This window comes from Pteropus medius, unplaced genomic scaffold (assembly GCF_902729225.1).
Source record: "Pteropus medius unplaced genomic scaffold, Ma_sr-lr_union100, whole genome shotgun sequence".
Lineage (NCBI taxonomy): Eukaryota > Metazoa > Chordata > Mammalia > Chiroptera > Pteropodidae > Pteropus > Pteropus medius.
The window spans coordinates 6,688,900-6,760,988 of record NW_024342474.1 but is presented as its reverse complement, the minus strand read 5'-3'; the positions used below and the strand labels follow the sequence as shown (position 1 = coordinate 6,760,988).

The following is a 72,089-nucleotide window of genomic DNA, read 5'->3' as shown; positions in this document are numbered from 1 at the left end:
GGCCCGACCCTGCTTAGCTTCCGAGATTAGATGGGATCAGGCTTGTTCAGGACAGCATGGCCGTAGACTAATTTTAATTATTGAAGGACATTTTCATTGAATATAGAATTCCCGGTTGATTTTTTTTCCTTTCAGCCCTGTAAAATTCACTTTCTCTAGCTCGAATTGTTTTTAGAGAGAAATCTTAAGCTTATCCCCTGTAAATAACATGGGGGATTTTACTCTCTGCCTGTTTTAGAGATATGTCCTTTGTAATTCATTTTCGGCAATTTGATTAAGATGAGCTTTGGTTAGTTTTCTTTGTATTTATCTTGCTTGTGGTTTGTTGAGCTTCTTGGATCTATGAGTTTATAGTTTTTAACTAATTTGGAAGTATTTCAGACGTTTGTTTTTCAAGTATTTTTTTCTTTCTCCTCTCTCTCCCTCTTTCTGGAACTCCAATTACATATATGTAGGTCTGCTTAATATTGTTTCACAGGTCATTGAAGATATTTTTTTTTCAGTCTTTTTTTCTTCTTTGTGCTTCAGTTTAGAAAATTTCTAATGTTACATCTTTAAGTTTACTGATCTTTTTTCTATAATACCTAATCTGCTCTTGAGCCTATTTAATGAAATTTCATTTAAGACATAGTACTTTTCAATGTAGAAGTTCAACTGCATCTTTTTTTATAGCTGCTGCTTCTCTCTCACTATATTCTTCTTTTCCTTCACACCCTTGAGCATATTTAAAATTGGTGCTTGAAATTCCAGCATTTCTGTCATTTCTTGATCTTTTTCTATCGACTTGTTTGATTTCTGATTTATGTATTACCTTTTCCTGCTTCTTCACATGCCTAGTAATTTTTTATTGGATGCTGCACATTATGAATTTTAGGTTTTGAATGTCTGGATTTAAAATTTTTTTAAAGAGTGTTGAATCTCATTTTGAAGGGAGTTAATATACTTGCATATTAGTTTGATCCTTTTGAATCTTCTTTTTAAGCTTTGTTATGGTAGATCTAGGGTAGTCTTTACTCTAGAGCTATTTTAACCCTGCCACTAAAGGATTATCCTTCTGGAGTCTCTACCCAATGCCTCAGGTGTTCAACTAGCTCTCTTCCCCTTGACTTGTTGAAACTCAAATGTCTCCTGGCTCTGTGTGAGCTCTGGGAATTTTTTAGCTTATACCTCTCCAGAATTTATTTAACCAGCTTTGTGAAGTTGCCCCTTATGAATTTTCAGCTTAGTATTCAGAAACAGAGTCAAGGCGACATTTACAAAGACTTACTGAGCTTAAATTTTTTTTTTTTTTTTTACATAATCTCTCCTCTTAGTCCTTTGCTCCACAAATTCCAGGTGTCTCAGTCTCTCCAATCTCTGTCATCTCAGAGACTACCTTGATCTATTAGATTCTCTCCTTATCATAGTCAGGCACTTATGAAAGTGCTTTCATAAAAAAGTCCAGAGTGATCACTGGCCCTAAATAATGTTTCCTTTCTTGTAGTGTTTACAAACTTACACTTCCTATGGTCTGACATCTTAAAATAAATACTTCTTACGTTTTGTCAAATTTTCTAGTTGTTTACAATGGAAGGACAAGTCTAGAGTCTAGTACCAGTTACTCCATCACAGCTAGCAGAGGAAGTTTTAGTTTCAATCATTATCTACTCATCATGGCCAATCTTCTTTCATCTATACTCCCGCCTCCACTCCTAATCCTCCTAGATACAGCACAGAAACTATCAATTTTAAATTGACAGTGGACGGGATAATTGCAAACCCACTTATGAGTGACTGAAATAGGAGTACCACTTGAAAGTTGATTGTGTACCACAGACGCTAGAATGTACAGGTTGGGTATCAGTATCTTCTTCATCTTGCCTTCAAATCATGGTTCAGCTTATAGTCAATAAAGACACATTTTGTCGTTATTTTTAAATCATTTGAATTCACTTGTGAAGGAATTTATTAAAGTGATATTTATTTAGTTCTTCCTTTAAAAGGCCAAAATACTGTATTTGAATTATAGATTCTTAGCCTAGGTATCAGTTAATAATTATCTAAATGCTATATTCTTATTAATTACTTATGTAGCTTAATTGGTGGAATAGCTTTTAGGTAAGAAACTTTAAAGGGCTGATAATTCATCATTTGACACCTATTATTTAAATATTATCCAAATTAAGGTATTTATTAGTTAATGTTTCCCCTTAACCATTTTAATTGCATACTGTAAGTGAACTAAACATTTCCACATGTTAAAATTTCACAAAGTAGGTTCAGAAGGCTGCAAAATAAATACTATAAATGGCAGAAAGCCTTTTAACACTCTAGCCAAAACACTGACCTATTGTAAACACCTTATAAAAAACATGGGATGTATTTTCTGTCGATAGAAATGACATTATAGTAACTTTTCTTCTAGGAATGTGATATTTTTAAAAATATGTATATGTATATACATATTTGCTTTCTTAGTAAACTCAGGTAGTAGTATAATATGAGTACTAGTAGTTTATTTTACTTTAGAGGCATAATGCCAGCAATGAATGGAAAAACTTAAGCATTCACAGAATTCCTTCATTTTAGCACAAAACTAGTAAGGCAGTATGGCGTTGTAAAAAATTAGTAGAATTAAGTGGCTATGCTTTAATCCTAACTGCCAATAACTTGATGGCTTTAGTTGAGATATAATTTATTTATTGACGTGAATTCTTTTCATGGCAACAAAAAGAAGTCTTTTATCTCTACCTATCTGACACTATTCACAGGCGAAGGATGCAAATGAGTCGTTCAGTTACTAGAGATGTGAACTGCACTGCAAAGCGGTGAATGTCGTCGCGGGCTTCTACCTCCGAGTTCAGTGGTTCTCAACGCTGAGACCCAACGGTAGCATTTCGGTTGTCTTATTTTCTGGGTTTTATTTGTGTTCCCCACTCACCCATTTTTAAACATTTTGAAATTTACATACAATATAATTCACTTTTTTTTTTTTGGTGTGCATGTCTATAAGGTTTGACAATCGCATGCAGTCACCTAATCACTAAGACAGTCATTACTCAGAACAGTTAACATGGCTTCCCTAAAAACGCCCTCTTGCTGCCCCTTTGTAATTTAGCCTTCTTAGGAATCTCTAGGCTCTGGCAACCATTGATGTGTGTTCCCTGTTCTCTAGTGATTTTCCAGAATGGCACATGAATGGAATCTCTAGTGTATAGCCTTTACAGACTGACCAAAGCTGCCTTTTTTTATATATATATAATAGATATTCTGTTATTCCCTCTTTACTATCCTTAAATAGAATCCAAAGATAAAATTATCTACTCTGACACATATAATTTCAAAATAATAAATATAATGTTCTAACATGTATAAAGGAAGCAAAAAATCAACTATAAAATGATATGTGTTCAAAATGAAAATGGTTGAGCACAACTATTCTAGACCTAATAATCAATGCTTGCATCTACTTTAATGAAAAGTTTAGTTTTAAGGGAAGTGAGCAGATCACAAGCTATTATGTGTAAAAGTACAGGGAAATGTAAAAAGCAGAGGTGTGATGTGATTTTTCCAAAATGTGAATAATTCTTGGTAAAGATCCAAACAAAACTAAGTACAGTCTTACTTTTCACAGAATCTTACTATTCCCAGTAGTTGCATTTCTGGAAAATTCAGTGTATATTAAAACTGTGTGTTTACATGTAAAATGGAGCTAGGTTTCCAGGTTCAGATAATTATAAACAGGTTTTCATCTACATGAATCCCTAGTGAGGTAATCAAAAGATGTGTAGACTATGGGACAATTCATGTAATAGTCCTGTCTCATGTGTAGGAGGACATCTACCATTCCCGACTTACACCTTGTAAGAGTTCAAAGCACCCTCCAAAAAATACCCCCACAAATTTCAAAAATACCTCCTGACGGGTGGCCATTGGGGCTCAGTGGCTAAGATGAAATAACTCTCATGCCATCCAGTACTCTCATCTAGGATCAATGTTCACCAATCTTCTGATTAGCATTTGTATTCTGCACATACTCTCATACTAGGAAAGAATGTCTTAGAGTGCTGACTTCTGCATTCTAGTCTCCAGAAATATATTCCCTATAATGGAGATTAAGAAATTATGCTTTTGGTTTGTCCCAGTTCTGTTTTGAGTTTGCTTAGCCTGAAACAGTCCCTGAGATCCTGATCAACTTAGAAGTAACGAAACTGAGATTTGTCTGCACAAAATTAACTTCCTATTTTATGTTAACTCTGCCAAGATATTGTCCTCTCAATAGGTCTTACTTTCACAATTAGCTGAGCTCCCCTGAAATTTTGAATGTGCCCTTTTAAAAATTCATGAGTGCACAGTTTTAAGGTTACTATGAGCACAAATACTATTCAGTATTTTACCTAAATAAAGCCAGTCACGTAATCTGGCATGGTCTGATGTAGATTATTCCTATAAGTGGAAAGAAAATGTATCATGGTACATGGAACAATGCTTCAGGAAACTTGAGTATTCTTAAGAATGGGTGCAAGATAGAAGAATTCAACTCTTACTATGGTTATCAGTTATCAATAAAGCAACTTCCACAATTGATCTTATAAAATTCTTGGTACATGTTTTAAATTATAAGGATTTTTCATTTTTTGTTTGTGGGAAAAATTTTTAGAGTCACAATATTCTCTGAAATCTTAGTTGATATTGCTAGAGTAGCACAGATGATGAAGCTGGATCTATGTTCTCATTGTCCATTAATGGTAAAGTTTTTATTGCAATGCCCAAAGGATAAAGCAAAATTTCCTCTGGGAATAAGTTATATGGTTCCATGTAAATTAGTGATAAATGTCCAAGGCATTCATGCCATTAGAATAGTCTGAGTTAAGAGTAAATTTTTGCAGACTTCCTGTAGTAACTTGGAAGAGGCTAGTGACTTACAAGAGGGAACCAAACATAGCCATTTGTATCCAAATATTGCATTAAATCTTTCAATATATATTTAACAGATACAACATTTCAGGCACTTTAAAGCCAGAAGTATTCTTTAAGCTGAATCTGATTTGAGCAACTAATCAAACAAAGTGTTTTCAAAAACTTGTATTCAATAGATGGGAGAAGTGGGGCTATCTCAATTCCACAATCTACATTCTTTCCATTACTCTACAATGCTTCCTAAGGGTATTAAAAGCCTAAAAAGAAGGCGACATTTTGTGGAGACGATAAATATTTTGTAAACATGGCTCCAAACAGCATGTAAGTCCTTGGTTTTCTTGCAAAAATGAGAGAAGTTTTTGTAAAACTTGATTTTATCAAGCTCGTAGATAGCTAAACTTTAATAACATTCTTCGAGACTCTCGGTTATCATTAATGGGGGTATAAAACATTTTGATTCAAATTCTTTGCTTGAAAAAAGTCCATTAAATATTTTCAAACAAAGGCAAATAGCTTTATGACTTTTCCTTACTGACACATATTTATTGTAAAAGATTTAGATAATACAATCAAATGATATAAAGAAGAAAGTGAAAATCTGAAGTATCTTAAATATCTAAAGTTAATCACTGTTCACATAGTGTCTAGATATGTTAACATACAGAGACATATTTTAAACCATACTGTAATTATTCTGTTAATTATACCGTAATCACCCATGCTATTTGTACCTTTTCTATTTAAAATAATGAGGGCTTATTTTTATGTCAATAAATTCCATTATCCACCATTTTAACTTGCAGCATGACATTCCGTTGTATGCTCACTTGTTCAGTTTTGATGGTCATTGTTTCTAATTCTTTAATATTATAAAGTCTGTCAAGAACATTACTGTTCATACGTTTTATGCATATCTAATTATTTCATAAATACTCATAAGTAGAATTTCCTGTTAAGAGTATGCCTATCTAAAATGTTGATACAAGATACTATATTGCTTCCTAGAAAGATTGCACCAATCCTTACATTCACCAACAGCAAATGCCATCAATGATTTTCATCTTTGCTCTAGTAAAGGGCAAAAGAGAAAATCTCATTGTTTTTATTTGCATTTCTGTGATTGCCAGTGAAGTTGGATATCTTTTATGACTGTAGTTTTTCATTTATTTGTATGTGTATGTCAATTACCTGAAGCTTTACCCATTTTTCTATTAGAATATTCATTTTTTTAAATTTTGGCAAGAATCGCCTTATATTAAGGATTTTAACCCAACTTTTCCCCTCAAGACATCATTTATCTTTTAGCGTTGTTTCTTGTATCTTGTATAGATATAGATATAGTTATAGATTTATAGATACATATATGGATATAGATATATGGCTATATATGTAGCTATATGCATACAAAGATGTGAAGATAAAAAATATATATCTTTGGTACATATATTATATGCCTATAAATATATCTATATATACATATCTTTAGTGTTTTTGCTTAGAAAGATTGCCAAATGTTCGCTTAACTTTTTTTCTGAATGTTTCCAAACCATCACACTTTTAAGATTTTCTTTTACCAAGTGATATACACACTGGACGTCTTCATTCCACCCCTCAGCTCTTTGCCATCCCACAGCCTCACCAGACAGAGAAAGACTCAGGGAAGGAAGGAGTGAGGGTTACTTTATCGTGGTAGCAGTCACATTCCTACTGACGCTCAAACAATTTTGTCAAAAGGATAGCTGAGAAGGGTGTGTCTGCTCCTGCTCCAGGCTAAAAGGCCCCATCCAAGCTAAATGTCAACATTGTCTTGCTGCTTTTTGAAGCACATTCTGAATTAAGCTTCTTCATATAGTACTTCTGTTACTCATGGACTTTTCCATTGCTTCAGGAGTCTGTGCCCTAGAATGTCTATGTCTGTGATAACTTTCTGGATATAGAAATGGTTGAAGAACTAGAACTCAGATTAGCAAATAAGTCAGAGAGAAGAGAGAAGAATCAAGGGAGAAAGGTTCATAATTCTCCGGAGGCTTCAGAGATCAGTGATCACAATAAGAAAATCCTCCCATTCCTCTGTCCCGAGGATGGTCTCAGATCTACAGGTGAGCGATTAGCTCCACACCCAGGCCTTGAATCTTAGCTATTCAGACCACTGCTATTCGAACTCATAAAATACCAGCTACTGGTGGGGATTTGCCGTTTACAAAGTGTTTCACATAAATTATGTAGTTATTGTTGCAATGACACATTTGTATTCTAAATTCCTCTTTTGTGTGTGTGTGTGTGTGTGTGTGTGTATTTGTAGAATTTCTTTATTCTGGATAAAAGTCCTATACATCCAAGTATCTTCTCCTACTCTATGGCTGGTCTTTTCACTCTCAATCCTATCTTTCAATAAATAAGTCAGAGGGAAGAGAGAAGAATCAAGGGATGAAGGACTACATTTTAATATAGTCCAATTTACCAATTTTTTTTCTTTTACGGTTAGTGCTTTTTGTGTCCTGAAGAAACATCAATTCTTTTTATTTCTTTATAAAAATTTTAAACAAAGTTAATGGACTATAATTGATATATAAGAAACTGCACATATTTAAAATGCATGATTTAAGCTTTTGGGGGTGGTGGACCGTTATCTTGATTGCGATGATAGTTTTGTGGTTGAATACATATGTTAGAACATCAGTTTTAATAGTTCAATAATATCTCACTCTGTGAAGGTAGTCTAATTTGTTTTCCATTCCTCAAATTTTGGGCCATAAAACTGTTTTTCTTTTTCCTCCTATCATAAAAAATAGCTCTGTTAAGTGTCATAACAGCAACAGCATGGGTGAACAGAAAATAATGGATATGGTTTGCGGAAGACAAGACACGCTAGGTTGCTTGGCAATGCCATCATGTGAGGAAAGGAGCAAGAGTGTTGCCTGGGATGATGAAGAATACCCAAGCTGTGCTGTGCTTCAGTAATGAGCTGTCATGTGTTGTGATGTACAGTTCTTAAGTGTTAAAGTATGCAAGCAGCATAGCAAGAGGTGCTGGCTTAAGGTTTTGACAGCTGCCTACTTTAGGAGAAACTGACTGAAGTAGAAAAAAACGACCTTTCTCTCTTCTCAAAATTAATTTTAATAAGAGTTTATTTGAGTCAACCTGATGACATATGCCAGGAGCAAGATCTCAAATTCCCGTCTGCTCATTTAAAAAAAAATCAGGAAATATTTGTGCATTAACTGCAAATTATTCCCTAGTCCCAGTTCCACTCTCCATAGATAACTCCTGGAACCTTCTGGAATGTAACCTTTTAGATATTTTCTATGCAGTTTTATATACACATAAACTACACACAGAGAATTATTTTAGAAACAGGATTGCATTTAAAAAATGCTTGGCAACTTGCTCTTTTCACTTCCTATCTAGGTGTCTCCCTTTTCGTGCCAGTGTCCTTGAAGAGATACCCTCCTTCTCCAAATAAAGCTCAGGGTGCAGCTGATATGACCTGGTCTCTGTCTCAACAATTGTAATCACCGAGATAGTTCTAGCTGAGACCACCAGGAAGAGCAGACAGCAGAAAGGGTACTGATGAGATCCCTCTCTTAACCTATAGCAGGCTTTGCCTTGTTTCCACAAAACCACTCTTCCATAATGAGAGCTGGCTTCAGTCTCCTCAGACACCTTCCCCCTGCCTGTCCCATTGCTCTTCCTCCAGGCCAGGAGTAGCAAACTCAAAAGCCTATAGAAACCCCAGAAGGCCAAGTAGATGAGTGAAGCAGGCTCTGTAGAAAAGTGCTGCAGCTCTAAGAAGTGCAGAGTACTACTAACCCTGTTTGAATGGCAGTCCTGACTCATACCACTACTCACATGCTTCCTCTTGTAAAGAAGGAATATTGCCAGGTTTCTAAATTTTCCTTGAAAAAGCCACGAGAAGCCAGAAAAGGCTTTGGGAAGCTAGAAATCCAAATGTTTGAGAGAAATTTGATTTTCAAATGTCAGCAGCTAAGTGTTTTTGAATGAATCTAGGTCTTTACCTTTTATTTTTAAAACAAACTTAATTTTTAAAACAGCTTTAGATTTCCAGAAAAATAACAAAGACAGTACAGAGAGTTCCGATATGCCCTATACTCAGTTTTCACTATTATTATTAAAATTTTACATTAGTATGGTATATTTATCATAATTAACGAGCCAATATTAATACATTATTATTAATAGTTTATTTAGATTTCTTTAGTTTTTATCTGATGTCCTTTTTTCTGTTCCAGGATCCCATCTAGGACACCACATTGCATTTAGTTGTCATGTGTCCTTAGGCTTCTCCTGGCCATGAGGAAGTTTCTCAGACTTCCCTTGTTTTTTATGACCTTGACAGTTTTGGGTGTTGTTCTTACTCATTTTAATAATTCCAAATGCTCTTCAAGGGCTGAGATCATGTTTTGTTTTTCATGTAGTTTTGTGGGGGGTTTTTTTTCTGCACTTGTCTTTTCTGTACTTTCTAGGACAGTGTCTTGCACAATATACGTGTTTAATAAATCTTTGCGGAAAGAATGAATGAGTTAATAAACAAATAAATGAATCTGCCTGCAAGTGTAATTGATGAGTATAAATTACATAAGGAAAAGAAGGAAAATGAACTAGAAAATAAATGGTAGAATTTCCAAACTAAAAGAAGTTGACTTGTAATACCTCCTAGCACATTATTTCTAAATTTTTACAATATGCAAATAAATATTGTTACATGTTTCTTTGAGTAGAGAAATTTTTTAAATATGAATGTATTCAAAATGAAAAAAATATACTTTCACTGCTCCTTAATAACCGAAAGGAGAGTCAAGCCTGATTTAACCTTCCCCCCAAAAGATACATCCTATTACTCTTGAAAATATCTGACTGGTGTATAGTATAACATATGTTCCTTCCTTCCTTTTAGAAACCAAAAGGGTTCAAATCCAACATATTTTAAGGAGCATTTTTCTCTCTGTATAATAAAATACAACTTTTCTAACTGTCCACTGTTGGGAAGAAGTGAACAGAGGTCAACCATTCTGGAAGGAAAAATAATTTCTTACAGAAAGATATATTACCATTATCATCAACATCAAATTCAGCTTCTGCAGAAGAACCTCATTCAGAGGAAGTTGAATTACTAGGAAATTTAGTCCCTCTTTTTCTCTACCAAAAAGTACATTTCATGAAGGATTTTTCTCAATTACCATTATTTTGTTAGAACAACCTGTAGAGGGCGTCCTTGCACCAAGAGCCATAGGAGTTTGAGCAATACTAAGGGAAAAAAACTTTCTATTAAAACCACACTTTCTGGAGTCAAACAAAAATGTCTATTGTGTTGTGAAATTATCGTCTTTAACTGGGAGACAACTGGAATTCCAGCGCTAAAATGCTTTAAGGGTTGCCCAGTGTATACAAATACATTATATAAATGAATATTCCGAGATAAAAACATGAAATCTTTGAAAAGAGGTAACTATTTTTATTTTAAAGCAAGAACGGTTGTGAAGCTTTGAATGCGAACAGACTTATATGATTTACTTATCAGTATAAGGTTTAGCAGCTAAGAGAATGGGCTTTGAAATTAGAGTGACTGGGATTTGAACCCTGACTCTGTCAACTCACTGGACCTTTTCGAGCCCTATTTCCCCATCGGTAAAATGGAAATAATTATAGTACTTATTTAAAAGAGTTACGAGGATTAGGTAAGCATTTCAGATAAAAATACTTTTAAAATTAAGATACTGCAAGTTCAAATAGTCATAGTTAGACTTTCCCAATTCTCTTCAAAGATCAATAGTTGTACAGCTGAAAATATTTCATAATTAGAACCGCATATTTTGCTCTTTTTAGTAACTTCTTATGACCTAACATTTATTTAACTTAATGCATGCACATGTTCTGTTTCTCCTCTGTTGTTTCTGTTTGGTTTTTCCCTCTTGGGATGCTTACTACCCTACAAAGCACTGAGTGAAACTCCACGCCCAGCCCCAGACACATAACCCTTGGAGCATTTGTCGCAGCATCTGGGTGCTAAAGAACAAAGAGAAGTAAACAACCCTTTTCTGAGTCTGAAATCTAAGTTGTTGTTGTTGTTATTGTTTTTAAACCTTTTGCTTCCATTTTCTTTTGGCATCCAAAGGATTAGGTAGGGGCAAGTTAAGTCCTTCCTGCTGGGGTCGATTAGGTGTGTTAGGCTGTAGCTCACTGCCAGCCAACTACTCTTGCCATAGGCAAGGCCACAGCCTTGGTCCTGTCCTCAAGCGCCTGTGATTTCTGTACCAGCGCTTGCCACCAAGTTCCCTGAAACACCAGCAAATATAAAGATATTCGCAACTTTTAGGAGCCCTACCCCCACGCGTTCAGGTATGCCTGTTATCCAGAGCCCAGGGAACTCTTTCTGGTGCTGCTGGTTAGCAGGGAGACAAGCTTCCCCAACTGTGAAAAAGCCCTCCCTGGTGTCTGACAAGTGCGGAATGAAAGCCCTGCGCCCCAAGAACAGTCAAGTGCCTACAAGCAGCGGGGATGGTGGAGTCTCGGGTTTTAAATGTATGAGAACGCGCAAAATGTCAGCATAGCGCGAGTCAGCATAGAGTTTGCAGAGAGAGGAATGATAGTGGCGGAACGCAAGAAGTGGGAGAATATCTGCCTTCTTTTAGCACTGGGGAAGAAATGGGAGTCGTCGTCATCGTCGTCATCGTCATCGGCGCTCAGTCAAGCCCTGCGATGTCAGTTCATCCCATTTTCCTTCCCCCATGCCTCCCCTAGCTGGAGGACCAGGCGAGTGTCGTCCCGGGGGTTCCTCTGAGCACCCTTCTCCGCAACCGCCTCTACCACGCGCCCCCTTTGCGCGCTCTCCCACTTTGTGCACCGCAACCTGAACGCAGCCTTGTGGCGGAGTGGTGGGGAGTTCCCGCGCCGCCCCGCCCCTGCACGCCCCGCAGCGCCCACCAGTGGCTGCCGGCTGGGTCTCGTCTCTCCTCGCTCGCACCCCACTCTTCCCGCTCTTCCTCTCGCTGTATTTAACCCTCTGACTGTTGGCCTCGCCGTGAGTGCTGGCTTCTGCTGCGTTGCCAGTCTTGCGTCTCTGCCGTCCCCTCTCTCTCCCGTGCCCCCTCCTCTTGCCCTGCTGGCGCCCGCTCTTTCCCTCCCTCCTCCTTCGGCTCTCCCAGGCTCACTGGCACCCAAGCGGAAGACTACACGCCCTGCCCTCTACTAGAGAACAGCTCCGGCTGAGGGACAACTTAACGTCTGCAGTTTGGGTAGGTGCAGCAGGAGTTTCGGCAGCGAAAGCCACCACCCGGGAAGTCCGGAGTAGCATGGCCCCGAGAAGCACTTTCCTTGCTGCCACGCTCCGGCTCTGGAGCATCCTCCCGTGCCTGCTGGTACTGCGGGCGGAGGTCGGGCAGCCGCGCGAGGAAAGCCTGTACCTATGGATCGATGCTCACCAGGCACGAGTGCTCATAGGTAAGGCTCCAGCGCCCGGCACCTCCTCCTGACCGTCTTAACTCGCTCTCCAGCTCTTCCATTAAAGGAGAGATGCATGCATTTTGTATGTTTTTAAAACTTAATTTCTAAGGAAGATTGCTCCCTCTTCTAATTAGCCGTTTTCTATCTGAAAGCATATAAACGTCTCTCTCAAGAAACCTGATCCTATCTAGTGTTCTGGTGGTTCTCTTGCTAGTTTCTATAAGCTTACATTTTGAGGTGGACCCAGCATTTGTTAGCACCAGTTAACTCTATGTCCACTCCTTTTCCCCTAAAACCATGTGCCTGTTGGCATCAGCTTATTACAATCAGAGAAAATTAATTGGTACCAAGGCAGGTGCTTTGTGAAAAGAAATAATCCATACTAATTCTGAAATGTTCTTTTTTGCACTCAGTTGCTGATTTGGATTCTTTTAAGCTCACCTGGTTTGATAGATTTTTTTTTTTTTAATTTCTTTTAAACCCAGGATTTGAAGAAGATATCTTGATTGTTTCAGAGGGGAAAATGGCCCCTTTCACGCATGATTTCAGAAAAGCACAACAGAGAATGCCAGCTATTCCTGTCAATATCCATTCCATGAATTTTACCTGGCAAGCTGCAGGGCAGGTAAGTTCTAATAACCAGAAAGGGTGGAGAAAATGACCCTTTAATATTTCCACTGCCTACTGCCAAGTAGAAATAATACTGTATAGTACGTAGTCTGGTACATTTTTACAATTTTTAAGAGTGATTTCTCATCTGATCTCCAAACCAAATAAAGAATTAACTCTCATGTATTTAAATATGTCACATAAATTAGAGATTCCCAAAAGAAAAGGGTAAGCAATGTGCCTAAGCTCACTATTTTGATAAGACTCAGTGTCTTCAGGCTGCTGGAAATATAAAGACCTCAAATACCAACATCATGTCTTTCTGTGGTCATTGCTATTAAAGTTTCACATAAGATTAAAAAATCTTTTTTTCCATAGCATATACTAATCACTTGTGACCTTTATACTTTACAACCAATTTTAAAGTCTATAAGTATTTTTGACATTGTATATTTGAAAAAATTGGTATGTTGAATGTTATTCATCGGAATGATATGAATGCTGTATATCTCTGGTAGAAGTCCACAGAGTCAAAAAGTGTTATATAAGAACATTTGTAAAATGTTGCAGGCTAATGATTTTTTTAAGTTACCATTTAAATACTTTTATATGGGAAAAAAACCTGCAATGTATTTTTTATAAAGAAGCATTCCTTTTATTTCCTAGCACATTAGCATCTTTTATATGTTACTTTTTGTACAGTTTCAGTGTTATAAAAATGACCTCTAATCAAATGACCTCTAGTGACAAATGGTAAGTAAATTATTTTGCTCATTAGTTGGTAAAGTATGTCTACTATGAAAATCATTGTAATATTAATTAAAATAACATTTTCAGGTATTTTTTATTGTAAAATTACTTAAATGGATATTTTCATGAAGAATGTAGTTCAGAAAAAACACTTTGTAACAAGTAACTATTTTGAATTGAGAAATCTCTTTGGTTCCCTTTAATTAACTGTTATAGCATGGGCATGACCATTTTAGCTGTCTTTTCCCTTCAGATCTGTTCTCTCATCTTTCTTTTCTAAGGTAGATGAAATCTAGACCCTTTGACACTTCCACTATTGAACAAAAAAAAAGATGGTTTGGATCCACTGAAGTTCATAAAAAGACGGTCATCTATTCTAATACTCCCATTTTGCAGATAAGTTCACTGAGGCTCTTACCGCTTTATAGGGAGGTGACTCCTTTTCTTTCTACAATTCTCTCTTTTTAGATACTTTTTGGACAATTAATTTTAGCATATTGTGAAACCAGTAATAAATCAATGAATGGCCTTTTATTACTGCCTCTTCATTTCATTTGAACCTGTTTACTTGTGTTTGACCACTGTCAGATGGGATCAATATTAATTCCATGTTTTAAAAAAAGAACATATTCTTTACCTATATTTTTATGGGTTCATAAGAACCATTAGAAGGTAGCTTGACTTGCACCTTTGCCTCGCTGAAAGGGTTTGATAACTGTAGGAGAAGCAGAAATTGTCATATTAATTTATTATCTATTTATTTATTTTCCATGTGAGTTTGTCTTCTGAAGAATGGAATTTGAAGCAAAGGCTTAAATTCCACATTTTCTACCCTGTTGCTTTATAGCATAGTGTGTGTTTGCAAACATTGACATATTGTTGAGTACAAAATAGGATTGCATAACAATCTCAGGAATATTTCTTGTAGGTGATTAGAGAAGATGGTGGAACTGGCATGGAAATGAAGCTTTTAGCATCTTTTTTCTCTCCTATTTGGGTGTTGATCACCCATGTGGATTATCTCATTATGCAGGACGATATTAGCACCTCAATTAAATTATCTTGCTCTCTGTGCTCAGTCTGCTCTGGATAGATTACCACAGGTATCTGTGAAATTGGGTGTCTGTTTATCTTAAGGGGAGGGTAGTGAAGAGGTAGGATCTTCACAATGCCAAACAGCAAGATTTTTAAAGTATTATTTAAATTTGACTCATTTTACTCAATAAAGTTATGTGATTCTAGCACCATAATTTTTAAAATGCATGGAAAGTTTGAAGACAGCAAAAATAATGACTTTAATGCCAATTAAGTATTTTGAAGGGCATCTCTGGCTAATGCCAAACCACATCAGAACATCTACATGGAAATGAAAAGTTCATTCCATGATCAGTTTTTCATCAAAATAATGTCAAACATTTAGAGATTTCAACAGAAGCAAAATACATAGCTGATTAATGAAAATTTAAACTTAATATTTAAGAGTTTTGGCAACACGTGGAGAAAGCTAAAATAACTTTAGGATTGAAGACCTCGTAGAGGCTGTAGGTGTTATCTAATTCCAGTAAATTATAAGTCCAGTAACCTGAGGTGTTCTTGTAGCCATTTAAAATAATTTTCATTTTTTTATTTCAAACAAATGCAAATAAAAATTACAATGAGATTCATTTTTCCACATCATGTTGGTCAAGTTTTTTAAAAGTGTTTTTCGTATGTGACGAATTGTGCGTATTCGTATGTAGCCGATGCCCGTGTTAGCCTTGTTCTTTGCAGGACAAGTCAAGTCTGATGGCAAAGGGCTAGAAATAAATCCTTTGGGAAATTTTACTTTCAGAGATTTGTCCTAAGGAAATAATCATGAATACGAATAAAAATTTAGGTGCAAGACTATTCCTTATTGTGCTATTTATAAAAGAAAAAAAAATGAATAGAATGTAGAAGTCCATTGACAGCGGTAGAAGAATACAATGAAGCATTAATAATATTCTAGACATCTACTCAATACCATGGAAAGATGTTCATGACAAATTAAGTCAGTAGTCTATAACAGTATATTCTGTTGGATTCCATTACAAAATATGTAGGCAGACACAGGAAAAAAATTGATAAATGTCTGATCTTCCAAGGTGTTAACATTAGTTACAGCTGCATATACTATATTTTGCTTTTTTCACAATGAATGTGGATTGATTTATAATTTAAAAAATCATTTTACATTAAATGTGTGTAAAAAGCTATGCTTTCAAGTTTAAAATTGTATGATATTCTGTATTATAGATTACTTATGTTTATTATCTAGTATTATTTTTACACTACACATCACTCAACGAAATGATAAAACATGGTTTTCATGGCTGATCATAACTATGGAGCCCAAAGAATTCACTAATGCTTGTTGGATTGTCAGCAGTATCTTCGGAGATTCCTAAAAATCTGTTTTAGAAGGCTTTCCTGCCTGAAATCAAATTGACCTCTTTATTTCTTGAAATCCTCATTTTCCATAGAAAACCCTGTCTCGACTCTATCTCCCATTTAAAATACTCATTTTCTGAAATGCCCTTTCTCAAGGCTTTTAGATGAGAGAAGAATTTCTGCTAAAGAGGCTTAGGCTTAAAGGACTTTTAGTAATTAAGGGAAAATACTCTTGTTACTGTATATAACTTTTAACAGTTGATATTTTTCAATGAGGCATTCCTTATACTAAATTTTTCCTAAATTGAGACAGGTAGGGGTCATGAGCAACCATTTTAGTTTTCTAAACTACACACTAATTAAATTTTTTATTTGGAAAATAAACCTTTCTAAACCTACTGGCTTTCGAATAAAAGTTTAATGAGAAATTTTGTTAGACAAATCTGAATTCTAATATTAGGACACCACTGCTGATTTCCATATGAACCAATTTGGTATTAGGCCAAAATTTTTTTATTTATATAGACCATCCAGTAAATGTGTTTTTAATAAAATCTTATAAAATTTATAAAGATCATAGAGACCTGACCTTAATAACTATAATATATTCTATCACCTGAATTACGATGCTAAGGTACTATGAATCTAGGGCTTAGTTAATGGAGCATCTCTTTTTATGTTGGCTCTCTTTTTAGCAGTGATAATGGATTTACATTGAGCCATTTATACTAGTTTTCCCATCTCCTTGTGACCAAATGCCTGGCTTTCTGAGATGGTTGGCAAGGGTTGGGGTGAAATTGATGTCTATGGAATAGAAATTCTCTGGGTGAAGATAACTGGCCAATATTAACTTCAAATCCACCACTTGGATTACTATGCAAGCTCTAACCACCAGCATCAACAGGTCCAGATTTAGAATAAGCTTTTTATCATGTATATTGGTCGCAGTTCTTATAACCACTAGAAGTCAGTGATATAGTTGAATTTTTCTCAATTTCAAGATATTTAAAAACAAAAATTAAAAGTGTTTCTGTGGATACAGGAAAGGAAGAAGAGAATTTTGTTTGCTGCTCTGAGGAGGTGGGTGGTCATGTGTATATTATAGAAGAATTGATTTTATTGGGTTAAACTGCAGAAATATGCTTCTTTGTTTTATGTGTAACCATTAAAATAGGAAATATTAGATATGCTGAAGGCAAGTGTACCAAGTGAAATATTTTCCAACTTGTGTGATTAATCATAAATGTGTTCATAATCCTTTCTAGCTCTTTGTCATTTAAATATAAAACTTCTTAAATAATTGGAAACTGCCAAAAATAATAGCAATAAGAAGAATACAAAAGCAAATATAAGCAAAGCTTGAGAATTTTGCCTGGACAGTAGTGTCTTTGTGAACAATTCCTGTCAGTTGTACCCGAATTCAGCTTTCAAATGAGGAAAATACCATTGGGGGAAAAATAAGTAAGTCAGAATCAGGTTGTTTTCCTGACAACTAACTGACATTTTTGCTAACTTAAAAAAAAATAGAATCTCTCTACTGACATGTTTCTGTAATATCAATTGGATAATCTAATTCTGTCATTAAAATGTCCCTAAAGCTCCAGATAGCTTGTTTTTGCAGTGTAATGTTTTATATGATGTAACACTAGTCCCATTAGATTGGTTGCAGTTTGCAGTCTCAAATTTCCCATTGGACTGACTGAGTTAAAGAAACCTGTATTAAATTTTTTCCCCCCTTCTTTTCTCCCCTTGACAACAATCGAAGAAAAACAATAATGAATTTTAATTCAAGTACCTCCTCTCCCTCTTCAAAGGAGCTGCCAAATACCCTTAAACACCTCCTTCCAACTCTGAGGTTATGGTAACACTTATTATTATTATTATTTAAATCCCTTAATGTATACTGTCCACATTTTTTCCTAATGGAGTTATGATTGTTTTGGTAGTTACAGCCCAAGTGGCTGCATACCTTCGCACTCCTGGGGTTTGCCCGTCATACCTTTGAGGTGGTTTTATGTCACTGAAATGGAGGAAATGCCTTGTTTTTTGACCTTCGTTCCATGGTTTCAAAGTGGGAATGTGAATATGTTTACATACTGTGGGCATGACTTTTTAAAGAAGGTACTCATATCAAAAGCACAGCTTTAAACCTTTAATGTTTAGATTCTGCTATGCTGTGTTGTTTTGCAATGCGGTGTTGTGGACATGCCACTAGGGATCAAAGAGTAATTCTGCAGAGAAACCATTTCATTTAGCAAAGCAGGCATGTGCCAGCCATCTGTTGTATCTGCTGATAGAAAACAGCAGTAAGTTTCTCAAGCTTTTGCCAAACTTTTGTGCTTAAAGGAGATGAGTTACAAGGTACCTTGTAAGCCACATCTGGTTCTATAGCAATTTACATGGCATAAATGTAAACTCCACTACGTCTTCCTTACACAGTGGTGTAAAGGCGCGTAAACAGACTCTTCACTGTTATCTTCCTTGTTTATTCCTGACTGTAAAATGCTTGCACAAATGAAAATCTTTTGCTGTGGTGAAGTAGAAAGGTATGATATTCAATAAAGCATTTTGTTTTGGATTAAATTTATTTAACTTATATGTCCTCGATGAATAGGGCGGGTGCTATGAGGAAAAAACTTTGGGGATTAAGAGTCTAGTGAAAGTGTCCTTCATCCTGTAGCTGAAGCTCTGGGGAAGCAGGCACTGTCAGATTAGGCCTTCTTTTGCTGCAGTAATTTAACCAACTTGCCCCACTTGCCAACATGGAAGTAACTAGGTTACATTCCCATGAACCCTTAGTAGATGGGGAGTTGTTCTCCCATGTAGCATTTCTCTCTGCCTCAAGCACTCAGTCAACAAATGCAGACATGTGAGCTAGTCACATCGAGCATACAAAGAGGATTAAACATGGTCTCTGCCCCCAGGGAGCTCATAGTCTAGAAACAAATATTGATCACGCTCACCCAAATGAGGTTAGAAAGTATAGAGTTGGCTGAGAGCAGAAAGCAGGCTACTCTTTTTCCCTGCCTTGAGGAGGGAGGGAGCTAGGAGCTCATCACTGAGCTCACTTAAGCAGGTGTTGTCTGAGTTAATTCCTGAAGGATGCACAAGCATTCATCAGATGGGCAAGGGAGGGAAATGACTTCCAGGTGGAGAGCTCAGCTGTTCTAGTGCATGGAGGTCTTAAAGGGGAAGATATATTCTAGGTAACCATGTAGGGGATTCGTATCTCATCTGAGAGGTAATGGAAATTCAATGGAGAAAACATTAAGGTCAAATAATGGAGAAGGGTTCTGAGGGAGGAGAAAAAGGAGGTTTCTCTCTTCTTTGCTGTGAGAAGAATGAACTCAATATCTTGCAAGTTTGTCCCAAGGCTTTTCCACAACCATTATTTAGCTCTTCTTTCTTACTAAACTTTTGGAAGAGTTTGTGATGATTAGCATCAGCTCCAGTTTAATTTTTTTTTAGGTGATTAGGACATGGAACTATAAAAAAAATGACCTTCTTTTTTTTTAGTGCATTGTACAATAAAAAATATATTTAATTTTCTAATGGAACTTAATGTAAAGCAAAACTTAAATAAGGAAAGTAATATGGAACTTAATGTAAAGAAAATAATATGGAACTTAATGTAAAGCAAAACTTAAGTAAGGAAAATAATATGTCGATTTGAAAAAGAATTGACTTAGCATCTATTCTTAACTCCTATACTACCCTTTAAACGATCACGAGAAATACAATAAAGGTATAGAAATTATGGTTGGCTGATGATCCTTCGTTTAAGTAATGAAAGGTTGAATGCTGGAAATGGATTTATTTAAAATAAGCCTGCTTCTTTAGTATTCTATTTTCTTTTGAAACTTATTATTAGTTAAAACTCGAAACTCACAGGACAACTTCTGTTCTTCCCTGTTTTTCTCAGATAGACATATGGATGTCTATCCTTCTGAGCTGTACATTTTGTCTTCTTTTTGAATTTTATAGACCAATTTAATTAAAGACTCTTGGAAATTTTCAGGCATCTTTTGAAACCCATTCACCTGAACAAAATATCACTGGGCTGCTGTGTGATGTGGGTCTAGGACAAAAAGACAGATTAGGGAGTAAGTTCTTAGCCTGCAACATTGGAAAGGAGATGAACCCAGTCCTTGCTTAGCTGCTCCTGCCAGAACTCAGATCATGCCCTGGGGGCAAAACATGATTAAGAAACAATTCCCTACCCTTGAGAAAATTAGAAGCTAACCGAAGAGTCAGATGTATATAAACAGGTCATCTTAATAATTTCTGTTAAGTGGTATTGTAGAAGAACTGAGGCATTCTCAGGTTATAATGAGCACACAGAAGGGAAGTAACTCCAAGCTAAGTCTGACTAGAGATAGCCAAGCAAAAACCTGAAAGAGGGGATGGTTTTTAGGGAACAGAAGTAGCTTGAGGCAAGGCATACAGCCCAGAAATACATTATTTGGGAGAACTAGTACTTTGGTGTGGCTGGAGTGTATGTATTAGGTAAGAAGTAGAGAAGTAGGTAGGGGCTAGGTCCTAAAGGACTTTCTCCAGCATTAAGGCATTTGAGACTTACTCTATAAACAATGTTGAGTCAATCCATGGAAAAGTATAAAGCAGAGAACAATGGGATCAGACTTACATATTTAGATCATCTTGTTTGCAGGACGGAGGATAGCTCTGAGGGGAGTTGACTGTAAGGAGAAAGGTCAGGGGAAACATTTAGGAGATAACAATCTGAAAGACTTGGTGCTAGAGAGAAGGAGAACCTCATTTCTTCCACTCTCTGCTTCACTAACTTGGCGGTAGCCTTGTTAGCCTTTCTGCCCCCTACCCCCAAGCTCCTCCTTCCTGCCTCAGGGCCTTTGCTCATGAAGTTCCCTCTGCCTAGATGCACTCCTGTCAGATTTCTATGTGGCTTACTTTCTCGTTTCTTCCATGTCTCATCAAATGTCACCTCTTCTAAGAGACTTTCCCTGATTCCCCTCTCTAAAACAATAACCACCCTTTCTTCATCACTCTGAGTCTCCTTCTCTGATGTATATTTTTTATGGGACTTAATATAATGATAATATTTGATTTTAATGAGAGCAAGGTCTTTGTCCTGTTAACCATGTAGCTCCAGGAACAGCTCTCGACACACAATAAACAATCAATAACTATTTGTTGAAGGAATGAATACATTAAGTAGGTCCCATTATTATTCGCATTTGATAGGTAAAGCAACTGAGGCACAGAAGAGCAAAGGAAATGGGTGGTAAGAGGTAGGACTAGGATCCAAACCTAGGCAGTTGGGATTCAAAGCCTTTGCTCTTATAAGTGCTAAATAGAGGTATGAACACAGAGGGAGCTCTGGGAACACAGAGGAGGAAGCAGCTAATTTTGGCTGAGGAAGTAGGGAGAAAACTTCATCAGAGAAGATGGAACAATTGAACAGGGACTTGAAGGACATGCATGAAGCTATTTAATCAGCTGAGGCAGGAGTAAGGCACAGGAAGAAGGGCTATGAAAGTCGGAGGCAAAGAAGTTGTGAAAATGCATTCTGGGATAGGCTAATGGTGCCTAAGACTAGGCCTTGATGTGTGGAAGGAAGGAAGTTTAGGAAGATTATGATGACTTCTGTGTATGCCTAGTTGTCTTATAGAAAATGGAGAGCCGTTGAAAGTTTAAAAATAGATGATAATGTTATATCTATACGAAGGGTGATTTTGGTGGCAGATGGAGGATAGATGATGGGGAACCTGGCTGAAGAGTAGAAGCCAATTAGGAAGTAATTTAAGATACCTCAAGAGATGACAAGGGAGTGAACTAAGGCAGGCAGTGGGAGAGAGAGGAAGGAGCAAACTCCAGCAGTATGTCTCTGTAATTGACACAACTTATTGAATGTGGGCATTATGGAAATGAGGGAGTAGAGGATAACTCTGAGATGGTTGGGCAGATAGTTGTGTCTTAACTGAGACATTATTTACAGTAGCAAGAGCAAAACTGTTTGAGGTACAAAGAAAGTGGGGTCCATTTGGAAACTGCTGAACATTAATTTTTGCTGAACATTCAGGTGACACGGTCTGGTGTGCATGTGAAAACTTGAGTCTAGAACTAAGACATGAGGTATAGAATAGAAATACTGATTTTGGAGACTTTGGATCTTTCTTCTCTTCCTCGTAATACTTATTGAGGGCCTACCTAATGCCAAAGCTTATGCTGAATGCTAAAAAAAATGCAAATCGTATATGAAGCTTGCCCTCAAGGAGTTTACAGTCTAGTGTGGAAACAGATATGAACCAAAATAATAATAAAATATTAAATGTGTTATAATTGTAATAGGAACAAGGTGCTATGAAAGTACTGCAGAGGGAGCATTAACTCTGTGGGAGAGGAGTAAATTACCTGCATGGAGTTCCTGGTGTTCTTCAGGGTATAGCCTGAAAACGTAAACCTAAGACATGCACATTTGGAACAATTTCTCTGCTTAACTTTATGCCTTTATGTGCTTGAGATAATTTGGCCTAATGTATTCTGCCTTCCTCTTGGATTTTTTTGGAAATGAATACAACAAAGGATACTATACCACTAGGTGACAGAGTGAGTCAGCTCTCCCAAGTTAAATGTCTAGAACTACTCTTGAGGAAACAGTCTATGGGAGCTGAAGATGGGCTTGAATAAACTTTCATTGTATAGCTCATTATGATGCCTGGTTTCTAAGGGCTATTTCAGTGCTAGTTGTGGATGTACCACTGGGAGGATTCACATTTGAAGTCAAGTTCAAGTAGGACATTTCCTACTTAAGGCAATAATTAGATGAATCTTCAATAGACCTATAAAATTACTCAGATATTTGGCTTTTCAGTATTTAGTGAAGTGATTTGATTTCTATCATTTATAAGTTCAGTCAAAATTCTTATTTCCAGCTGAAACTTGATTAGGATTTGAGATGTATTTATATTTCTGTCACTTATAATAGTAGCCAGTAGATGGCAATGTGAAAGTTAAGTTTTTGTGGACTTTTCCACTTCAACATTTTTTAAGGCTGTGGAGATGCTAAGAGGCCAATTTGGGGGGTACTGTGATCTTTATGTAACTTACTTCAATAGACCATTAATATATTTTGTAATTTAGAAAATAAACTGTCTCGAATTCAATGAAACTGAAAGAAAACCTTAATAACTAAAAATGTGAATGATTTCATCATATACCAGTCACCTGTTTCTTCCTATTAAACAGTTGCTCAATTTCATGCAGGAGTCAAGGTTTGAGTTATTTCTCCATGTTCATCCAATTTTTTCTTTGCCTTCCTCTAGCTGTATCTTTAGATGTCACATAATAGTAGTTGGAAGAGATCCCAGAATTCATCCACCCCATCAAGCCCAACTTTTCTTTGAAGCATCAATGAATTATGGTCTCTCATGCTCAGTGGCAGAGAACTTATAAGGCAAATCTTATTTAATAATTTTGATTGTATTAATCATAGAAAGTTGTTCTTCATAATGGGTCAGAATCTGCCTTCCCAGTATAATTTGACTATCCCAAGACTACCAGTCTCTGGACTCACATTTGGAGAGTCATACCTTCCATTTATACCTTAAAGTTGGCTGATGTGTCCCCTCGATTGCTGATGTAGGCCTCTGTTTCATTTACCCCTACTTCTTTTCTAGCAAAACTCAGCTATTTCTATGAGTTCTTAGAAATTGAATTTATCACTTGGTAACTAAAGCAGCATGACTTAAGACCCTGACCCCAAGTGAAGACATCAACATTACATTCCTGTAGCCCATGTCCCTACAGAAGTTAGGTCTGGTCCTTAGAGCCTTAGAATCTTTTAGTACAAATACACATCTCTACCTTCCAGCCCCTTACTCCCCAGGCAACTGCATAAACAGACTCTATTAGCTGGTCCCCTGAATCCCATGCACACCAGTAGGTGCCACAGACCACCAGAGACACAGCTGAACCACAAATTCCAATTGAGGCTCCACTGAAATGCCTAGTCACATCTATAATTCCCAGCCTTAGTCCTCTCTCTGACTCCTGCAGCTCATGGGAGTATGTTTTAACCTCTCTCTGATTGGCAACCAGACATTTGCGGACAGCTCATATCCCTTCTGCAGTCTTTTCTCTGTGCCAACATCTCCAGTTTCTTAAGCTACTTCACATAAGTAGTTTTGCATTTCTTTAACCTTGACTCCTAAATACTTATTAAAAGTATAAATTTGTCAAATAAAATTTACTAGTACTTTATAGTCTGATTTTAAAAAAAGAGTTCATTGCTAAATTGGAGATTAACTTTCTTCGAGAATAGTGCAGTCGGTTTTTGGTCTATAAATCTTGAGTGGTAAAGAAGAAGGAGGAGAAGAAAAAGGAAGAGAAAAAGATAAAAAGAGGAAAATAGCTAACAATTACTAAGCATATTCTACGTGCCAGTCATTGTGCTAATCACTTTTCATCACTATCTAGTTTAATTCTCACAACAACCCTATGAGATAAGCACTACTCATATTTCCATTTTACAAAAATGGCAATTGGATCACAGAAGGTTAAGCAACTTGCCTAAGGTCACATGACTAGTGGGTAATAGAGTCAAGATTTAAACTCAGGTGGTCTAACTCCAGAATCCGTGATGCAATTGCAACTTGAACTCTTTGAAACTGAAATTTTCCTGAATCTGCATCTATTAGACATTTTATTTCACGCACGCTGTGTGCTGTGGAGCATGAGTTAGCTAAGGACCCTGACCAATGCGAACTTATACTGTTAGAGGAGGTTAAAATAGCATGGCTTTGGTAAATATTAGGTCTACTCACTTGAAATGGTGATTTCCAAGTCAAAATGGTTGAATGTCATGTGATTTAAACTGACATTTATCGGACATTTACTGTGTGCCAACAGTTCTTCTCAGTAATTTACACAGATTATCTTATTTAATGCTTGGACCAATCTATGTGCTGAAAGTACTATTTTTATCTCCATTAAGCATATATGAAAACTGAAATGCAGAGAAGTTAAGTAACTTGCCCGAGATGATACCTTAGTCACTGTAGAGGTTGGAGTTTGAACCCTGGCGGTCCGATGCCAAAGTAGAGGGTGTGTGTGTGTGTGTGTGTGTGTGTGTGTGTGTGTGTGTGTATGTATTATTTCACCTCTATGTTTTAAAAGAGTAGGCCAATCTGTCCATCCAAATCAATTTTTAAAGAAGAGTTTCATTTAGGGAGTCCTACCTTACAAGGTAAATATCAAATCATTTAAGTCAAGATATAGTTCAGAAGCCAGATAGGACTAATATAAAATCCACTTTACTCCAGACTAGCTGAATGTTTTCAGTCTTCAAAGTTAATCATTAAACTTATCTGATTTCTTGGATATCTGCAGACTTGAGTTTGGATAGTCATTACATGTCCTTTGTTGTCTAGGATTTGAGAAAACATTTACTTATAACTGAGGGAGAGAGTATAACTTGGTACAGCTCTCTTGAATTGAGGTAAGAAGTTGTCCTATAATTGTGCTAATAGTGGTAACACCTTTCTTTATTGCACTTAATATTTTAAAACATGCTTTACTTTATATTATCTCATTAGGTTCATTTGATCTTCCGAATAACTGTGAAAAATCATCCATTAATGAAACTGTAGATATCTAAATATGAGGAATAACATAATTTGTAATGAGTAGCCTTTAGCCAAAAGTAAAATAATTCAAACCTGATCTTTAATAGCTGTGCATTTTCCTACGATATACAAAAGATTTGTGTTTATGATTTCATAGAAATGCTTTTGTCTTTCAATAAAAATAAATAAGAACTTACACCACTGGCTCTCCTCAGCTTGCCGACTATTTAAATTATAAGGAAACACAATGGAAAATATAAGTGGATTACCATTCCATTCCATAGTAAGCATAGAAATAATTACTCTTCATCTGTTTTCATACGTGGTATTTCAAATATTTTTTGTCATCAATTCCATGAGAAACTTTACATACCCAAGACTCTTTTAGAATGGTATTGTAAAAATAGTTGTCCCAATATAAAACACTTCAAATTAAGAGAGGTGATTGAATCTATCCTTTTGAGAGGGACACGGGGCCAGGACTAGGATGAGACAATTGAGGCACCCAGGGTACCTGTGTGAATCGAGAAGTGGGCCTTCTATAAATTTTCACTCTTGGTGCCTTGCTTGCCTCCCCATAGTCCAGGCCCTGAACATACTGGAGAACATGATGTGATATGATTAATTTTATGTGTTAACTTGACTGGGCCACAAGGTGCCCAGACTTTTGGTCAAACATTATTCTGGATGTATCTGTGAAGGCATTTTGGATGACATTAACATTTGAATTGGTAGACGAGGCCATGTGGCCCTCCACATTGTGTGTGGGCCTCATTCAATCAGTTGAAGGCCTGAATTGAACAAAAAGGCAGACTCTCCAGCCCCACTGCCTTCAACTGAAACACTAGCTCTTCTTGAGTCTTGAGCCTGCCCGCTTTCAGGCTAGAACTTACACCACTGGCTCTCCTCAGCTTGCCAACTATAGATCCTGGGACTTGTCAGACTCCATGATTATGTGAAGCAATCCCTTGAAATTAATAAATCTGTCTGTCTGTCTGCATGTCTATCCATCCATCCATCCATCCATCCATCCATCCATCCATCCATCTTATTGGTTCATTTTCTCGAGAGAACTCTAATATACCATGTTTTCTGTCTTAGCTGCCTAACAGTGGGAGCAGTTACTATCAAAGAAGCCAATGGTAGCACTGGCCAAACTTTGATCAGCTTAAACTCTTAGGGGCGTTGGTTTCTTCAAGTGCTAAAAGAAAATAATTAATTTATTGTTTATAGTGGCAGCAAAATGCAGTTGCATAATGTGTACAAAGTACTTGACACATAATAGACACTGAAAAAGTAGGGTCTTTTCTTCCTTTTGTATTAATGAGCTGTTAGTGCTAAGTGGGAGCCATGAGGCCGAAGAAAGGGAGGCTGCCAGACCCCAGGCTGGGGAGTGTGCTGGCAGGATGCCCAAATTCCACTGTAAGTGATGGCGTCCCACTCTCTGAACTCAGTGTCACACTGAGCTGGCCTGAGGAGGCCTGGCTTCCAGCCCGGCTCCCATACCATCTATCTGAGACCTCAGACAAGTATTTCATTTTCTTTCTCATCTGTAAAATAAGGGAGTTCTTTTCAGTTCTGAAAGGTCTGTGATTTATTACAAGTCATCATTTCCGCATTGTTCTTGGTTTTGTGTTTGAATTCAAATCATAGGAAAAAAAAAACACTTGGATAATATGTTAATTGTAACAAAAAAATAAAACCAGCTTTGAGCAGAATTAACTTTTCAAAATCCTGTTTGCCTTAAAAATGTTAATAAAACTGACTAAAATCTATTTTAGGCAACTTTTATCTGGTTTTCTTATTAGCTTGGTTTCAGCCCATTCATTTTAATTAATAAACTGACCTTAGGAGTTACACTCTGAGGCAGGTAGACAAGACAGCTATATTACTAATATTTACCCTTTAAGACCATTTCCAAATAGTAGCTCCTTTCTAGATACTTATAATAGTTATTTCTGTCTTCGTTCTTTACAAAGAACTAAGGAATCAACTCTGAGATTTTGTCTCTCTGTTACAAATTGAGCTTTTCATGTTTTGAGCTGTCTTTGTAGTAATTATAACTTGCAAAACCCATTACTCACTGAGGAACATAAACTGGACTTCATTAGAGTTTGCAATACTTAATTTCCTGGGTATAACTATTTCTTTTTATGAATCCTTACAGAGTTTTATTTTAAGTTCATTACTTTTTTCCATCATAAACTAGTATACCCTCTAAATTTTTTTGAAAAATACAGGAAAAAAGAAGAATGGGAGAGGGGAAATCATATATAGGTTAACTCATATAAGAAAATTTTAATATTTTAGTGTTTTTCCACCTAGTGTTTTTCCACTGAAGTAACAATTTGTGTCTTTTTTTTGTTTGTTGTTTGCTTAAGGACAGTGGACAGTTTCCCATGTTATTACATATTCTATACACATGATTTTTTAATGGCTACACAATATAATGTGGTTTGTTTAAACATTTTCCTATTTAGATTGTCTTTAGATAATTTTCGACTGTTATAAATAACACTGTGAATAACAACTTGATGCATAAAACTTTTTCCATATTAGGGTTATTTTCTGAGGACTGAGTTCCATAAGTAGAACTTCTGAGTCGAAGCATCTGATCATTGTACAGGCTCTTGGCACATACGTTATTGCTGAATGGCTTGTCACGGCTACTCCATATTCCTAACAGAATTATGCAGAGATGTACTTCTTAGTATTTTGTGTTTGTGTGTGGGGGTGGGGAGGGTGCTTATTTCTAAACCACCAAATGAAGCCTTCCAAGTGGTACTGATGGTTGTTGATTCATGCCTGCATTTTTGTTAAGTTCTGAAAGATTCCTCTCAGTGGGAATTTCATACTGCAGGGGGCAGTGGGGGATCAGTAAGTGGCTTTTCTCCCTTTCTGTACAGAGATGTTGAGGTCCATGAAGGTAAAAAGCTCTGAGTAAGGATGATTATTAATTGTGAACATAGGACTCTTCAGGTAGATAATTATAAATTATACTTCTAGTCTACAAATACAAAACTAGTGAGCGATTTCTAAAGGATACAATAGGTAATTCTTTTTTAACATAGCAAGGAAACACATTTTTAACTAATTTTAAGTGAATATGAATGAATATTTACATAAGTTTCTCTACACATTCATACACAAATGTAGATATATTTATCCAGAAATATTTTGAGATCACAGTGATCAGAACATTTATTTTTGCACATATATTCTTTAAATTGTTATATATTAAGTAATTTATTTTTTCAGCACCCAGTGGTGTAATTTCCTCTATTTTCAGAGGGACAAGGCAGAAAGGGATTAGCAAGTACATCAACTTCAAAGCCAGAGAGATGCTGTCATCAGAAGCTAGAACGTAGCACTTTCTAAGAGGAAGAATGGTGTATTTGCTACATTTATCAAAACAAGGGAACTCTGAGCAAATAAATATACTCTTATGGGTGTTTTGTAAAGGGGAAGAAAAATTAATTTGCTAATCAGAGCTCCCAGAGCTGTACATCCAAGTGGAAGAAGGGGAAAGAGAAGATATGGGGGAGTCTTTAAGAGAAAGTACTCAGGCAGCCTAAGAGCTGGATTCACTTGAACCAGCAGTCTTGTTATCTGAGTCAACACTGCATTTTAGCCTTTGAAATGTCTGTTAACTTCTGCTGAATTTGCTCTCTGTGGAATAAAATGTTTCAAGGGTACAAAAAGAAAGCCTGGTGGGTAGACACAAATTATTGTTTATAAACTGCTGGCTTCTCTGCTGCAGAGCATCATCTACAACCACTTCAAAGACAGGAACCCTCATGTTCTCCTATGGTGAACATGCGAGGCAAACAGAGGAACAGGCAGGTCTGGTGGAGGGAAATTGTTCTCAACCATACAGCTGGCTTGCTCTAAGTAATCTCATCAATTGGTTATCGAAATGTATCTCTGCATTTCGAATATATATCAGAAATTGATAAAGGCAAAAGCATGCCTCCAAAGGCACCTATGTGGCACATTTCCAGGTTTGCATATGTTTCTGTGAAGATTGATTACTCGTTAGGTCTTAGATCACTAAGAGCACAGAACTAATATACTAAGACTTTAACACTGAGAACTAAGTCTTTACTGAGCCCAGTTCTCTACCTAGTTATCTGTGATGAATAAACTGTTCTTACATGGACAATGGACTAGTGGTTACCAGAGGGTAGGGAGTGGGGGGGGAAAAGTAGGCTGTGTGTGGCAGAGTGAGGGGGTCAAATATAGCGGGTAGGGGGAGGGTGAATTGGGTAAAGGGCATCAAATATATGGTAGCTGAAAGAAACTGGACTTTGGGTGATAAACACACAATAGAATATATAGATGTCAAATTATAATGTACACCTGAAAATTATATAATTGTATTAACCATTGTTACCCCCAATAAACTTAATAATAATAAAAAAGAATAAACTGTTCTTCACAAATGTTCAGGACTTTGTGTTAACTTTGGAAGAATTTGTCAAGGGTTGCCTCCACTTAGAATCATAAACTCTTAGAAAAGTAGGAATGTTAACAATGCCTTCAACCACCTAATTTTTAAGGTAAGAAAACCCAATACCTGAGATGATGACTGACTTTCTGAGGATCACAGAGAGAGTTAGCAAGAGAGCTGGAAAAGAGCACATATCTTCTGACAGCCAGAGCACAGCTTTCCACTTTGTTTCAGTCTGAAACTTCGACTGTGAGAAGGTACATCACCGCATCACAATTCAATGGTCCCATAAAATGTGGAAAGAAAGACTTGCTTACAGTTTTTCCCCTGGAATGGAGTATGAGGAAGTCTGTTGATGTTATTATGTTATCCAGTCTAATAAACACACACACATACACACACATACAACACATACATCCTCTCTGTTTCGCTTTCAATTTTGTTCAATTTCGAGGCGATAGCTGGATGAGCTGGTTACAGGCACTGCTCGTTTCTGGCTGGGATACATTTCACCTAGCACAGTGCTCAGGACATAGTAGATATTTAACAAAGGTAGTTACGCAATTCTCATGCTAAAAACAGTGTTGGGTTATTTCTCTTTACTTTCAACATTAGCATAATGGAAATGGCTGATAGGGAGGCAGTGTGGTTTTATAGAAAGATGCTGAGCCAGTCCTGATGGATGGGCCTTGGAAATATAATGTAACCTCCCCACATCATCTCCTATAATTTTTCCAGCTCTAAAGCATCTTGTTCTGCCATTTTACCTTAGACAGGCTTTGTGAAGACCGACATATTTGCAAAGCTCTCTGAGACCCCTTAATGTGGAAACTCTAGCAGCATCAAAAAGAATTATAGATACAAATTTTTAAACAAGAGTTGGAAGTGTTTAATAATCAGAATATATTCTATTCCTCATATTCCATTCCTGGAGATAGATGATAGATAGATAGATAGATAGATAGATAGATAGATAGATAGATAGATCGATCAATCAATCTTTGAAAATGGCGTTTTTGCATGACTTTGAAAAATTGGATTGACCCTGTGCTTATCTGTTTCTAAAAGCCTGGGTTCATAGATTGTTTTTTTCTTTTATCCACTGCCTATGGAGGAAGAAAGATATTATGTTGGCACAACATATGCTGACCCTTATGTCCTGTTGTCCTTCTCTTAATTCACTTTTGAACATTGGTTCTTTCTTGGAAATGGGTTCTATCTCCTAGAATCCACTGATTCTAAAATTACAACCCCTCTCTCTTTCTATCTTTCTTCCATTTAATGAATATGATTTCCCCCCAGGGTTCTAGAACTCCTATTGCTTTAATTTCCTCTAATAATTTCACCCAAAGTGATATGGCACAACCAAAGAAAATTGAGGCAAAACGTTAAAGACAAAAATACATGAGAGGAAATGCCAAGTCGATTCTAAAAAAGGATGATGGAAAGAGTTCTATGGAAATATTTACTCTCTGGGAGGGAGATAATTCAGAAAGAGCTCTTAAGGAAGGATTTGATTTTTTTTAGAACAAAGTGATTTTGGAGTGAATGAGAAGAGTGATACAGAGTAGCATGAACAAATGGTAAAGCTTAGAAATGAGAAGAATAGGAAAAATAAAGTAGATAATGTACTGGTCCAGAGCAGGAGGAATGGGGAGGGAATATTGACAGGGAGGCTACTTGTGAATTTTTAAAAATTAAAATATAGTTAACATATAGCATATTAGTTTCAACTGTACAACACAGTGACTTGACTCCTATATACCTTATGAAGTGATCACCACAATAAATCTAGTAACCATCTGTCACCATACAAAGTTATTATGGTATTATTGACTGTATTACCTATGCTGTGCATTACATCCCGTGACTTATTTATTTTATAACTAAAAGTTAATACCTTTCAATCCCTCTCACCGCTTTTGCCCTTTTCCCCACTGCCCTCCCCTCTGGCAACCATGAGTTTGTTCAAAAACAAAATGAACGAAAACAAAACAAAATAGAAACAAGGATCTCGTAAGGTCAACCTTAGATTAGTAGGGCGGGAAAGGATCTAACAGGATCTGTATCTAACAGGATTCATACAGAGTGGATCTCTAGCTTCCTTCTGTAAGAACTCAACCATCACTTTGGCTATCCAGTGTTTCATCATGTTGATGGCCCACACCTTCTCTCCATCCGGAATCTTCCCTGCTACATGAAATCTTATTTCTTTTTGTTATGCCTTTTAAGACTTGAAAAGAACAGCCAAAACTTCGTTTACATCAAAGTAATACTGGTTTTCCAGAATGATATGTAAAAAAAAGAGAAAAAGAAACCCATCGAGAACTATAGCTAACAATGAACTTGGAAAAGTGATTAATCTGAATACTTAATTTTCAAAAACACTTCTTCATAAGGCTTTTTAAATGGTTTTAATAAACTTTGATATGCTTTTCTGAATCCTTCTGATTCATTCATATCGTTTAAAATAGACATTAGTATTATATCTAATGTATGGCATTAAGGAAGAATTTTACACACAAGTTGCATAATCAAGCTAACTTTTTCCATATAGCATAAAATTACTAACTCATATTCAGCTCGTCGTAAACTATAATATTATAAAATGATTTTCCAGATCTGACTTGCCTAGTCTAAGTTGCCCCATTATGCTTCCTGTTATGTAACCTATTATGTGGTTGGCTTTTTGTCCTTGCAAATTTTATTCTAGTTTTAGTGTCTTCCTATTTTATTGGTTAAGAACATTTGTATACTTCTGTCTTTCAGAGTATTAAAACCTACTTAATTTAAGAAAGTCTACGGCTTTTGTGAGCGCCCTCACATTTTGTTTGTAAAAGTCACTAATAAGGATGTCTAATAGACTGGTTTCTAAAACCAATCTGAATGAAACACCAGCCAGTATGTACACCAGGCTGATGTAGGTTTATGCTTTGTTTAGCCATCCCATAAGGTATGGGCAAAGGCTGAACTTCTCCATTATTCGAAGGAATCAATAGTGATTTTGAAATAGAAGTCGGCTCTCTCTATTCTTTTTTTTTTTTTTTTTTTGAGGAAGAATATTAATTTAGTCAGGCACTATTTGCTTCTTAGAACTCAGTGTTGATATCTATGTTATTCTTCTAGTATTAAAAGATCCATGAAAATAGATGCTGATGCAAACTGGTCTATAATTTCCAGAGCTACCTTTTTTTTTTTGGCAAAAAAAAAGGTGAGGGGGAATGAATACAGGAGACTCACTTCTCAATGCCTTTTAGTTTCCACACATTCACACAAATCATGATTCAGATTATATCAGCCCTGCTGATTTGCATACATCCAGTTCTCCCATTGGTCTATTTCTTTTCCTCTTTATGTAGCCTGTTATCCTCTGCCACAACTGGGGACCAAATCCAGTTCTCTGACATATTCTTAAAGAACAGTCACACTGTAGATGTTAGAAGCCTGATCCTTCTTCTCTTTGGTATTGCTAGTCTTTGATCATCTTTTCTTTTGTGTGTGTGCAAGACATTTGGAATTACTTTTATAACATTAAATTGGACAATTGAAAATAGATTTGTAGATTGTTGTGGTCTCTGACTTTAGGAATTAAAATCAAATGGAAGGGATATGGGGCCAAATATCACTTTTTTGATGTAGGTGAGTACAATGAATGCATTGTGAGCTTATAATTAAAATTTTAATTTGAAAGCTAGTAACACATTTACATGTGGAGAAGTTCTATATAGTGACAGTAGAGTCACAATGATTACTTTAGCAGTGATAGTTTAAGGAATCTAAAGGTATGAAATTTGTGTGTAAAAATCTTCCTTAATGCCATGTGTTAGATAAATTTGCTGGAAATCAGCTTTGGCAACATTCAAACATGTTCCAAAAGGAAAAAAATAAAATCATGGTAACAGGTAACAAGACTGAATAAGGTGACACCACGCTGCAGGTAGTACTAGTTGTGAGGGCGGGGCCAGGATGCAAAAATAACTCCTTTGATGTGCCCCCTTATTACTTACTGCTTTTGGCTTTATCTACTCATCTCACTTTAAAGATCTGATGTTTAGTTAAAAAAGATGAGACTAATTTTGGAGAGGTAGCTTTCATTCTGTCATTAAGCGTTCCTTCAATTCAGACTTCTTTGTCCTCTTAGATCAGAAAACTCTGTTGGTTTTTGTTTTTGTTTTTGTTTTTAACCATGTGGGCCTGGACTGGGTACTTTTCTTCCTAAATATTCTCTTGCATGCTTATTACTCTTCTTCCCAAGGTGAAGCCAGTAAGCTACACTAAACATCCACATTTTAAATTTAGTAAAAATATAATTTAGCTGAGGGGGGGGTCTATATAAATTTTAGATAATGCAGATAATGACATAATCGCTTCCCTGCCAGGTCCCAGTCATCTGAGAACCTCCCATGAGAGTATGCCTTTGCTAAATAAATATATTTTCCACTTATGTTTTTAGCAATGATTTGTTGGAAAAGTCCTTTTTTCCCTGATATATTTTTTAAAACACACAAGCCACAAAATTAAGTAAAAAGTTACTGGCTTTGATTAGATTGCTTTACACAAACGAGTATCTATTGGACTTGGGGGAGATATTTATCCTTTTAAGCTTTCCCAAAATCTTGCCCATTAGGTACTCACACCCTAGCTTAGGAGCCTGAAGAGTTCAAGGCTGACAGTAGCTGTGAAAAGTTTCATAGCCTTTTAAGAAAGTTCAACGGCTATGTTTGGGGAAGAGATATATATGTATTATGCAAGACTGCTAGCTAGCTAATACAGAGATTGTTAACATATGGAATTCATAAAGGTCCAATTACAGGACCGTCACTGTTTGCCATGGTTTTAACTTATGTAAGTTATTGATTATACTTTCATGAGATCATAATCAAAAGGTTATTCTTTGGTAATGGTGTGTTAGAAGAGCTTTATCCTGAACTTCAAAGCTGTCCTCTGAGCCCCAAGAACAAAGGCTTAGACGTCTGAACCAGGGGCAGAATCAGTCTGTATGAGTTAACGATGTTCCAGACCATCCGGGAGCTGAATCAGCCCATCCACGTGCGTGAACTTTCTCTCATCACATCAGATCAACAGTCATCACTAAAAGATGACAGTTGATTCAGCTTTAATGTGCCTTTTTTTTTTTAATGAATCAGCCTGACTATGGTGTCTGCTCACATCTGCCCCATAACCGTTTATTTTAACTATAAAGTACTGTCATTCCCTGTGCTCTCATAAGAGAGTGATTATCATTAAGTAGGTTTGCATTTAGGAAGAAGAATTTCAAGTACTAAAGAATTTATAGGAAATAATTCTTAGGAAGGAGAAACCTAATATGTAATACATAATAATTAAAAAGTAATAAAGGAACGTTCAGATTTGTCCTAATATTCTGGCATGTTTCAAGTGGGTAAAACAGAAAGACTGTGAGGTTGGCTAACGTTACAGTGGAAACTATGCCAACCCCTCTTTGGCTCTTAAAATTCTAATATAAGGATCTAAGAGATTGAAACTATTATACTGAATCAACAAAATGCCACTGTGTATAATCACATAGAGCAATCTTTCTCACAGCAGCCCCTGAAGACCTACCATGGGGGCTCCTTTCTCCTTGGGCCTTTGGATGAATCCTCAGGTAGATCCTGAGATTTCTCTATTTCTCTGGTCAGCTGGAGATAATAAAACGTCCTCCGATTACTTTAGTGCTAAGATTATTCTCATTTCAGTAATTAAAATATCCACATCTGTGTAATAGTTAAAATTCTGATTTTTATTCATAGTTAAAACTCCTCTCATCTCTTAGGTGTGGCCTAAGGCACCATGGTTGCCTTTTTTCACTAGACCGCTTCCTGCTCTTCCAGGGCTGAAAGACTGGTATGCAGGTGGCGCAAAAGGAGACTAGAGATCAGAGGCAGGGCATTGATGTCACCTACAGTATTTAATTTTGGCCCCAGAGGATGTTTCAAGCTGACCTTGTTATTACAGGGGCTTTTCTGGGTCCCTCCACAGGGAGCATCTGACCCTTTGCTTCTGCTAGGGCAGTGCTCCTTCTCTGGCTAGATACTCAGAACCACAGCACCCCAAAGACTCTGGTCCTGCCGCACTGGCCTCCCTCCTATTTCCTGATTGTTCTAGGTACCAACCCACCCGAGGCATTTGGCACTAACTATTCCTTCCACTGGAGTGCTTTTGCCCCAGATATTTGTCTAATTATTTACATGATTTCTAAAACTCATATTCACCTACTTGTATTGATATAGAAACTTTTCTGACAAAGACAACAACAGTATTTTTTTTAAGTGCTGGTTTCAGTAACTCGTATTTATTGCTTATATCGTATAGTGTTAAGCAAGGTGAGAACTACAAAAGTCTTAGTCTCTGTCTTTGAGAAACTCTGATGTATCTATAAAAGATAACTTTAAAACACCCTCAAAACTATTTTTTTAAAAAAATCATTCCCTAATATAATCAAATATCCAGTTAGTATATATATTTCCAACTATCTCTCATAAATGTTATACATTTTTAAAAGTCTATTTATTTGAAATAGAATGCAGGTAAGGTCCACATATTATGATTGGTTGATACGTCTTTCAGGTCTCTTTTAATCCATAGATTACTCATCTATCTCTCTCATTTTTTTATTCCTTCAAATTTTTGTTGAGGAAACTGGGTTTTTGGCCTCTTGAATTTCCTATAGCCTCGCTTTTGCTGATTACATCTTTGTAGGGTAGTTTTGCTTGTTCTTCTATTCTCTAAATTTCCTATAAATTAATAGTTCGATAAGACATTTCTATTTTGTTTCAAAGCTAAAGAAATAAGGTAATTGCAATTTTGCCTATATACACTAACCTAAACTGTAAACTCGTATCTTCTATAAGCAGAAAAGGAAAAGATTTTTTAGACTATTTTCACAACCCCTGCTCTTCTTTTGAACTCTTCTCTCTATACTCATAGAGCTTGACTGGTGTACTCAGGACTGTGAGAACCCCCTTGATCACATTCTTCCAGCTCCAAACACCCAGAAATCCCCAGACTGCTCATTTCTACCTGTGGGTTCTCCCACTGTCTAGAAATTCTGTAGGGATAAGTAAGGAGCAGGGTTCATGAGAGAGCATGGTGGTTCAGTGGACTCAAAGCTTGGTATGGCTGGACCAAAGACTTGTGAGGGAAGACATGAGAAAAGAGGCTGGTGGGTAGAGCCAGATATAAAGCTGTAGCTAAACTTTATTTTGTGATTAGAAACTATTAAGGGTTTTATGTGGGAACAGTGATATGGTCCAGTTGGCATTTAGGAAGAAAAATTAGATGATGATATAGATTGGAGATCGTTTAGGGAATAATTACAGAAGCATGAATGAGAAATATTTGAATTTTGGTAGCAATAGTGGGCAGGAAAAGAAGGGAATAGATTTGCAAAATCGGTGAGGGTTTATGGAGATGGTTGATGAAAGAAAAGTTAGTCTAGAAAGACTGCCAAGTTTATATCTTGGGCAATCAGATATATAGTGGTTGCTGTCTAAAGAAAGATAAGTTAACAGGTTCATTGGGAAGAGAATGAATTTGGTTCAAACACATTAAGTCAAAGGGCAGATGTCTGGTAGACATCTGTCGATATAAACATAGAGCTCAGAAGAAGCGTGAAACCTGGAGATAAAAATTGGGAGGTCACTGAAATGTAAGTGTAAATTGAAGTCATGGAAACAGATAAGCTACCCCAAGAGTAGAGCAGAAGAATAAAAAGCAGACCAGAAGTTGTTTCCTAGAAAACATCAACATTTAAGGCAGAGGTTCTTAACTGTTTTTCAAGGCATAGACTTCTTTAAGAATGTGAGTGAAAGCTGAGATCCACTCTCCCCAGAAAAATAGTCATATACATATGAACTCAAAAGCTATGAATTTTCTACGAGTGTATGGGCCCACATTCATAACTCTTTGTAAGATGAGAGAGAAGCACACAAAGGTCATTAAAGAAAGACTGATCAGAGAAGGAAAAGGAAAATTCAAAGAGACTTGCTATGTATAGGTCAAAAAAGAAGAGAAAGAGGAATTGATTGTAATAAACCAGGGAATACAAGACAGATTAAGATGGAAATGTGCTCAATGGATTTAACAACTCTGAGGTCATCAGTGACCTTTTATGAAAACATTTTAATAGTAACAGGGGCAAAAGTCATACTGTAGTGAGCTAAAGACATGGGCAAGAAAACTGAGGCCATGAGTATAGGCTCCGCTGGAAACACTATAATGTCTGGGAGGAAGAGCGACGGCCTGGTAGATACAACACTGATTTCTTAACCTTTTCATCACATTAATATATATGAGGGAAGATGACATTATTTATGGAGCCAATCTCAGAGGATATGAGAAGGAAGCAGGATTGAATGTGGATGTGGCCTATTGGTAAGTAGATAGAGAAAAAGTTTAGAGAATTTACATCTAGCAATCTTTGTTTTCTTTGTGGATGAGATATTGTCATCACCTGAATGAAGACAACAGGAATGGGGCAGAGGACTTTGGGGAATCTATGGAATTGTTGTGTGTAGGATAAGGGAGAGACTAGTAATGTTTAAAATAATTGATCAGGGGTATTAAGGGGAAGTTGGCCACATAGATTTAGCCAGTTCTCAGATTATGGATTTTCATCATCAGTGTTCTCCAGGAAATTATTCAATTCTGCCTCAGTTTCTCTTTTTCTTAAAGTGGATAAATAGTGCATGTATGAATAACAATTTTGAAATAGCAAATATCTAGCATTGCTTAGAAGACTAAAAAGGTTAATTGTTCTAAGCAATGGCTTTTTCTGAAGTATAAAAAAAAATTTATGGTGATGACTATTATTTGAATCTTCTGCTAATAAGACTTGTTCCCTAAATTTTGGACTTTGAAAATCTGTAACTATAAATTACAGACTTATTTTTTTCTTTTTGGCTCTTAGGAACAGAACAACTGTTCACTGGAGGATGTCTTGTAACATAATATTCCGATATATGAAATTGCAATATTATGAACAAAGAAGTCAAATTAAGGGATATCTCTTAATGTTTACCAAAAAAAATATTACCATTTTTTGCAACAAAGTTAAAGAGAAAAGTCTGTTTTTTTTCTGGTTTTTATCAGAAAAAGTAAGTTAATACTCCATGTGGATTCAATAAAAAAATACATTAAAGAATTTCAAGAAACTAACCAAAGCTAAAACTAAGAAAAATATGACTTAATATTAAACCTTTTGAAAGCCATCACCGAGAACATCTCCCAACATTTCTAAGTCAGTTAAAAATTTTCACTTACTTTTTATAAATAGAATGAAATATGTACCCCTGGAGATAACTGTACATTATAAAGAACTCTTAAAGCAATGGAACATTAATTTTGTCCCTTTCGAGCTACATATATGTGTTACCCAAACTCATTTGTACATTTAATAAATGTCATTCTATTTTTTTAAATGCAACGTGCTGAAATACACTGCCATGTGAGTTGCACAAAGGAACAAGAACAAGGGAATGAGATACTAATGAAGAATAAATGTACTACATGAGATGTAAAAGTAATTGTTCAGTTTTTAAATTATATTAAAGAAGTAGCTCTTAGCACATTCTCTTTTCTCCCTATGTAAGTGAACACCCGACAACTGCTTCTGAAGCTTTTAGAAAAGAAATATTCAAATGTAAAACTTGAGATGAAAAGAAAAAATAGAAAAAGTATTCCTTTTCCTTTTTCAGAGCTGAAATCTATTCCCATATCCTCTAGAATACTTGCATTCATGCCACTGCTTTATCAGCCCTCTCATATTCTCTAGTAATTATTCTCTTAGTATCTAGGAGAAACTTATAGCTATGCTCCCCAGATCCTCTTCTTTGCTTCTTTTTCTATACTTTCTGTTTGGATTGTCCTGGTCCCCAAAGTGTTAGCTCTACCACTTGTAGTGAAGTGTTTTTTCCTTGGTACCTAACCTCACCCCACTCAGTATTGCCCAACACATTCCTTCTTCTCTGTGCCCGATTTTTAGGCTGGCATTGACCCATAACTTTGTAAATGCTTGAATTAGGGCAGGCTTACTATGAAGAGGAGGTACTTGTCCCAGAAGCTTTGAGGAATAATGAGGAATAAAACTTTCAGAAGCCCCACTGCTGCCTACATTGCTCTTTCCATGGAAAATTTTGGCAAAGTGGTAAAAGCAGTGTGCTGAATGAAGACTGTATTTTGTTTAGAGCCTACTTTGTCTTTATACTAATATTCCTTTTTTCAGTCTTTATAAGAACTTAAAAATTTTTTCCATTCCCCAATGCTTTGCTTTTCTATTTCCTTGTGCCTCTCCCTCAAAATTTAAAAAGAAAAAAGAAAAAACTGTAGCTTCGGATTTTATCTAATACAAACTAGCAACATAGATAGACTCTATTGCATTGCTTTCGTATCTTTAGGAATCTTCAAAGAGAGTGACTAGTCAGTGATTTGTCAGATATTCCAGTCTGTTTCTGGTTTGCATGAGCAATGGTGATTCCAAACCGTAGGAGGAAAAAAATGGAAACTGTCTTAGATATTTCAGATTTATGTGAAGCCAAACTGTGTGATCTCCTGCCAGTTATAGTTTACAAAACTCTCGTGGTCCTGGATGTGTTTACTTGGACTTTAAGTTTTAATATTACCACTATATTCCAATAATTTCACTCCCTTAACCCAGCCCTCTGACCGTGATCTAGTCTAGTATATATAAAAATGATTACTAGAACAGAAGAACTGTGCTGATTAAGATTCTCTCTTTAAGCAATGCTCATTTAAATGTCAGTTTAAGCCAAGATCAGTAAAATAATTAAATTACTACTCTAAAGGAGAAGGTACTTTTCCTTTTTGTTTCTGAAACAAGTTCTCCTTAGAGCCAGTTTCAAAAGAAGTCAGGAAAAAAAGTCATTGATATTTCATAGTTTCCTGGTGACATTACAATTATATGTTATAATTTATAGAAGGCAAAATTTATATACATTTATACAATTTGATGAAACATAAACTTGGAAAATTATATAAATTATATATAATTACTATTATATGTAACTTATAGTAAGAGACACAAGGGGGAAATATGAACCAAAAGAGCATTGGACAAAGTCATGTTTCAGAACTGGACCTTGTATATGATATCTGCTTACATTCTTTTTGGGAGTCTCATTGCCAAGGTTTTGTCCTAGAACAAGCATAAAACAGTTACAAACTACACACAGGTTGGCTGGATATCAAACATCAATGTTCATTTGATTGCTCTTTTTTCTTTTTTCCAAAAATGTTCTCTATTCTCTATGTATCTGTGGTGACTGGTCACACAGCAAAATAAAAAAGAATCTCTTGACCCATAAAAGTAATTTAGCAATTGCCAAAACAGAAAAGCTGCTGCCTGTCAGTGGAATTAGAGGCTAATGCCATTTTACCACAAAAATGTGTTCTTGAATGTCCTGGCTTATGCATTTGGATGCTTCTCAGTAGATCATTCATTCATCCAGCAAATATTTATTAAATATCTTGCTTGTGCACAATGCTAAGTGAATCTCTATTAGAGTGTTGGAGAAAAAATGAGGTCCCATCCTTAACTACAAAGAATTCGAATTGTGTATGAGGATACATAACCTACACAAGTGAAAAGTTTAGTAATAATATATGGCAGTTTAAGGGCCAACCTGATTTAAACCCTATCACAGGTCAGTGTAGGTGAAAACATTGGAATATAGGCATGGCTATAGCATGTTCAGAGCAGGCCAGATGAGTCCAGAAAAGGACACCCATTGCAGAGTAGTAAGAAATAAAGGAAATTTGGAGCCAGACTGGACCCTTAACAGGTTAAAGGCCTTATCTTAGCGATAAGGGGAGACAGGAAAGGATTATGATGTGGCAAAAGCAATGTTTTAATTAGATATATTGGCTTATATTATGGCAGATATTTTAAAGAAGAAGGCAAGAAGGATATTTCAGAAAAACGTTATAATAATGTCATCATGAGGAAATAAAGGCTAGGTTAGGCTGGAAATAGTGGGAATGAAAGGAAAGGACAGAATCAAAATGCATTATAAAATGAGAAAGGGTAAGATTTTGGTGTCTAGCTATCAGGAGATGAAGTAGAGGCAAGAAACAATAACAACTCTGAGGTCCAGTACCTTTGTTATTGGAAAAATGATAATACTGTTGATAGATATAAAGAAATCAGGTGGGGAAGCTGATTTGGGAAGATAATGAATTAGGCTCCATGCACACAAGCACAGCCACGAAGCCTTGTGAATGGTTCGTATTGAACATCATTACCTGGAAGGAAATCATTCCATCTGTGAGAGTGTGTGAACTTAATGACGGAATATAAAGAAAGAAGAGCTGAGGCCTGAGTCTTAGCAAATTTTTATGATCATGAGCTAAGAGGAGGAAAGTTAATGAGGAAATGCAGGAAAATCAAGACATGAGAGGAGAATCAGCAGAGTGTCACAGAAGCCAAGGATAACGAGTTTTGAGTTTGAAGGATGAAATTTTGCAGAGAGGTGACAAGAAGAATGCCAAAGAAGAATGTGAGCTCTGGCAATTTTTAGCCTAGACATTCAGGCGTCAGATTATTTTAGGCATTGGACATGCTTATTCATTTTGTTTGGGACTTTAACACTGAACAATTTCCCTTTCTTGGTCATTTTAGTAGATTTCTTCTTGCCCTTTACATGCAGTATAGGAGCTATTTTATATCCCTTTAGTAATTCTCCTACTCCGTACCCTACTAATCTGGACACACTTTTATGCTATAAAAATAGTAGGTTTTTGTGAGAATTAAATGAACAGTGACTGGAGTATAGCACTCAACAAAAAATTATTTTTAAAATTTCAAACCTTAAGACATCTTTATGTTTTGTATCTCTAAACTCCCTGAAATTTTCATTAGGACAAATATGATACCTTTATTGCTTAGTGTTCCCCCATCAGCGCTTTGGTCAGCATCAGGATACATGAAGTTAAAAGAGGTTTGAAAGCCTCTTTGAGGGCCTTCATGGTTTTATGAAGAACCTTTGATTCTTAACTCAGAGGTTCCTGCAATTATTGTACTTATTGGATTAAGTATACACCATAAACTCAAAACTTCAAAGGTGGAAAAGAAATACTGGGTTTTTCTCCATTCTTCCCAATGGTTAGTGCAGTTCTCTGCTTTCTTTCTCCATGTCTACTCAAAAAACAGTGCCAGGGTGAAGGCCTTATGATTTGTCTCATTTTGCTGTTTAAATGATATCTTCGTCATTTCTGGAAGAAACAACGCTGATATTCAGCCAAGTCTCTTAGAAGCAAGTTAAATGGCCTCCAGCACTCCTCTCTTGATAATATTGTGTGTCTTTTATACTTCTCCATGAAAAGAAAATTTACTGCATGGCAAACCAGGCCAGCAAGATTTTTTTTCAGCAATTTAATTTAGAAGTGAATTATTCTCCTGAATAGACCCATTCTTTGTTTGACTACAAGGCAATCTTTCATGTGTTTCCTAAATAAGCACCCTACTTGCCTCTACCTGAGTTCCCACTAGTGTCATTTAATGAAACAAAATGTACTTTTTCCTAATAGAGGTTTCATGTTCTTCAATATGCCACCTCCCTATTACAATTCATGCCCTGAGTTCCTTTTATCTAAGTAATAAATTGACAATTTATGAAACTTGTTCCCAAACTTTAAAGCTAGCTCTCTGTTCTCGTTGGCATAGAATTTAGGTTTTCTTTGCCCCCAAATAAGTTTTTCCAGTGGAGAGTTTTGGGAGTAAAAATATTTATTATGTTATGAATAAAGTAAAAACAGAAAGTCCTGTCTAGAAGTTAGAATATGACATTACAAATCTATCACTTATTTCATCGGCTATTTTCTACGACTTTGAGGGAAATGTTAAGCTTTTAAACTAAAAGAGGACTATATTTTATCTCTACTTTATGGTGATGATTATTTACAGAAATGTTTATGTGGTATTGGTGGTTTGGGTTGATCTCTTTATAATAACAAAGTGAAACTGAGAGAGGTTAGTCTCAAGATCAGAGACAAAGGGTTGGTCAATTTCTAAGTGGTTTTCAAGTTGGAATTTTTAATATAGCAATGAAAACAATACATGAACGAATTCATTTTTTAAAAAATACACCAACTATGAAGAAAATTATGTATTTCAGAGATTCTAGAAACATTATCATCTTCTACAAGAAAGACAAACAAAAAAGGTTGACTCTGGCAACTGCCTTTTTCTGATAAGAACCAAGTAAGAAACTGTTTTGATCATTCTTGACCTGTGATACAGTCTTAGAACTGCAGTAGAAAAACCATGTGTAGTGATTCTCAAATAAATCAAAGGGACACCCTAAAACCTCTATAGTATGAAATTTGTTATTAATGAGATCAGAATATTGGCTGTCCAGAGAAGTCTATTAAGCCTAGATGCATCATGTTGGGCTGACATGCCAGCACTAATTACAAACTCTCTGATACTGAGTACAATGCCTTGGTGCTTCTCAGCCTACTTTACATGGCCATACCGAAAAGTAGCAACAGGAGACCCAAATGCTCCAGAAGTTGTATCTGGACACTGAGTGAAATTCTTTCAGTTCTACATTCTTTGAACATCATCAAAAGTTTTTGGAAGAAACATTCAGAAACTACTTTAATACTGAGAGTTGTTTTCTTGAAGCACACTTTCAAAGAGACACGCAAGGGTTTTAAATGAAATTGTTACACTAGCACAGCCAATGATTATCATCAACCACTCAGAACTGAAAGCAGGGTAGATGATTAATGTTTATTTTTAAATAAATGTATTTATTTAAGTATAAAAGCTATGGGACCACATTTAGAAAATTTGGAAAAGAGAGAAAAGGAAGAAAATGAGTTACCATCAATTTTACAAAATCATTATTTAACATTGGTGCCTAGGTTTTTATCCTTTTTCTTACTAATACAAAAAAATAATTTTTAAAACTGAAATTATACTCATTTTTATAAATGTAATTTTTAAATATACCACCCATTTAAACATAGATTTAATTTATAATGTGATAAAGCTCAAAGATATATTTATGGAGCATTAAGTGATAACTTATTAGAGGGTATTGGAAGCAATATAGCCACCTGAAATGTTTTATTTTCAAAATATTTGCACTCTATTCACTCAATTCTTTTCCATCATTTGTACCTTTAATACAAATGTTTAGAATAAGTCTTGGCACACATGAGGCACATGTTATGTATTACATGGGTGTTTGTTGTATCATTGTTGCTAGTTGCTATTACTGTACTTGGTAATATAAATAATCCAAAGGTTATTAATTATAAGCACATCCAGCACTCAATCTTTTCATAGTGCCCACTAAAATATATTTTGGAACAAAATGTTAAATGATATTACCTAGTAAAGTGTAGAGAGAAGTGCAGCTAAGAGAAGTCGTTTTCAGGATTTATGAAAAGCTATCTTCATAGTTTAGTCCACCTTTAATTGTCATTGGTTTCCCTTAAGGGACAGAAATTCACTCCAAATTGAATTACCTTTCCTGACAACACTCCTTTCATCAGATTTCTTGCAATTTTCTGCTTTACCTTAGACAGGGTAAGAATTGACTGTCTTGTGACCCTTGACCCTCACAGCCCTTCTAGTGAATAACTTTAATAAAACTAATTCACAAAACTATGTTACTCTCCTAGGGACCCTTCACAGTCGTCTTCTGGAACCACTGCCACAACTCAAAGAAGGGGCTGTAGTGGGAATTTGGTCAATGAAGGTGCTTCTTTTGGCCTAGTGAAACCAGGAAGTGCTTTCTAATTCACTGCAAGTAGAGACAATGTCCCTATAACAGCTGAGATCATGCTTTTGCATTATCATCCTCATATGAAGTCTTTAAAGTTTAATACATTTGATAATGTCATTTAAAGCAGAAAGTTGTGTGAATGTCTACTTTGTATCTCTTAATATCTCCTATACTGGAAAATAAATTTTATACTACATATAAGAAAGGCCATATTCTTTTTTTAACTTCTTCCCGGCCCATGTTTATGTAATTGATTTCATTAATTAACCCATTCAAATTCTGGCCATCTCCACCAAGATAACTGCAGAACCAGTCAACTTTAATTCTCATATTAGCATTTGTGCTATTTATTTATTGTTCTTTATTCCTAAGTAAGAGCACATTGTTTCCATTCCAAACTTTTTTTGGTCTTAAGTACATCTATTTTTATGAAAAATATATTTATTAAGAGTAATGGCTAATATTTAGTCTCAAAATGGCTTCTCCTTTATGTCCTTAATTATAGGACTTCTGTTCAGCTTGTCTTCAGATGGTTCTCCAGCATGACTATTTGATAATTGAGTTGTAACATTAATATGGTCATGGGAGAGGCCGAGCACAGTATTTACCTACTCCGCCATCTTGATCAGAACTCCCATTCCAAACTCTTTTAATAATCCAGTTGAGAAGCAGTTAAGAATCAAAGCTAAGGCTCTACAGTGAGATTACACATCATTACTTTCAGTATTTCATGACCATTCAAGTAGCAGGGGCCATTTTCTCAACCAGACTTAGTTGACCAAATGTTTTATGGCTTGTTGTCATATTATGGTGGTGAATTTTGCATTTTTTAGGCTTTTCTTTCCATAATTAAATTGAGACCTTAAATATAAACCTTTCAAAGGAAATGAGACTGACAAATAAATGTTAACAGCAAGATCATTACATTTTAAACTTTAATATCTTCTTTTGTTCATAGATTGCTGTTTTTCCTTTTACAGCTTTCCAAATTCTGATCAAAAGTCTCCCTTCGAATTTGAAAAGGATTAAAGAATTACCCAAAAAGCTAAGATGGATTTTCTAAGAGTTAGTTGATTGTTTTGCCTCACTTATTTCCTTAAGAACATTTTTTCTCAATTCTTTTAAGAGACAGCAACTCAGTAATAACCTTTAAACTAAAAGGCTACCTACCTTGTGGATGTTTTGGATAAATGTTATCAATGATTTTAAAGGATCACTTCTCTCCATACAAAGAGTCTAATTCTAGAGCTCTAAGACCCAGAAGGGTGAGTTACGCCAACACAATATTCTAAATACGTGCTCCAGAGTTCCTGTAGTGAAAAATATCACTCTCCCATCAAAGGGATGATGAGTTTCCATGGTACCAATTGTCAATGCCTTTTGTTGTAGGCAGAATACTTCTATGAATTCCTGTCCTTGCGCTCCCTGGATAAAGGCATCATGGCAGATCCAACGGTCAATGTCCCTCTGCTGGGAACAGTGCCTCACAAGGCATCAGGTGGGTGACCTTCACCTCAGAGAAAGCTTTGCACTTAAAATGTAGTGATGTTGGGAATAATATTTAAGATCCAGATGTCACCCATTCGAGGGATTATGGAGTATTTTTCTGAAGAGATTGCTTGATTTTAGGGCAGTTCAGTTGTTATGTCATATTGTTTCAGCAAATAATCAGGATGGGAGTGAAGAAATGGCAGTTTTATAATTTCCTAAACTCTAGGTAGCCCCAGTTCATATAATTACAGACTTAAAAAAAGGAAGATAGTCACCAGGTGAGATACGTCTGGCCGGTAGAGCGTGGATTACTGTGCACATAAATGTGGCAAAGATGCAAAGCAGTTGGGGGCAAATGGGATGAGACAAGAAAAACTTCTTTAAAATGAGCATTGTACAGTAGTCTCCCTTATCTGCAGTTTCGCTTTCCGCAGATTCAGTTACTCTTGCACAACTGTGGCCCGAAAACATTAAATTGAAAATTCCATAAATAAACAATTGAGTAGCATGATGAAATCTCTCACTGTCTCCTCCATCCAGCCTGGGATGTACTCATCCCTTTGTCCACTGTGTTCACGCTGTATATGCTATCTACCCATCTTGGTTATCAGATTTTATATCACAGTGCTTATGTTCAAGTAACCCTTATTTTATTTAATAATGGCTCCAAAATGCAAGAGTAGTAATGACAGCAATTCAGATATGCCAAACCGAAGCCATAGTGTTTCCTTTAGGTGAAAATACCTGAAGATATTTTGAGAGACCACATTTACATAACTTTTATTACAGTATATTATTATAGTTATTCTATTTTACTATAGTTATTGTTGTTACATGCTTCCTGTGCCTAATTTATAAATTAGTTATTGTTGTTACATGCTTCCTGTGCCTAATTTATAAATTAAACTTTATCATAGGTATATATAGGAAAAAACATAGTATATATAGGGTTTGGTACTGTCTGCAGTGTCAGGCATCCACTGGGGGTCTTGGAACATATCCCTCACAGATAAGATATATTAAATAGGAATTTTCCACATGAAAAAGTGGAAGAAAGGGCTTAGTTTTTCAGATTTAACCATTCTTCTTTATTAAGAAGATAACAATACGTGATATTTAGTAAGAGCTTTTCAGTTTACAAAGTGCCCACTTCATTCATTGAGTTCTGGGAGGGAGTCAAGGCCAGAATTACAGCTCCATTTTACAAATTAGAAAATTAATGTTTACGAGGTTTAACCATCTTTCTCAAAGTCATATATTTGTAATAAGCAATGGAGCTGAGACTAGAGCCCAGGTTTTATGACTTTTAGAAAAATAGAGGTCACTTATGTTAACATGTTCAAATATTTCCATCTAGTCTTTTTTCTATGAACATACATTTTTTCATAATTGTGGTAAAATTATATATTTGGTTTTGTATCATGACTTTTTTTGCTTTTAACATTTTAACATCAGCATTTTCCGGTGTTGTAGATTTTTCCAAAAGTTGTTTTTAATGACCTTATAATATTCCATTTATGAACATACCATAATTTATTTATCCATTCCTTTATTATGTGTAACTTACATTGTTTTTAGGGTTTGAATCTAGAAATATCACAATACACATCTTTTTAAGTAATATATGGCCACTGGGTAGGAGACCTGTTTGTCTTATTCACCACAACTGCCAACGCAGAGCCCAGTACAGAGCAGGCATTCAGAACACACTTGTTGATCAATGTGTACACCAAAATCTTGGGTGCTCATCTCATTATTTTGGTAAAAATATATTCTTAGAAGTGGAATTATTGTGTCAAAGGATATGAACTATGAACTTATAAAAAAGCTCTTAGAACAAATTGCCAAAATGCTAATTACTTTCCATAAAGCTTGCACCTGTTTGTACCCTGGCTAGCACTGTGGGAGAGTGCCTGGCTTACTGTAGCCTCATCAACATGGGTTATTAATCATGTTAACTATTTTATTGACTTAAAAAGTGAAAAGTGGTTTTCTCAGTGTTCTTTTAATTTGATTTTTTAAATTCCTATTGAAGTAGAACATTTTCTTATATCTATTAGACAATGTAAAATGTCTGTATACCATGCTCATTTTTACATTCAAATAATAGTGTCATTGATTTGCAAAGCTCACTACACATTAAGTATATTTAGCCTTTATTGCATTTTTTCAATTTATGATTTGTATTATATTTTTTGAGGGGGTGGAATTTGTGGGGGCTTTAAAATTCTATGTGGTCAAATGTATCATATTTTTTGTGATTTTTTTTTCCTATTCCTTTTATTCTTGGAAATTAATTCCTATTCCAGAAAGCAGTTAGGTGATAATTTGTACATGTTTCTAGTGTTTTATAAAATTTTATTTTGGCAACAGCCTGAGGTTGGGGTCTAACCTGGATTATTTTCCTGAGTCGTCAACTTTTCTAATGCGAGAGATTGAATTGATTCAAAATATGCTCTTTATTTCATATTAACTTATCCTGTACATTGGGTTTGTTTTAGAGCTTAACGTTTGTTCTAATACTGTAATATTTGTCACTTTATAATATTTTTAAATAACTGAGAGCACAACCTTGTCTCTTTTGTAAAAAAAAAAAATTAGTCTTAGTCTTCTAGAGGGATATTAGAAGAATTTTGTCAGACGTCAAATGAAAATCTCATTAGGAAATTTCAAAATCTCATTATGAAACAACCCTTAAAAGTCCATTTTCCAGTGGATATATATTGGCGTATCCCAGCATTATAAGAGTAGGTGACTAAATAAGCACAGAGCTTTTCTAATTTCCTAGAATAAGTGCCAGTGTGGATGTGGAGAGAAAGAGTGAACTTGAATTTCTCCTGGGTCATCCCAGGGCTTCAGGTATGACTAGCAGCCCTTCCAGAGGATCTGATTCCAATCTAGATGGGTGTGAGGTTCTAGGAAGCTCGTGTGAATTAATGAGATGTGGGGTTCTGGAGATACATTCGCCTGTGATTTGTAGCCACAAGGATATAGATATATCAAATCCATAGATATAGATATCCCATTTCCACTTAGATGGCGTTGCTGACTCTACAACATCATGGAGACAAGAAAGACACTTGGGCACCAAGTTCTTGGAATAATGCCATGTCACATGTCTCATGTCATGTTCCTTTATAGTCAAGATAATTTTCTATAAAATCTTTCTTGATCAAATACTTCCTTTTTAAAAGAGAATCAAGAATAAAACAAATATATAACATGTCTTTCAATTTCCATTTTATAGTTTTGAATATTTTGCTTTCTTTTTCTGATTTTTAAAGGAATATATGCTCATCATAGCCCATTAAAATGCATAATTAAGCCAATTACACAGTTACACCTACTCAACTTACAATAAGTCTTGAATTTTTGGATTTCAAATTTAATGCTTGTATCTTAAATCTTCCCAGCTTTATTCACTTTTTGTGTATAGTAAAAAGTATTTACTGAAATTCTACCTTTTAGGATATTGAAATAATAAGATTTTGAACATATGATATGAGAATATTTTAATAGATCATATTTAGATACAACATCATTTTCCAATAATTTAGAATCTTTATAAGTAATAAAATTTAGAGAAAAGAAATGAATGATGCTTTGAGCTAGGTGACATGAAAAAGAATAAGCCTTCTGAGACCAGATGACTTATGGACATGCACACACATAGAGAGATACACACACTGCATGTACAACTCCACCTCCACATGCATAGGTTTTTGGAGGCAGACGTAGGATTCGTTTACAAAACATTTTCAAGTGCAAGAATTTAATGAGAATTTTAGCCCATTGCAGGGCAGTTATTCATTAGCCTCATTAGTTCAGTTCCCACAGTAGGAGCAGTGAAGGTACCTTGAATTATTAAAAAGTAACCAAATCAGTGTGTCTTTGCTCCTAAGCATCCAGGTAGTGTTCATTATTCTTCTGGTCTATTTTATACCCCCAAGCTGCTAAACTGTTCTTTTATCCCACAGGCTCCTATATGTCTAAACATTGCATGAAAAGGAAAACTCTTGATCTTTAACAGTTATGAAGTGCCTGCCTTCTGGCATCTAAAGAGGACAAAAACAGGAAATACAAACTGCAGGGTGGTTCAGTAAAATTACTGAGTTGGATAACAAAAAACATAGTTTCCATAAAGCCAAAGCTTTGCCTCTGAACACTCTGTCTCAGTCATACCATGAAACCAACAGAGCAGTAGTGTTTCTCAACCAATACTTTCAGGAATCCAATGTCTAGAAACGTTTAAATAGGTGCTAATGCTGGAAGGACTGTCTTCTTGGTGGCCCAGTCCTTAGCATAAGGTAAAGCCCAGTGCTTAGTAAATATTTGCTGGGAGAATGAATGGCTGTCCGCACAGCTTGGAGCACTGATGACTGTTTGTGTAGGAAGATTTATAATCCTGTAGCAATTTATAATCACGTGGTGTTGAGGATGAGCTCTCGCCCACCTTTGCCACTTCTTCCCTTGTGAGGGCAGTGGCTTGTATGATTATAGAGTGAAACCATATGAACACTATGCCCCCTCAGTGAAGAAGAGGCATTTAATCAGAATATGTTTATTGTTTACTTTTATACAAGAGTTCATTTGTATGCAGTCAATTGCACAGCAGTGTGTACTTGAATGCCATGTGAGTTATGTTCAATCTGCTTTAGTTTTTCTAAGTTGTCTTAACTTACCTTGGTTTCAATTATATAACCTAGACTGCACTGAATTTTACAGCATCTGGCCTAATTTCATCTAGCTTTTGGTAAAAGTGGCTCTCTCCTCATATGCTTATTGTTACAAAAGCACAAAATAACTTTCCCATTTTGATTATGACTTGGAAACAAAAAGCCTATGCTTTTTCTGCCTTCAGTGTCTCTTGTTCTTTGTGCATGTTTTTCTGAGTGTACATTGTTAATATTTTATTTTCTATATCTCTCACTGTCTATGGAGAGTTTTTGTCTCTTTCTGTATATGTGAGTGTGCATGTATATATGTGCAAGTGTGTGCCTATGTGTATAAAGGTATATGGGTGTGTTTCTTATAAGGTATATCTTTGTGCTGTCAGTGCTTAGTTTTCAACAGACGATATACTAGGTGCTGAGATTACAAAAACAAATAAGATATTGTCTTTGCCTTTAAAAATCTCATCCTTAGCAAATGATGCAGAATCATAATTAAATCATTAGATCATAATGCAATCATATAGGGAGGTGTTTGTGAAATATATAAGTGAAATGATTTAGGCGGGGGATATCAGGAAAGGCTACAGAGAGCAAGTGCTATTGAATGTTGGTCTTGAAAATTGAGTGGGAGGACACTAGACAGAAAAGAGAAGAAAGAACACTCCAAGCAGGAGGATGGGGAACAGTCAGGGCACTGTGGACATGTGCCACACATCTGGGAACTGGAAGGAATCTAGTCTGCGTAGAGCACACATTTCACCAAAGTCAATTACTGAAGGTGAGATTAACATATACACCACTCACAAAAATTAACTCAAAATGGATTAAAAACTTAAAAGTACAACCTGAAACCATGACACTCCTAGAAGAAAACACAGGAATAATGCTCCTTGGCATGGGTCTTGGTAATGATTTTTTGGATATGACACCTAAAGCACAAGCAATAAAATAAAAAATAAACAAGTGGGACTACATCAAACTAAAACACTTTTGTACAGCAAAAGAAACCACCAATGAAATGAAAAGAAAACCTATGGAATGGAGAAATATATTTGCAAACCTTATATCTGATAAAGGGTTAATACCCAAAATATATAAAGAACTCATACAATTCAATAGCAAATAGAAAGTAATTTTTAAATGGGCAAAGAACCTGAGTAGACATTTCTCCAAAGAAGATATATGATAGGCCAAAAGATACTGGAAAAGATGCTCAAGATCACTAGTCATTAGGTAAACGCCTGTCAGGATGAATGTTATCAAAAGACAAGAGATAACGTATGCTGGCATGGATGTGGAGAAAAGGGAACATTTGTACATTGTTGGTGGGAATGTAAATTGATTCAGCCACAATGAAAACAGTATGGTGGTCCCTCAAAAGATTAAAAATAGAACTACCATATGATCCCACAATTTGACTTCTGGGAATATATCCAAAGGAAATGAAAACATTAACTCAAAAAGATACGTGCACCCCCGTGTTTACTGCAGCATTATTTACAAAAGCCAAGCCACAGAAATAACCTAAATATCCATCAATGAATGAATGGATATTTTTCTAGATTTTTAAATGATTAAAATATTTTACTATCACAAAATGTGTTCAAAATAAATCACTGAAACATAAGTACCAAAAAGTGTAGGGGTTTTTATTTGTCGTTTTCTCTAAAGTATCCCGAGTGTTTAGAAAAGTGACTGACACATAGTAAACACTCAATAAATATTTATTGAATGGATGAACTCTTTGTATTTTGTCTCGAATTTGTATTTAAACAGTTAGGGGGGAAAATTTATCTTGAAAGCCCTTAAGTAAGTTACTTATGGTGTATTTTCCTCATCGAACTTTCTATTGGATTTTGCATCCTTGTTTTTCTTCCCTGGAATTGTTTAGAGCCATATTTTTTAGAACCACAGTTTTGGGTAGAGGCCATGTTAATAAATCACACACTTTTTATGTGAGCAGCCCAAACCCTCTAGAAGTTGCCCCTGATGACTGGAGTATGTGGACATGTAGTAATAATTTAACCAGATTTGTAAATGGTTTTTCTTTTACCACATCTGAAAATATGGATGAAATAAAAATTGTTCTTAACTAAATTTCCCATACATATAATAAGACAGTTTTTGATATTTAACATTCAAGATATGTTTTAAAATTTGACAATGCTGATAAACAGGAATGAATTTACATACAAACAACTTCTCTTTTATACCAAGATTCTAAAAGCAAAAATAAAATTAAAGTGCCATTTTAAAAAGAATTAGATGGGCTGCAAAGTGGAGGCTGAATAAGGTCCAGGAAAGTAATAGTTAGGATGATGATATGTGATGAGGAAGATTCTAAAAGTTCTATCTTTAAGTATCCTTTCAGATTCTTCCATCTTTTTATACTTCAGGGCAATTATTGGCCTACCATGCAAAAGATTCATGAGAAAGATAAATAAAGTTTTATAACTAAACAAAGTGAAAATGTATTGGAAGAGTTAACAAGTAAAAAGAACTATTTGTCAGCACCTCTGCTTTCTTCTGTAATGGAAATCCCTATAATGGATTTTTATGTTTTCTAAAGTGTCATTTTCATACACAAGATTCATTAATCCTGTCTACGGCCATGCCACCCTGAACACACCAGATTCTGTCTGATCTCGGAAGCTAAGCAGAGTCAGGCCTGGTTAGTACTTGGATGGGAGACCACCAAGGAAGACCGGGTGCTGTAGGCATAATTCATTCATCTTACTTACGATTTTACTTTGGAACTTTAGACACAATTTTGGTTTTCTCTTTCTTTTTACTTCTGTTAAAATATCGGTATATCCTTTTCATAATTTAGTTGATTATTTGCAATGCTCACATCTTAAGGTTTAGGAGAACTGGAAATACATGTTATTTTGAAAATGGCACAGTAGTGAACACTGACAACGCCAAGACTTTGAGAGGGGTTGTTGGTTGCCAAAGCACGTTAAAAAGACTTCATGGCTCATGTGCAATGCCTTATGGAAAAGAGCAGACCAATTTCCAGCTCATGTTGTTCTTATAAGCCTGGGGGAAGGGTTAATAAAAACTCTAATAGGAAAGGATTTTTCTTGGCTTGGTATGATTTTCCCAAACTTGGCGGTAACCACAACTTGCCAGACAGAAACAAAACAAAATTTTATATGTATATCTATTAACAATATTTCTTCTTGTTTATAAGGATGAACTAAAGTCTAGTGGCTCAGCTAGATCAGTCTTCCCCAGTGGATACATTATGATAGTGGATTTTAAAAATGTATATAACCAGTCTCTTAGCCAATGGCTTGAGCCAGTTTCCACCCATTGACTTGTAGGTATCCCACACTTAGTGGCCTTGTCCTCTCCGTGCAGCAACATTGTTGGCTCCCACTCTTTTCTTAGTCAACACCTGTGCATCCCAAGTGATCATTAGACACACAAAAACAAAGTGTTTCCTCTTCAAGAACTTACACCATTTAGATATAAGCCTATCATGAGATTATTTCATCATACCAAACTCTCTTCTAGATCCCTAGATATGGATACTTCTAAATATTAACAAATAGCCTGGGAAATATTACTTCATTAACTCAGTCCAATGACTGGAGTCTAGTCTGAGTTATAGAATATTTTCAAAGAAGATATTTTGTCACTTTCAAGCACACAGAGTAAAAATAAACTAGTGGGACATTGCTTATAAAGCTTCATTTAATGGATTCTAAAATGTTGATCAAATACACTGCCTACTCCAAGGGAGATACAAGAATTTCAGATAATGAAATGTGAATATTGTTGCTCTGTTCTTTGTCTCTCTTACCAAGATTTCTGTAAAACTGGAATCAACTAGATAAACTATTTCTCCATACTTTTTTTTCTTCAGTTGTTCAAGTTGGTTTCCCATGTCTTGGAAAACAAGACGGAGTAGCAGCATTTGAAGTAAATGTGATTGTAATGAATTCTGAAGGCAACACCATCCTACAGACACCTCAAAATGCTATCTTCTTTAAAACATGTCAACAAGGTAATCATTCTTGCTCCGGGTTCTCATAACCAGGTTGGCAGTTATTAGCAGCAACTGCCACCTGTCAAGGCAACACTCCCCATCTCCACTGCCCAAACCTTGTGCTGCTGATTTCCACAGAGAACAGGGAGCCACCATATCTGCACCTCACCACCATGCCCCGGATGCCCATTTAAGCATGAAGGCCTGACTCCTTTCCCATCCTAATACAGACTTTTCCAGCACAAAATTTAAGCTCTAGAGGCTTTCAGTGCTCTAAAGATATGCCAAAAGGTCATCCCCCGCACCCCCCCACGAAAATGAATACTGAGGGCACTATCAGTTATCCCATTTCAGCATGAATTTAAGGAGCTACAGTAAATTCATAAGTGGCGATGAAAGGAGAATAAAGCTTGCTTTGCCTTCTTCCATGAGCCCACTACTGTTGGAAGTAAGATTGAGAGATGCAAAATTTTACTTTAAAGAAGACTTAGTAAAATACAAGTGGTATAGAGAGAAAGTGGGAGAAGTATTGACATTCAATAGATTATGATCATTGATGCACTGGGGTAAAAATGACCACTAACCTCTTCATGCTTGCTGTAATTCACCAAACACGATTTCAAAGGTGTTTATATAACCATGTTTCTCTTTGGTGAAGCTGAATGCCCAGGAGGATGCCGAAATGGAGGTTTTTGTAATGAAAGACACCTCTGTGAGTGTCCTGATGGATTCTACGGACCTCACTGTGAGAAAGGTAAAGAACAGAGAGAGCCAGATGCCCTTGCTTGCTTCCTAATGAAATGGAGCCGCACATGTGTTTTTAACACATCCCCTGAAATTATTTTTCTGGTTACATTATAAGAATTTGCGAAATCTTATAAAGCCACAGAAGAGCTATTGGAAAGTATTTCTTCTAGGAGTGTTTTTCTGTTGGATCTAATATGTGGTGACAAGGGCAGAGAACTTTGGCACGATGTATACATACTTTGTGACCACTCCACCCCAAAATTCACTATTGTATATACTATGCTTTGGCATAATCTTATAAAAGTTTTGAGGTTTTTTTCCTTCTATTTAAATTGCATTTTAAAAGCTAGTATTATGATTGATTTAAAAGTATCTACTCCAATTAAAAGTGGCTTGATTCACAGTTAAGTCTACAGTTGAGTTGTGAAGTTACTATAAGGCAAAAAAGAAAAAAGAAAAAAGGATGCATATCATTTGTGCAGTGAGTACATCCATTTAAGTAAAATTACTGTTAAGAAAGTTAATGAAAAAAGAGATAAACACGAAAATGTGCATTAACTACAAGTTGCTTAAATACTAAGAGCCTATTTGAACATAATGATAAAAATATTTTTTACCTTTAAGAAATAAAAATTTTCTTTGTTGGCATTTATTTTGGGATTAGATGGTTAACAAAATAGGGCAGGAAAAATATTTACAGATTTTCTTAAGAAGATCACATCTTAGTTGAAATAATAATTCTGGGAAAATTTTAATCAGCCCTTCAAATGTAACAATTCCAAAATTTTTTTATATGAAATTGGTTTTTAAAAGTCTGATATGAAAAAATAGTCTGATTTACAGTACAAAAAATAATTTTTAATATAGAGAACTTATATCTCTAAAGAGTGACCATTTCTGAGTCAATCACAAACTTGAAAATGTAGACCTGTTGTATTATTGACATTTCTAAAATAGTCCTTCTCCAAAACCCTATTTGGCCTTAATCAGAGTTCTCTCTCTCTACTAGCCCTTTGCACACCACGTTGCATGAATGGCGGGCTTTGTGTCACCCCTGGTTTCTGCATCTGCCCACCTGGATTCTATGGAGTCAATTGTGACAAAGGTAACAGTTTCTTTTTAAGAACAAGGTTTTTTTTAGTTTTTAAGTATTTGATTAAAAGAAATATACTTACTTATATCATTGCTCTTTATAACAGTGTTGTAAATAGGGTATATCACTTAGCTAGTTACTGTAATAACTTTAACCCCAACTTTTAGTGTAGCTTAACAAAACAGAAGTTTCTTTTCATTCACAGAATGGCTCTAGTGTAAGAATACCTGGTCAGTGGGCAAGCGAGCTTTTCTCCGTACAGTGACTCAAGGACCCAGGTGGCTTCCATCTGTGGTCCTGGATCCGGCCAATAAGCAGAGAGGAAGAGATTGGAATAGGCACTGCTTAAAAACAAAACAAAACAAAACTGGCTCAGAAGAGACTCATAAAACTTCCACACCTATTCCATAGGTCAGAATTAACCCCATGGTTCTACCTGGATGCAGGCAAAAGAGACGTCATCCCTGGCTGAAGAGCTGTTTCTCACTGACAACTTTATGGGATTGGGGTGGAGCATGGATTTTTATGAACAACTAGCTGTCCCTGCCACATGGGTTTTGGTAGGTCCTAAATTAGTTTTATGGGTGAGCTTCTAAGATGGAAATGAAACGACCTGCTCCAAATTGCCTGACCTAGAAGTTCACTGACCCTGCAACTCAATGCTCTGCTTACAGATCACATCTTTGAGAGATCTGGTTCCTCTTTTCTATGATGCTGTACCATAGCCAGATTTTACTCTCAGAAAGTGGATTCACATTTGATCCTAAAAATATTGAATGATTCATACTCTTTACCACCTACCTGTCTATTTTGCCTAGTTCGCATCTTTAATGAAAAAAAATTAAATAATATTCTGCAAAGTACATATAGTTAATGAAATTTTCCTTGTGTCAGAAATGCTTATTGCATGAGTAGAGCACTATTTTTAAATAAATACATGCTCAAAATCGAATCAGTATTATTTTTGAGAAATGTTTCTTTAGTGATAATGCAGTTAGTACGATTTAAGATTGACATAAGCAGCTTTTAATAAAAATAAAGAAAAGCTAAAAAAAAAAAGCCCCTAGGATGAGTCAGAATAATGATTTTGGTTTCCTGCTCTTTTCTGATATACAGAGTACTTTCATACAGTTATCTGATTTTATTCTCAACAACTTTCTGAGATATGTAAAGTTTTATCCATCACATTCCCAGATAAATGTGGTTTATAAAGCTTGAGTGGCTTGATCCAAATTCACCTCTTCCACTAGGCCATGATAACACTCAGGTCCTGGTTCCTCCGCGAGAGACTTGATCTATCTGTGGCTCACGCTTTTCCCATCTCTAAACTGGAAATTGAGCCATTGACCCCTGGTCCCCAACCCCTAAGCTAACTGAGATAATGTGTGAGAGCATTTCTACCTTTTATTTCTTGTAATCTTTTAAAACCAGGGCATTGGACTAAAAACAATTTTACAATTTATATTTATAGGGATTAAGCACTAATGACACCGATAATAATTAATAGCCAGTAAATAAAATTCTTTATTGTGAATCTTCTTTTTACTTGTCTAAATTTAGCACTCAGCATCTCTGCTATTTCAAAATTGGGCATTTCTTGAAGCAGAATTAAACTCATATTATCTTGAAACTATTAGGAAATAAAGCAAATCCTTCAGAGATTTGGATGAAGAACTCATGCATGAACAGGTATAAAGAGACCATTTGTGAGGCCTGCTAATGCAGATGTGGCTGTTGTTGGTGTAGTTTGCATAGAGTGCCTATTGTGTTGTTTTTCTGATATGGTATGGTGCCACAAATGCTGCACGGTCGCTGTTGAAGGAAAATATCTGTATTCCAGTATATTTTATACTTGGTAATATTTTACCTTTCAGATGAAAGATTTTCCTCCTTGTTAGGTTCCATTATTTTTTTGTTGTTCTTTTAAAAATCTCTTGAAATTCCATTTGGTCTCACTGGAGATCTGGAAACATTAAAAAATAATTTTTTTACTACCTCAACAAAAAATGCTTTTGTTGTCCAGGAGGGGGTGTAAAGCTTCTGAAATTATTGGCATGGAGCTGGACCTTAATGCTACATTTAAAAAAAAAAAGATTAAAGTTTAATTTTCGCTGGCTCTTGGGACATCAGTCGCAAACTTCAGGAACTGAGTAGTTTAGCCCTGGCCCAGTGTACCCTCAGTTCTCGTGAAAGTTACTTATGATCTCTGGCTCGTTTTCTTAATTAAGAATCATCACATAATAGAAATGTAAAGCAGCTTGGTCAGGACAGTAAAACACTCTGCAAATACTAAGGGTGTGGCCAAATTCTATAACCAACTTTGTCATGTTCTATAACTGTCAGATAAGCTCCCAGGTTCTTTGCATTCTACGCATTAGTAAGGGATAGTGCTCAGAGGGCCCTGGCCAAGCAGGCACTGATCTTGCTGTTTTCTCATCTCTCCTTATCCCCAGGAGAAACAGAGATAAGGAGGGAGACAGGACACACTCACAAACACAACTGTCCAGCCCTAACAATACTGGCACCAAGTGGCAAAGAGGAAGCCCAAAGAGCTGGTTCTCCTAAATTCGAATCTTAAATCCTATACCCAAATGCTGCTGTTCCCTTTTACATCAGGAAGCTTGATTTTGCCAAAGCAAGTACAGCATTGTCAATAAGCTGGGAGACACTTAGGATTTTAAACAAAAAGCTTTATCATTTAAGAAGTATGATGTGCATAGAACATTCTAGTTGGATTTCTTTTCCTCAAAGAAAGCACACTCTTGTAACTTTTGGATTTCCTTTCTGACTTTCCTATTGGAAGCTTACTTCAGCTTTTGTTCATCCGTAGCCAACTTTGGCCTATTTTATATAGGACAAGAACAAATAAGCCATATAACTGGAATTGCTGAGAATTCAAGCTCTTATTTTAATCTCTTTATAGAATGAGCCAACTTGTCTATTTTTAGATTTTTGCTCTCCTCCTGTCCCCATTTCTGTCTTCCCTCTCTTTTAGGTTCTAGTGAGCAGTCAAATTCCAGAAGTTGACACCAAGAGAGAGGGTTCAGGATGAATCAAACATATTTTACCTGGATAACCCAGTTAATTGGATTCCCACAATAACATATCCCAGCTCTTCATCCCTCTGGCTCATGCTGCTGCCACTTCCCTGCCTGTGGGAATCTCACGAGGGTTGACAGGCTGTCTGTCCTTCCCTGAATATTATTACTCTTTCCTCCAAATATCATAAAAATCTAATTTTAAAAAAATTCCCATGACATAAGATGAATCTCTGTTCTTATTCTGTAAAAAAGTTGCTTTCTCCTTTGTCAGGCCCTAATACTTATGACTTCTCATCCTTTTATCTATTTCAACTTTGAAAGTTTTCTCTTTGAAAGTTTTCTCCATTTTCCTCTTTCTTTACCTTAAAAAAAAAAAGTGGGGCGGGGTGGGTTCCTAGTGTTTCCTTTTAAGGGCATAGATATTTATAAGAAAATAAAAAAGATCATTTTTTTTTACATACCATGCCTCTTTTCACAAAGATGTAAAGCCTTCTGAGTAGATACTATATAATGTGTATGGTACACTCTTCTGTTGTCAGAGTCTGCAAATGGTCAAGCAATTGGTTACAATTCTTGTATTTGTAAAGTGGCTTACTTACTACATAAGTAAACCGGCGAGTAGCAGATGCCTCAGAAGTATCACCGAACTTGTGAATTTTTTATAGATTTAACCTACTGTCTAATGCAATACCCTGTTCTTCATTCTAACAGCAAACTGCTCAACTACCTGCTTTAATGGAGGGACCTGTTTCTACCCCGGAAAGTGTATTTGCCCTCCAGGACTAGAGGGAGAACAGTGTGAAATAAGTGAGTGATGTTCTTCTTCATTCTCTTTGATCTTTGGAGACCTTAGAAACTCCATGTAACCTCTTCATTTTATCAGTGAGGAATCTGAAGCCCAGAGACAGTGAATAGCTTGTCTAAGGTCTCAGGCTTGTGGTTTCTTTTCATTAGGTTCAGCCCCATTCCTTTTGGCTAAAGGTGGAGCAAAGAGTGACAAAGCTCAGCTCAGATGACTCAGAGCAAATGCTCTCTGACTCAGTGATGTCCGGGTTTGGGTCATTCAGCATGTAGCATTATTCTTGATGGTTTTGTCTCCTTCTCATTGTTCAAAGCCCATAGTTTCAGCCTAGAAATGTAGACCTGAGCTTTGGGACAACTAGGATTTGCTTATCTACCTACATGCATAGTTTTTTTCTCTGCCACATTTCCTAAACTAGACTGAGCCGAATAACCTATCTAAGAGAAAAGGATAGGCTCAAGAAAAATGAGAAAAAGTGTGCACAGCAAAAATAAAGAATGAACTAATAACACACAACAACATGAATGCATCGTACAGATGTTAAGTAAAAAGAGCTAGACGCAAAAAAGTGCATACTGTGTGATTCTATTTTTCTGAAGTTCAAGAACAGGTGAAACTAATGGATGATGGTGGAAACCAGAATAGTGGTAGGGGGCACAAAGGAACTTTATGGGTTGCCAAAAATTCTCTATTTCTTGATTGATGAAGTGTCTCATGAGTATTTATTTATGTAAAAAAAATTACTTGAGTTGTAAACTTAAGATGGGGGCATGTTATGCCTTCATTATGTTTGTCATGCTCTGATACAAAAAAAAAAAAATTTAATGGTAGAATGTGGTAGACAATCATGGTTCTGGAAATCAGGATATCAAACTGCTTATCTTGGCTCTGCCACCTACCACCCATGTAACTCTCAGCAAGCCATTGAAGCTCTCTATTAAATTCAAGAATGAGCCCCATCCTAGATTGCCTTATGTTCCAGAAGGCAGATAACATCAAAGTTCTGCTAAGGAAGGTACAAAAACAACATGAGCCCGTCTGCCAAGGGCGCCATGTCCCTGCCTTCTGGAAGTTCTGGATATGGCAGTTTCATTTCCAGCTGTATATCTGTAAAACACCACTGTGTTTGGTACAGCCATAGTTTCTGAAGTCATAGTGGGTTCAAAATTAAATAATACTGACTATCTATTTTACGTTTCAACCTCTAATTTATTTGCAGGTTTTTGTACTTTAATGAGTAGTAGATGAAGTAATCTTTTTTTTTTTTTTTAATAGAGTTCAAATGAAATACCTCTGAAGTTTTCATAGAACATGTAATTAATTGTCAGGATGTGGTTTCTGTTCTTTTGGTGACCCTACCCTGATAAAGACATCTGTGAACTTACTTCGCTCAATTTTTTCCCTGTATTTACTCTCAGACTTTACGTAGTTACTTGGTTCATGTTTATGAATCTTTGTTCATGGGCTCATTTCTCATCATATAAGTATGCCCTTTCGTGCCTTAGGTTTATGACCTTTCCACTGGCAGAGGCAATATTTTTTATTTCTGTTTTTTTTTTTTCCTAACTGCACCAAAAATGTGGGCCTTTGAAAGCTCCTGATTATCCCTATCACCAGTTATATTTAAATCATTTTAGAAAACTTTATCTTATAGGAACCACATTACCAGAAAAATACAGAAATGGATCTTACGTAGAAAAGTGCCTCTACTGTAATAGAGACAAAAGTTGAATTATGTATTCTTATTTTTAAATTGAGATATAATTCATGTACCATAAAATTTACCATTTAAAGTCTACAGTTCAGTATATTCACAAAATCGTGCAGCATCACTTATATCTAATTCCAGAACATGTCATCACCCCCAAAAGAAACCCTGTACCTATTAGCAGTCACTCCCCATTCTTCTCCCCAGGGCCCTAGAAACCACTAATCTACTTTCTATTTCTTTAGATTTTCCTATTCTCAATAATTTTATATAAATAGAATCATGTAATATAAGGCAATTTGTGTCTGACTTCTTTCACTTAGCATGATGTTTTCAAGGTTCATCCATGTTGTAGCATGTATCATTACTTCCTTTTAATTGCTGAATAATATTCCATTGTATGGATATACCAACCACATTTTGTTTATCAGTTCATCAGTTAACGGACATTTTGTTGTTTGCACTTTGGGGCTATTATGAACAATGCTGCTATGAACATTCATGTACAAGTTTTTGTGTGAACATATGTTTTCATTTCTCTTGGGTGTATGTGGAATTGCCAGACCATATGTTAACTCTGTGTTTAATTTTTTGAGGAACTGCCCAACTGTTTTCCAAGGAGGCTGTACCATTTTACATTCCCACCAGAAATGTACAAGGATTCCAATTTCTCCACATCCTTGCCAACACTTGTTACTTGTTGTCTTTTTTTAATTAAAATATATATTCGAATGTTATTTATATTTTAATTTCTCTTGGCCTCTATCAGGATTGATACCTTCTCAAATTTTATTCTGACTTGATTACGAGATACACTTGCAGATTAACAATAAGACCACACAAATTATTTATACTGAATTATAAATGGGTTTTTAAAATAACTTAATGGGTTCTTATTATTATAAAAGTTCTCTGTAAAAAATTTAAAATATTGGGTAAAACAATTAAAAATAACCCATAATCCTAAGATCCAAAGATGATTGTTGTTGGTACTTATTGTAAACCTTTTTAATCTTTTCTCTATATGAAACAGAGTAGCAAATTTAAGTTATCCCACAATCCGATGGGTGGAGGAAGTCTAATGTCTTTATTAATTGTCAACACCTTATGTCATTGTTCTCACTGGACTCATTCACTGGTTATAGTAAAAATGCTAACTGTTTAAACTTAGTCAAATCTGTTTGTCTTTAGGCAGTCCTTAGTCTTTTTTAGGTAATATCTCAAGTTGACTCAGTTTTCTACTGTTCAATAGATAGAATTTGGTTGCAAAATATTTTCAGGAAAAGAAGTCAATATCAAAGACATTTACAGGATTCTGAATTTTAAAACAATCAGCTCTTCATGAGGTTTCGGCTTAATGAGGTTTGATCTATGAATGACCTTTTCACAAACTGTTGCCTGCGGTCACATTTCTGTTGTGCGATAACCAGTAGAGAATGTCCCCCTTCTTGGCTGCAGAGAACCTAAGGGGGCCTCACTTACCAAGAAAATGAAAAGACCCATGGAGATAGTGAAACGGTTCTCTCCACCAGTCATTCTCTGCATTGTCCTTAGTTACCAAGTTCGCTTCTCATAAAACATGGGGAAATTTGGGCTCACTGAGTATTTCACAATAAATATTTTATCTTTTCTATCATATAATTATTGTCCCACATCTTGCTTACTTGGAAAACCTCATTCTGCATTGCAGAATACTGTGATATGATCCAAAGCTGTGTATATGATGAGGTCAGATGTTTCTTCGATGCAAAAAGAAATTCAGAGTTAGGTACTTCTTTTCTTTAGGTAAGAGTTGGGATCTCGACCAAATAGTAAATGCTATACTGTGCATCTAAACCTAGAAAAAAAGGACTCTTTTGGATATTTAATGGTCAATGAAAAGGTGGTATTCTATTAGTAAGGTTGTTTTAACACCTGTTTCTGGAACACCCCTGCGTCAGAAAAATCTAAAGGTCTAATGACATTCTGGGTTTTTGAGAGACTCTAACATCTCAGTATTATATCAGTATTGTCTCCCCCATGACTAAATCCTGTTTCATCCAATTTATATATGAAGAAAGTCTTTTAAGATAAGTAAAAAGAAAAGTGTGTTTTTAGCAAAATGATTTTCATATGGAATTCATTTCATGTTTGTCGAGCATAGTGCTTGCCAGTAAAATATATAGTTCACTTCTTTCAAAGCTTCATTTGCCATTAAAAAAAAAAAAAGAGCTTACAGAATGAAAGGTGGGTTGTTTTAGGATAAAGATTTCATTTCTTCTCCTTATGTATTGAGTCCTTTGTAATGAATGTTCTGCTAAAGTAGAAAAAAAAAAAGAACAAGAACAACAATAACAAAACATCCAAACTCTTCCACTACCAAAATTTAATGGCTGTTTGCTCTCTTTGCAACATCATTATGCCAGTTACAGGATGCGGTTTCATCTCTGGGTGAACACTCCTTTATCTTCTACTTCTTCAAAAAATTCAACCTTAGGCTAGCAAATTCCAGATAATAAAAAAAGAATAAGTAGCTTCTGGAATAAGAAGAAAATTATTACATATTTTTTACATTTAAGGCCCTATCCTAGTTCTAAAATCTTGTGATTCAAAGAGCTATGAAAACATTAGCAATATTCATTTGGCACACAGATGAAAGAAAGAATGATGTATTATTAGGATCTGAGATATTCCCAGCAGTGTGGTCTCGGGCACCTTTTGGGCCCCATCTCGTACCCTCAGTTAGCCTTTCACTCCAGCCACTGCTACAACAACCTGTTTTGCACACGTATAACCTGATTGCACCTCATCTTAGCTATTCCATACTTCTCTCACTTTCCACCGAGAGACTCCACTGAGTCCTAAAAATATATATATAGCCTGTACTCACACAGTTGCAAAATGAAAGCACAAGGAAGTTATCCCATGGTGCTACCCTCAACCCGTGGGAGACAGCTGCTGATGAATAAATGCTCCCCTCTACCTTCTTGTAGACAGCTTGAAGGTGCCAGCTACATGGCTCCTCATAAGGACCCAGCAGGATGGAGCCCAGTTGTTGCAGCGATGGCCAACCCGCAAACATACTTTTGTATTGGCTTTCCTTCCTTCCCTGTTTCATTCTTCCATTCTCCTTATCCTATTTTTAGGATCACTTTCCCAAATAAACTATCTACGTGCAAGCCTGTTTTCTGGAGAATATTAGGCTATGACAGATGTCATCAGGTACCGGTATAGATGGTACAGATGTCATCAGGCCTGTTTTCAGAAAAAGTGGCATTCAAAAATCAAAACCCAGAGAAAAGATCATTTATAGGAAAAGATCATTTCTATATGAACTTTTAGTAAACTTAAATTGCTAGCGTTTATGAATCGGTTAAAATGTTCTGTTTATAAAAAAAGTAATGTAAACACAGCTTTCAAGTAACTCATTTACTGTAAAAGATAAATATCCAAAATCATAAGAATAATAGCCTGTTTGTCCTAAAAATGAAACTCAAACAATAACAATAGCAAAATGAGATTAAATCTGAAATAAGTGGAAATAACCACCATTTAAAAGCATTTATCCTCTCAAAGCCTTGCAGATTTCTTTGAAAAATGTGATTACGTCTGAATGAAGCACCGAGTTCCTTACTTATTTTCATTCTTGTCTGTTTCAGGCAAATGCCCACAACCCTGCCGAAATGGAGGTAAATGCATTGGTAAAAGCAAATGTAAGTGTCCCAAGGGTTACCAAGGAGACCTCTGTTCAAAGCGTAAGTACCCCATACACATAATCAGTCTGGGTTATAGAATAATTAAAGTAGCAGCAGTCTTGGACTGCATGACTTCTGTGCCTACTGCATGTTGCCTAGACATCATAATTAATCTTTCTTTACTGACGTATGTATTTCCTGTATGTAGACTAAAGATGTATGAAATGTACACGTGTAAAAAACTGAGACATTCACACACAAAACTGAACTTTTTAACCATTAGGAATTTTCTTCAGGAAAATAAACTTCCATTGCCTAGCAGTTTCAACATCCTGCTGAGTGTCTTTTGTGAATGTGGAGCATCAAGCTTAGTTTAAGATGACTCTCAGGGCTTTTTCAGTAAATCTCAAAATGACTTGTAGCTAAAGATTAACTTAGAAAAAAAGAATTAGGGGATGAAGCCAAAACTAACACATTCTAAAGAACTACAGGAAAAACAGCTGTGTAATTCTGTTGAAAAATGAAAGCTCAGGAAACATTCTTTTTATCTCCTTTGATTCTAGCTGTCTGTGAGCCTGGCTGTGGTACACATGGAACCTGTCATGAACCCAACAAGTGCCAATGTCAAGAAGGCTGGCATGGAAGACACTGCAATAAAAGTGAGTGGGAGCCATCTGGGGAGCCGGCCTCTTTCACGTCTGTTTCTTGGCCCCAGAGACTAACAGACAACGTATAACTCAGCCCTGCTTTCGTTTCAGCCCTCCTCTGCCTATTCTCCCCCCATGCTTCCTCCTGTCACCCTCAGCTCTCTAAATTTTAGAGTCCAAGCTGTAGAGGGTAAAGAGAATGGATCATTGTAAAATATCACCACAAATATTTTCTAGGTTAAATTAGTATAACAGATTGATTTGATAACACAAGAACTGACAAGTAAAAGTAAGATTTTAAGTCAAATGTGGAATTAGTATCTGATTTTATCATTCGAGATTTACCGACTAGCACATAAAACATTCAGAGTTTTGTTCTTTAAAATCTTTAGATTGTATTGGTTATGGTGTATTTTAAATGAGTTCTTTTGAGGGAAAGAAAAGGTCTATGAATTATGGGAGAGATGTTATAATCGAGTTCCATTTTTTCCAAATTTACTATCAAAAACGAACTAGTGATTTAGATAATAAACCACTGGCCTGGTTTATACACAAATGAACCTTGCTGAATGCAACCATTTCACTTCGATTGGTATCTTCGCTGTGCTAAGCATGAATCCAGGCACTGGGGACATAGAGTGAACAGACAGAAAAGGCTCTGCCTGGTGGAGCCTCGGTCCTAGTGGGAAGGACAGTCAATTAGTAAGTGAACCGAATAAACAGTGCAGTTTCCATACACCTGGCAGCCGGAACTCAGTTTCTTAAGCATGGACCCACGGTCCACTTTTCTTTGAGGAAAGAGAGACTTCATTCATACAACACCCTTCAATAACAGAAGTCCAGGTTGTGTCTCCGAAATAATGTACACAAGTTGAACAAATCATTTACTCATCAGATGTTTTTCTATATCAAAGGTCTCTAAAGGGAGGTACATAGAGTCCAGTGGATGTGGAAATGATCAGTAGGATGTTGAGGAAAAATAATAGTTTTAAAATATATTTTATATTATTTTATTTACATTTGTATGAATGCACATACACTATATAAATATTTGTACTTATATATCTCAATCTCAAATTTCTTATTTTGTGCATACTTTATAATAATGTTCACATATTATTCTTATGTACATATATAATACATTTATATATAGGTATACATGTTTGTTTGTTTGTTTGTTTATTTTAAGATTGTTGGTGTCTGGTCTAGGCTACACTAAGCCATTGATTTGATTCTTTTTCACCTACTGAATTGATTACATAGTAGATTGAATTGGCTTCAGGTGGGCATAGCTTAACAAGAAGTGTGGCTCCTCTGGAAAACAGTTCCTTTACCCTAGTGGTAATGATTGAACAGCATCCAAGTTAGGACATACCTACCAGGAACCCTTTTGACCAAAAGACCTATAGAAAACTAACCATTTCTAGAGCTGTTTTGGAAAAGAGTAAACCAAACTCTTTATTTTACCCTCAACCTGATACAAAACCTGAGTTTTGTCACAAAATCGGAGAAGTCCTCAGGCCTGGGGTGAGGCCAGACCATACATCCCAGGGCTCAATTATAAATGTCTTCTGGGACTCACATCGGGAGCCTAGTGACCACCAAGAGTGATGGGAGGACAGCACGAGGGGCACTGTTTCTGCTGACACACGTAGTTACTCTTCTAAAAAGGCAAGTTAGAGGTCGTCATGGAGTATAGATGAGCAATTCTCACAGGTCTGCCAGTCCCCAGATAGCATCCACACTTGCAGACCATGCTGCTGAAAGCTTCCGTCATCAGTGTACCTCCTCAGCTCAAGGCACTGCATGTCAAGAAGATGCCCTGGTGCTTGATTAAAATACAAACGTGCTTTCAGGTCGAGGCCACCCAGCCACTTTAAACATTAGCTAAAAGAATCAGGCAAAAAGAAGGAGGTTTGTTTTGACTGAAGGGAGGTGACAAGGCAGCTCTAAGGCACAAGAGTTCTAAGAACAGATTCCCAGTGGGGTGACACGTTGGGAGGTCCCAGGCACCCAGACGTCTCAGTGGGGAGGAGTGTACTGGAGACAGACTTCTCTGCTTTGGCTCACCCTCACCAGCAGGGAGGTTTGGGCTTCATGGGTGGCGGGGAAAGCAGCAGGATAGAGATTTACTCCAGCACATTGTTGGCTCATGTTTTGGCCATTCCTTGAGCTACTAGCCTATACACTAACAATTCAAAGAAACACACTCAGAAACAAAGTTTTCTGTACTCAGTAGTTACTTAATGGCATGCTTACATTTAAAAACCATAAGGAACAAATGAAATGCCAAACTTGACACCGATGCACAGGAAGATGGAGACAAATTTTTACAATGTGATTGCTGTCTTGGATGACTTATAGGAAATCAGTAAGAATAAATCAGTGCCCCGAGTACCTCCAAAAGTTCACAAGAAGTAGCAAAGCAGGTCTCAAGTTGTGTAACTCAGTGTTACACTCTACTTAATGACAACTGATGCCCACCTTGATCCAAACTCACAAATCCCCATTGATAAGGAGTCAGTTCAAATCATGACCCTTTCTCTAATAATTATAATGGAAGCTCTTAATTCTTACGAAATTCCTATTTTGTGTAAGTGTAATAGCCACACCCGAGCATGTGATCTATGTGAAGAGTGCAGGTTGCTATTTTGAACTGGATCAATATAGTCGGGGCTGGTTTTGCAATGCAGTGAGAAGGATCAATGACCAAATCCTCTGCAGAAGTATCCCTGCATTCAAGACCTCAGTGCTAGATCCTAGTAGCCCTTGGGTGGAGAAGATCCTTACATTCAATCACATTCATCCAAACTTTGCATCAAGAGTTTCTGCGTAGCCAAAATACGTAGTGAGTCAGATATTTCATGGAAGCCAGATTTGATGGAGTTAGTAAAATAGGTTTCTTTTAACACAGATCTTGAGCCTGGAACATCTTTTCAATCAGGTAGCTTTTTGAGGTCGCTGTGGTCTTTCACTCTGGGTTGAGAAGGGAAAATGGATTTTATTTGAATGGTTAATAATGAATCTGAAGAGCCTGTTTTTGTAGTTTCTTTTCTTTTAAGCTGTGAATAATTTTGCAGGGTACGGAGCCAGCCTCATGCATGCCCTGAGGCCAGCAGGCGGCCGGCTCAGGCAGCACACGCCTTCACCTAAAAAGGCGGAGGAGCGGCAGGATCCACCTGAATCCAATTACATCTGGTGAACTCCGACATCTGAAACGTTTTAAGTTACACCAAGTTCATAGCCTTTGTTAACCTTTCATGTGTTGAATGTTCAAATAATGTTCATTACAGTTAAGAATACTGGCCTGAATTTTATTAGCTTCGTTATAAATCACTGAGCTGATATTTACTCTTCCTTTTAAGTTTTCTAAGTACATCTATAGCATGATGGTATAGATTTTCTTGTTTCAGTGCTTTGGGACAGATTTTATATTATGGCAGTTGATCAGGTTAAAATTTTGTCTTTTCAGTGTGTAGTTGGCAAATAATTTCCAAAATCACAATCATTCATGGTGTCGAGGGGTTAGGGTTACATTAGAGAAAGTAAATGGAACAAATATGCATAAATCACAAGGGTTTGGATGAAGCAGTTAATGGTGCTGAAGTTACAGCATTTCAAATTTTATTGTCATGTATTTAGACATTTTCATGTTTTTTTAAATCGCCCTTATTTTTTAAACTTTCATTACAATATATTTTGACCTTACTATGATTCCAGAGAATTCACTATTAAAAGAAAAGAAATAACACTGTGGTAGTGGCATTTAAACAATATAATATATTGTAAACACAGTAAAATAGGGAATATAATGTATGAACTTTTGACATTGGCTTGAAGCAATATAATATATTGTAAACAAAACACAGCTCTTACATAATAAACAATTTATACTGTTTGTATGTATAAAATAAAGGTGCTGCTTTAGTTTTCAGAGTGTTGTATGGTGTGGTCTTTGCCTGTGCCATTTTATGGAAATAAAGTTGGTTGCAACTGAGCTATGGTTAAAACTGCCGCACCATTAAAAAGAGAAGCTTCTCCATTCTCTGACCCTGTCCTAGCTCTCCAAACTCATCTCTCTCTCCAAACTCATCTCTCTCTCCTATCTCTCTGTCTCTGCTCTAGCCATGCTACACAACACTCTGTTGCCACTGCCTGCAAGGCTCGTATTTATGTAAGCTCTTAGCTTAGTTGTCATTTCTTTCAAGAGGTCTTCTCTAAGTCGAATGTGTTAAATATTCCATTAGTGGAAGACTTTCTAATAGT

The 72,089-nt window shown here is 36.1% G+C and overlaps 1 protein-coding gene and 2 pseudogenes across 1 annotated transcript; 2 read left to right on the top strand and 1 right to left on the bottom strand.

Moving 5' to 3' along the window:
• LOC120605200 (uncharacterized) overlaps window positions 1-68 on the bottom strand; it is a 119-nt pseudogene extending 51 nt beyond the window's left edge.
• Window positions 69-11,864: 11,796 nt separating this feature from the next.
• Window positions 11,865-71,759, top strand: WIF1 (Wnt inhibitory factor 1). Its single transcript, XM_039865917.1, has 10 exons — window positions 11,865-12,357; window positions 12,846-12,985; window positions 47,343-47,451; window positions 55,989-56,129; window positions 56,770-56,865; window positions 57,868-57,963; window positions 61,704-61,799; window positions 67,141-67,236; window positions 67,740-67,835; window positions 70,904-71,759. Exons 1-10 carry the CDS (start codon window positions 12,210-12,212, stop codon window positions 71,023-71,025), a joined length of 1,140 nt encoding a protein of 379 aa, XP_039721851.1. The 5' UTR covers window positions 11,865-12,209; the 3' UTR covers window positions 71,026-71,759.
• On the top strand, window positions 54,719-54,837 carry LOC120605173 (uncharacterized; annotated as a pseudogene).
• Window positions 71,760-72,089: the final 330 nt, after the last annotated feature.

Excerpts from the sequence above, each read along its gene's own strand:
- WIF1 (XM_039865917.1), top strand. The coding sequence starts at position 12,210 with ATGGCCCCGAGAAGCACTTTCCTTGCTGCCACGCTCCGGCTCTGGAGC. Across the intron at positions 12,358-12,845 it reads CCAGGCACGAGTGCTCATAG|GATTTGAAGAAGATATCTTG; the intron begins GTAAGGCTCCAG and ends TTTTAAACCCAG. Across the intron at positions 56,866-57,867 it reads CGGACCTCACTGTGAGAAAG|CCCTTTGCACACCACGTTGC; the intron begins GTAAAGAACAGA and ends TCTCTCTACTAG.